The sequence below is a fragment of the Meriones unguiculatus genome, chromosome 6 (assembly GCF_030254825.1).
Source record: "Meriones unguiculatus strain TT.TT164.6M chromosome 6, Bangor_MerUng_6.1, whole genome shotgun sequence".
Lineage (NCBI taxonomy): Eukaryota > Metazoa > Chordata > Mammalia > Rodentia > Muridae > Meriones > Meriones unguiculatus.
This window is the reverse complement of record NC_083354.1, coordinates 65,849,195-65,921,283: the sequence shown is the minus strand read 5'-3', so window position 1 is coordinate 65,921,283 and position 72,089 is coordinate 65,849,195. Positions and strand designations below refer to the sequence as shown.

Sequence of the window (72,089 nt, the reverse complement as noted above, 5' to 3'; positions counted from 1 at the left end):
CTATCCTCTGTCCAAATTTTCATCAGTCCAAGTCTACAAAGAAACAGACACAGAAAAATACATACATACATGAGAAACACAGGATTTAAATTGCTGGGGGAGCATAATCTCTCTGCTCTTCCCTGTTCACAGAAAGGGGCAAGCTGAGTGTCCTACAGGATGTCCCATGGACTTGGCATTAATGACATGTTTGTCTGCCTTAATGAAACCGTTCCAGGCAAGTGGCCTCGAACCACTCAGAGGACTCAAACCCCTTCTACAGATGCTCTTGAGCTAGACCATCTCCCTGTCAAAAGAGTCTGAGAGGCAACAACAACAGAAACACAAAGAATCAGGCAAGTAATCAAACAAGGACTCCCTTGTGAGTGGTACCACAGTGCTCTGATAAAACGGCTGCCTGGTGGCGGTCGTTCTCTACGAAAATCAGACGGGAGGAGGACCGTCTCAGATCCAACCTCCCAAACGGAAAGTGGGGTGTCCCCCAGTTCCCAGTCAAGTGATATTCTGACACGTCTGTCAATCGCAATGACTGATCAGATGACCAAAAAGGTCCAGAGAGGCGCCTAAACTGAAACAGATTGGTACCACAGAAATCTCATGGCAGCCATCTCTGACAAGAAACAGATTGGTAAGACAGAAACAGACTAACCTGTTCTGAGCTCGATCTCCGAGTTCAGTCTGATGAGGGTTGGGGAAGGGGCACGCCCTTTCCCGGCCAACGCACCAAAATTGTAAGACCTGGGGTCTCACAGCTCAGGAGTTCAATCGCACCCTCCCCAGAAACTCCCCCAGACCAAGACTCGTTGCAAAAGCAAGAGGTTTATTAACCATTGTACAATGGGGTCACCCCTGCGGGTCAGCAAAGAGTGGCACTGGGAGACAAAGGCCTTTAGGTTTTTAAAAGAAAAATTGCGGGAAATTTGAAGTTGCAGTTTTGGCAATTTAGGATTGGATGAGGAAGCTATAAAGTAAGATAATTGGTTAGTCTTAGGTGCTCAAGTTTGGCCAGTCCTGCCAAGTGTGGATGCAGCTGCAATTTAAGGTGGGGTGGTTAGCTCATCCTTGAAGATTAGGGGATACAGACTTTTGGCTGGAGGTCAAAAGCTATTCAGAAGAAGTCTAGGTTGGTTGCTAAGAAATGCTATCTCAAGGACAAGGGTCTGGTCCTTCTTTTGCTGAGTGAAGGTCATTGCTTGCTTGCCCTTTTTTTATATCTGTCCTCACAGATAGGGTCACTTTCCTTCACTCTCTGGAAAGGTACTAAGAGGCTTTAGCTTAACCTGGACCTAAAACTCAAAACTATAAGCTTTAGAAGACATATAGGTTACAAAGTTAGCCTAACCCTTTCAACTCTAGGCTCAGAATTTCACCCAAGGGCAGAGTTTGAGACTCTGTCCAAACATACATGTGTCTAGCAACTTCGTTCCCATGGACCAACCTTCAGCTGGTGCCACTGTAAAGTCCTGTCTGGGGCATTGTGATGGGTCCCAGTGAAGAACCACTAACAGGAAGGGCTGCTCTGGCCTTAAGGTGTTGTGTTGGATCAGAGATGGCAAACTTTACTCAGAAGCTGGACTTCCAGAACACTCTGAAGAACAAGCCAGGCTGTTATGGACAACCCACACAGCCCATCTTGTCTGTGTCTCCATGACCACCTTACCTCAGCCTGACCCTCAGTCTCAAGGAGTGGCTGGCTGTCAAACCTTGTAGCCCTTCACTTTTGAGTCAGAAAGTTGAGAGCTAAAAAGGTGGTGGGAGACTTCCAGTTACTCAGGTACAGCATCTCACAGAGTAACCATCACAGCCTTACTCCATCCTCCTGCATATAAGAAGGAGGGGAATCAGTTAAGCTCCCACATTGAAGGATTATGAATACTTAATAGATTTATATTTTTAGTAAAGCAGCAATTACTCCTTAACCAGCTGTATACCCAAATAAGCACACAGAGAGACTAGGATTTATTTAATTAACCTAGAGCACAATGCTGTGCAATAATTACACCATCCTAAACCTTCAAGCTAGAACAGCTTCCTCCCATTCAGATTTTCCATATTATACTTGATTTTTAATCATATCCTAAGTCCATTTCATTTCTCCTGATGTTTCCCAAGCCTCTCCTCATGGATCCATCCTCTACTTCCTGTCCTTTCTCCTCCCTGCACTGGACCAGGATGTCCCACCATGTACTCTATATTGTTCAGCATTGGCTGGTTGGCTTTTATTGGAAATTCAGAGAACAAATGCTGCCATGTTTACACACTTGAGACAGGAGATGCTTAGAATAAAATCACAATGCGACGTCAAATTGAAACCAGATAGTGGTGTAAAGAAATGAACATTTGAGTGAACAAGGGTAAACTGTATGCAGGCCACAAGAACATCGCTGTGACTGTTCAAGTCATAGAGGGCATTAGTAAAAGTGTTGAAAATACCCAGCCGTCCTGCACTGCCCAGTCATTCTGGAATCTTCCTCTCAGACTGAGAGAGAGAAGGGGCTTAGAGATCAGTGTTCATATATAGAGAAGTAAAACACCTGACAAGTTTTAGAAGATGAAAAGAGTCCTTCTGCACTCCTTCCTTCCTGCACCTTCTCATTTTTATACCTTGCCTAACGTGTCCATCCTGCTGATGCCCCAAGCTTGGGCCTGTTCTCATTTTCTGTGTTCCCAGTCTACTCACAGTCTTTTTCTCTCCCTGGTCCTCACTTCTCCCAGACTCTCTTTTTACCACCAACACTGTTTAAAATAGAGCATGTCCATTCATTCAACAATTCTCAGGCCCCTCCCCTTGGGCAGGCACCAGGCCAAGCAAATGGGACAGCTAGAGCCAGGAGAGCCCCTGCCTTGTGCAGTATACAATAGAACAGTTGGGAAAGTTCACAGAATCACAATTCCAAGTGGTAAATAGTGTAAAGGGAAGCTTGGGGTCCTCTGAGAATATAGAATAAGGGTATTTAACCCAAGCCATGGGCACAAGAGTTTGAAAGAGACGAGCCATCTGGCTGAGACATAAAGGATGAAGTTGCAGGGGATGAAGGGTGGGAATGGTCTTCTGGCCGGAGAGAACAGCATATGTGTGGGCCCAACTGGGAGAGGGGCTGGAGGAGGTGGCACTGAAGGGGAAGGGAGAGCAGCCACACTCTATTGCCCGTGATCCCTTCAGCTTTTCCAGGCATTCCTGGATTTCCCATCTCCTGGACACCATGCTGCTCTCTGCTCTCAGAGGGCTCTTCCTGCCTCCTGAACTACAGGCTTAAGCCACAGTGCAGCCTGTTTAAACAGTGCTGACAGTCCCTCCCTAAAAATGCTAAAAACCATTTAAAGGAAGAAATCACAACCCATTTTCCTTCTCACATAACCCAGACTCCATGTTTCCTGTTCTGAGGAAGGCTCTGTAACACCCCCTTTTCTAAGCTCTCCTGCATTTGATAGCAAGCCAAGGGGAGACTCTCACAAGGTCCCCTGGAGCATCTAGATCCAAGTGTGAGGTTATTAAAACACCGACTGTTCGGTATAGGAGCTATCGCCTATTTTGTCAGTGCCGGTTATCAATATGACTTCTTTAAAAGTTTGTTCTCACTTTCAATCATGAGAATGAACTTGTAATATTTAGTGCTTTTTCTTTCTTGGCCCATCATCTCAGAACAAAGTCACATTCAGAGCCCCCCAGTGATGAGAGTTAGCCTTGGGGGTGCTCACCCACTCCTCTAGACTTCAGCACCCCATCTATTTCTGACTTTCACCCAGCATCTGGGCTGAGCTGGCCCCTGGGTGGTATGGCTCCAACAGCTGTAACAGCCACTGTTTTCAGTCCCTGACTCTGAGCTCCAACCTGCGCACAGGTCTATGAGTGTGATCCTGTGTGAGCTTTGCCACATGACCTCCCACAGGACACTCTTAATGTCAGTCTGAAAAGACAGCCTCATTGGACAGTCTGCAAGTCCACAGGGAGTGATCTTCCGCGGGACAGATAGCAGTTCTTGTTTCTCTTCCCATTTGGGAGCAGCTCTGGCCAGCCTAGGCTGGGGTTGTCAGGTGTGGAAAGGGGGAGAAAATGGGAAAGCAGGGCTTAGGGGGCCGGCGGTGCAATCCCCACCATGCTGTGGGCCTCACCCAGCCCAAGGCAACTTCAGAACCAAGGCCGCTTTGTATGCTCTCAAACAGTAAGCACAGGCCCCAAAAGCAGCACAAAGAAGACAGCCGCCCCTTCACCACCACCCCCAGAACCCATTGTCTTCACTGATCTGCACCAACCCTCTGTTTGGGGTTGCAAATGAGTTTGCTAGTGGCTCAAAACAAGGCCCTAGCCCAAACAGGACCCTACATGTGATTGGTGTCACCAGCGCGTTGCCTGGTTACATTACATGTGACTGATATCAGACCAGCATGCCACTAATAAGCAGCATGGAGGTTTCCAAAAGAGCCAGACTGCCTGCAGGGTTTCACCAGAAACATTGCTTTATAGATGTCCTAGACACCAATGCCGAAGCAGTTGTTTTGGCCACCTCCAGGCTGAGGGCCCGTCCTCCTAAAGCTCTCCTAGTCCTGTCCAAGCATAGGCTGCTAATAGACTTATGAGTCAAGGGAGGTCCAGTATTTTCCAACTTAATTCGACAACAATTCTCTTGGTCTCTGCAGCCCATTCCTTTGACAGAATGTTCCATTCTCATCCATTTCCAAATTTGATCTTGTTTCAATGGCTACAGTTTGACTATTGAAATCCTTAACCTTTGTAAACCATTGGCAAGAACGTTAGAAATGGCTTCTAATACATCTCTCCAGAAAGACTGAGGCTGCAGGAAGAAAACAGGATTTGATTTTAAATAAGCCCCCTACCCATCATGTCCTGAAGATAGACACATATGTAGGTGACTACATAGGTTCAGGTTTTAGACATTGCTTGTGTGGCTGGAGCAATGGCTCAGCTGTTAGAAGCACTTACCACTCTTGCAGAGGACCAGAGTTCAGTTCCCAGAATCCATGGTAGGATGCTCACAGACACCGGTACCTCCTGCTCTAGGGGATATGATGCCTTCAGCAGGCACCTGCACATGTGTACACACAAACTTTCATACACACATAGACACAAAATCAAAGGTTTTTAAATTAAGCTTTAGAAAATTGTGAGTGCAGGAAATCATGAAAGAAGGGGGAATTAATAAGACCTGAAGAGGACAGGAGCTCCACAAGGACCAAATATATGTGGGCACAGGGGTCTTTTATGAGACTGTTTCTCCAACAATGAATGGATATAACCCAGAACTCCTGCTCAGATGGAGCCCATGGCAGCTCAGTCTCCAAGAGGGTACCCTAGTAAGGGGAACTTGGACTGTCTCTGACATGAACTCAGTGGCTGGCTCTTTGATCACCTCTCCCCACCCCCCAAGGGAGGGCCACAGGCCATCTTTGCCAGGCCACAGAGGAGGACAATGCAGCCAGTCCTGAAAAGACCTGATAAGCTAGGGTTAGATGGAAAGGGAGCAGGACCTCCCCTATCAGTGGACTTAGAGAAGGGCAGGGAGGAGATGAGGAATTAGGAGGGAAGAGGGAGAGGGCTACAGCTGGGATACAAAGTAAATAAACTGTAATTAATATAAAAAATAAAAATTTAATTTAAAAAATTGTGATTCCTCTTTTCACTTTCATGGATAGCAAGGGTTGACTGTCAAACTCTCCACCCAGGCAGCACCTAGCATTTATACGTGGCTGTTGGGTTAAATATAACATGCTACAGCTGCGAACATACCCTGGGTTATCAGGGATAAATATGTTGAGGGGAGTGTTAGGTTCAGTACAGTATTATTAAGTGAGTTTTGCCCGTTCTCTCTGTGTTTTACTAATGTAACTGCTATCCAACTGGAGCTGACCCTGGGTCCAGGCAGCCAAGGTGACATGACAGGCTTTGAGTCCTGTGTATTCTTTGTGGACACAAGGAGAATTCCTGAAGTTACGGTCTTCCTCTCCTAGGCTTCCTCTCCTCTGCCAGGTCAGCTGTGACGTTGCTTTTTCTGGCTCAGCTCCTACCCTGTCCTTAGTCCCAGCCAGAAGCCCTCCTACACCACCCTCACAGAAAACGCACTTGTAGCTTATTAAAGCTTTCCTCTATGCATTTGTACATTTTCTAGAACTCGTACTCTATCTTATGTTTAAAAAAATCTTCCTGGAAAGCAAGTATGCCCATCTTACCAAAAGGAAATTCCTGTGACTTATCACAAGAGTGGTGTTCTGTCGGGCGGGGCTCTGAGAGGTAGTTCTCCAACACCTCCCTTTTTTCTCTGTGGTGCAGGTATCCTCATCCCCATCTTACAAGTGAGGAAATGTGCTCTGTAGAGGGCTCCAGGATGTGTGTGATGGCTGATCAGAACAAGGAGTAGCGTTCACTCATTCAACCTCATTTAGGATTGTGCTCAACACTGTGAGCCCTGAGATCCGTCCATGAAGACCAGCCCCTGAGTTCATAGCACCCAACTGCTAAGAGCTGCTCTAAGAATTAGAATAGTGTAATAGGCAGGAAGAGAGTGGTCAGAGGAGCCCTCCCTGAAGAGGGAATGGGAAAGAAGAGCTCCAGGTCACAGAAGAGAACAGACCAAATCAAGATCAGGACAGCAGGGCAAAGCTTGCAAGGCTGGAAAGAGTGGCTTGCTGGGGCAGTGAATGCAAGGGCAATGGAGCAAGGTGAGCAGTGGGCAGAGAGAGGAGGGCAGGAGTCAGGGTAGGCAGGGCTCCCGCGCCAAGGACGGTTATGTGGCTCTTTCTCTATGGCACACGAGAGCTTCTAGGGTGGAGGGCTAGCAGAAAAGTGATTTAACTCTTGTTCTGCAAAGACATCCCTGGATGCTGACAAGGGGAAAAACAATCACAAGGAGACTAGAGTGGGAGCCAGAAGTCAAGACACTGGGTATCTTGACTGGGTAAGAGCTGGTAAGAGCAGTGGTAACGGACCAGCATACTCCCGGCAAAACTGGGCAGAAGTAGAGGGATTCTGGAAGTACTGGGAATAGACTAATGGATGGCTGACCCCTCTTGACACCTGATGGTCTCTTTAGCCCCCTTTTTTCTGTGTGTCATTCAGTGCTGGGGCATCTAATCACCCATGATAGGAATACCTGAAAAGCAGAAGGGTCTGGGGGCAAGCTGAAGGGTTTTGTTTTGTGAGCTCCTGTCTTGGAGCTGTTGACTTCTCCATCAACTCTGAGAAAGATGTCTGTAATAAACCCTGATACTTTGGTACTCAAAGTCATCTCCAGAGGGATCAAAACAAGGGGTTCTGTTCTTCTGTCCTCAGTTTTGCAGGCAGGAACATGAGCTGTTTGTACATCCACTTGCCCTCCTCCTTCCCATCTCTCATATGAAAACCAAAAATTTGATGTCACACAGGCTGGTTATCAGAGTCACGGTGCCCCCTGTGGCATTATTCCTGAGCAGAGGCCATGGAGGGGAACTGTACTGAAGAACCAAATTTTGTATCATAAAGTGGTTGCTTCACACTGACAGTAAGATGAGGAGAGGGGCTGGAGAGACAGCTCAGGGGTGAAGAGCACTTGCTGCTCTTCCCTAAGACCCTGGCTCAGTTCTCAGCACCCACAGCGGCTCACAGCATGTGCAACTCCATTTCTAGAGAATCTGTTGCCCTCTTCTAGCCCCCACAGGCACCAGGCATGGTGCACACACACCCATGCAGGCAAACTCTCATGCACATAAAATAAGTCATTTTTTTCTAGAAAGATGAGGACAGAGCTATCCCATGGGTGGAGGCCTTGCCGCAGGCATCACTGAACACAGGTGTGGCTCAGGATTGCCCTGGCAGGCATGTGCTCAGGCCTTAGCTAACCAGAGGAAGCAGAGAAGTTCAGCCGAGGCTGTGTGACACTGATGTTCTTCAGCCCCTCCCTCGGTCAGCTCAAACAATTGCTTGGCATGTACATTGAGCTTCAGTAATACCCACGGGCTAGAGATGAGCTTAGTGTGAAGGAATGAGGACTCGCCCTTCTGCATATAGCCAACTCAGCCAGTTTCCTCCTGGAATGCAGAAGGGATGAGCCATGGTTGCAGGTGTGAGGCACATCTGTGTCCACTCCACGCCCTCCTTTCTTGGCCCCTAGGGAGCCCCTACTCCTCCAATCAGTGAGCTTCACTCACTCGCTCTGAGTCTGTCTCTGTCTCCCACTGCCTGCCCACATAAGGTGTTTGAGAAAACACCTGATTTACAGTTGCTCATAGATGTCAAATACATTTGAGAAATGCTGCACTTAATAAGAGTAATTTATTCTCTCTCTCTAGCTCTCCTTCAAAATGCTTTAATAAGTTAATGTGTACTGAAATCTTCAAGGAAAATCTCCAGAAAAATATGGCATCATCCAGGAGGATCTTTGTTAAGGCAGAGAAGGGGGAAGATGGGAAAGAAGGAAGGAGGAAGAGGAGAAGAAAACATGCCTGACAAGAGGAAAGGGAGTTGCGAGGACCTTAGACAACAAACTTCTGCTGACGTGGCCAGGTGGCAGGGCCTGGGGAAAGCAGGCTCCACTGCTTTGTGAGAGAGGAGGCCCACAAGTCTCTTCCTCCTCATAGAACCAGCCAGTTCCACTGCTCAGAGCGGAGCTGGCCTCATGCCATGCTCTTCTAATGGGCAGGAATCATTTGCAGCACACCGGCCTAAAGGGTGGGTATGCTGAGACCATGACTCTCAACATAATGGGTGCTTTTTAATGAATCATAAATATTTGTACTATTATGAGAATATCCCAGGCATTGATTCTGTGTGGGTTTTGTAAGCAGTATAGTATATAGCTACAGTGGTACTGAACGTTAAAATTACCTGAGGAACACAAAGAAATCAACTGGGAGTTGCTGCTGCTGAAGACTGAAGCCTGGGTCTGCCTTTCTCAGAGCTGAGGCCCAAAGCAGTTTGGGCCAGAGAGCACCTACATGGCTGCCTGGAGCTCTGCCTCTCAGGGCTGGCTGGGCAGTCTACAGCTGTCTCCTCAGCCAGATGGCAGCCACTGGAGACGGAGGCACAAGATGTGTTCCCTCACCAGCTGCATGCTTCCAAAGCACACAAACCACCACCCCTTTCAACAAGTCTGGTTTCCTACAGGGACCAGATTTTTATTCCTGTTCATTTATTTTTAAAATACAAACAAAGTGCATGTTGTCGACAGGACTAATAAGACGTCTCAGGGAGGACCTCTTCTTTGCACAAGGTCGGTTGACTTCTGTTGCCATGGTTACCTTCTGCCAGGGTTCCACCCTGGAAAAGATGGTCCTATGGAAGCACAAGCTGGGCGCGTCCTTGACTCCTTTCTCCAGCACTCTGCTAAGTGCCCAGATGTATTTCTCTTAAGCGTGAATTCCATTTCAGGGTGTCAGATCATCACCTAACTCAATCTTCAAATGTGGTTCATGGAAAGAGCTAGGGCTTGGGTGCCAGGGGGCCTGGTTTCTAATCCATACTCCCTGTAACTTTTACAGCTGCAATCCAGCGGCTGCAGCTCAGGTGCCAGCAGTGGGTGGCAGCACTGAAGGCTGGGACAGGGCATGAAGAAAGCCCAACTCAATTCTACCTCTCCTTGCTCACCCCTAGAGTAGTCTGAAACAATGTGCACTTAGCCGGGGCCTGGGGAGAGAGCTCAGTGGGTAGAGGTGTTCACTGTGTAAACATGAGGACTGAGTCCTCAGCACCCACATACAAAGCCACACCAGTGTGCGGATCTGTAACCACAGCACCGGAGGGGTGGAGACGGGAGGTTCCCCAGAGCCTGCTAGCCAACCAGGGAAGCCAAATTGGTGCACTCTGGCCTCAGTGGAAAACTGTCTCCAAAAATAATGTGGGAAGCATAGAGCATCCCCAGTCTTCATAGGCATGCACACACATACGTGCCTTCATAGTTACATGCACAAGCGCACACACACACACACACACACACACACACACACAAAACATTAATTTGTGCTACAAACAAAAATATAACCTTAATTTTGTCCGTGTCTTCTACACTTAATTCACGGTGACATGTTTTTCTCCCAGCTATAATCAGATGAGCCCAGGCATCACCTCTGCAGGACCACTGTTGGAAACAGTCTGTATCTGCTTGTTAGGAAAACAAAACCTCCACCCTGACCCAGTGTGAGATCTTCGCTCCTCTGCACTTGAAGGAAGGCAGGTTGTGTCTCCTAGCCTGCCTATGCTCTTCTGAGCCTAGCCACTGTCTGATCCGTGAGCCCAGCTCCTGCCTCAGGCTGGGCTGGTATGTAGAAGGTTCTTACCAGCTAGCTGAACAGTAGGCCCCACAGCGAATGGGGCCTCTTCTCCTGTGCTCTTTCCAGCTTTGAGATCCTTCTGCCGTTCCCTCAGTGCAGACGGACTTCCCCCAGCATTGCTGGTGACCAGTTCCATAGCTTCCAGGTCCAAGGGTTACCACCTGCTCTGGCTCCTGAAGACTCTCCCCTACCTAATGGCCTCTTGGACAGACCCCACCGGACCCCCTCCTGCATGGGCCCACAAGTGACACTCTAAGAATAAACAGGCGGCTGCTTTGACCCTGTCCCCACTATCTACCTCACCTTCTCAGATAGAAGAACTCTGTGTCCACCCCTTCAGGGGACTCATTTCCAAGTGCTCTGAGTCACTGGCTAGAGATAGCCGCTCTAGCTCTCCCCTGTACCCCTGGAGGAAGAACCGTGGGTGGTACATATCCCAGTGTTGCACTCCCCCCACAGTCTTTTTTTTTAATTTACAACAGAGTCTATTCCTGGTCTTTGGGGTCTCACAAACTGGGCAAAACCCTTCCAGTAGTGTCACCTTATCACAAAGGGATGCTGACAAAAATAGGTTTAAAGACCGTTCAAAATTTGAAGGCTTTCCTGGTGGAGGAGATCCCCCAAGCCCCTGAGAGCTTTGTGTCACACTGAGAGATATTTTTTCCATTTCTTTCTACTTTTCATCATATAGAACTTCCCTCATCCTGCCCTGTGTTTAAATTATACTAAATTTCTTTCAGTTTTAAAGTTAGGGTTACTTCATTTTTGACCTGTGATTTTTTATGCCTATATACTTTCTTTGCATAAACTAGTGATTCTCAAGAGGTTATTTGCAGGCTCTCTTTACACATAAGAATGACTAAGCCTTGTGACCTGTCCACTAGAGGTGAGCCGTTAACATGTTCCGACTATGATGTTCTGTTTTACCATGATCTCAGAAGTAACAGATCCAGATGACCACAGATGCAAATCTTTGAAATAATCTTTTTCTCTTTTAAGCTGTCTAGCTCAGGTGTTTTGTCATATGCCAAAACAGCTAATCAATGAAGAACATTGTTATAAGAATTGAGGCGATTCCTATAGCTATATCTGATGATGTGGTTCAGAAGTTCTTTTTTTATTTTTTATTTTATTTTTCTCAATGCATTTTATTCAGGAACCTTGAACAATCATCTGACCCTGGGGAAAGCCAGCCCACAGCTTAAATAGCCTCTGGGTAGCCAACCCCAGCATGCCACATGGGCAATGCAGATAGGTCCACATACACGGAAGCAAGCCAGATCCTCAGCCTTAGCCAAAAATGGAGTTGTTTGTGACAGAGAGCACTCACCATCGGGAAGGTGGAAGGCAGAAACCAGCTCCATCTTTAAGGCGCGGCATTACGCAGCTCTCTACAGTTCCCCCTTTTTATTTTAGACGCATCAGGCAAGAGTAGAGGTCTGATCTCTGATATTAGAAATAAATTGGGACTTTGTACCGATGTTCATTTAGGTGTCATCCACCCAAAGAGCATCAGACCCATCTGATACCTTTTTCTCAGAGGCGGGACCTGGGGCATCAACCCGCATGCAATCAGACATGCTCTTCTCTGGGTCGAAAGCGGCTGACCCTGAGTGCAGTGCTTAGCCTTGCATCCTGAGCGTAACATTTTAGCTTTTTATGGTAGCCAACCATGCTCTCCCCACAGTCTTTTATGGCCTTAGCTGTACACCTGGCGAGGAAGGCCGTGAATCACGGGGCCAGTTGCTTGGTTCAGCATCCTATTGGTGCGTCTTACATCCTGGAGCCCAGTCAAAACGTCCATTTTAACATTCATGACACCCATCTCAGGTTTTAGTTAGCCACATTTAAATGTAAGCTTGGTGGGGGCTTGGCTTCAACCCATTCATTCCACATTCCAGCATAGAGTAGGCATAATCACTAAAATCATGAATTAACAGTAACTAGAGGAGCCCCCATGTCCTCAACCTGTGAGCATTAGACGTAGGAACCCTACCATAGGAGTGAGCCCTACCCCTGCCCCAGAGCTGGGAACCGAACCCAGGGCCTTGCATTTGCTAGGCAAGTGCTCTACCACTGAGCTGAATCCACAACCTCCAAAACGACTTTTTATTTAACATTTGCTGCACCACTGGAACCTGCTGGCCACAGTAAGCACCTAAGAAAATGGTTATGAATAAAATAACAAGTCCAGGCATGGGGCTACAGTGTGTATGCGTCTGTGCTCAGGATGGCCTTCTGATCCTGGTCCTTCCACCTCCATTGGTGGGGTTAGAGGCATGTGACACTCCATCTGTTTTATGAGGTGCTGGAGCTTGAACCTCAGGCTTCATGTGTGCTAAGAAGCACTCTACAGCTGAGCCACATCTCCAGCCCAGGTCTAGGCTGGATCCAGGACAGCGCAGCATCCCTCCTGCCCTTCCTCTAAACCTCCCCTGACCACACTGTTTAAAACCCCAGTAACAGATCCTCTGTGCTACATGAGTCTTTCCTGACAATGCGAACTCTCCATCCAGGCCAGGGCAGCAGCCAGCCACTGCCCTGGACAGAAGAAAGGGCCGGAAGGCTGGACTCAAGAGCCTGCACGGTCCAAGCCAGGAGGCAGTGGGCAAGGGAGTGGGCACTGTGAGATGTTGGCAAGAAGGTAAAGAGAAAGGTTAGGTAAGGCCAATGCATTTTAAGGGCTTCCTGCTGGCACTTCGCCCTCCCATGCAACTGAAAGGGTTAGACTAACTTTGTAACCTATATGTCTTCTAAAGCCTATAGTTTTGAGTTTTAGGTCCAGGTCAAGCTAAAGCCTCTTAGTACCTTTCCAGAGAGTAAAGAAATGTGACCCTATCTGTGAGGACAAATATAAAAAAAGGGCAAGCAAGCAATGACCTTCACTCAGCCAAAGAAGGACCAGACCCTTGTCCTTGAGATAGCGTTTCTTAGCAATGAACCTAGACTTCTTCTGAGTAGCTTTTGACCTCCAGCCAAAAGTCTGTATCCCCTAATCTTCAAGGATGAGCTAACCACCCCCACTTAAATTGCAGCTGCATCCACACTTGGCAGGACTGGCCAAGCTTGAGCACCTACGACTAACCAATTATCTTACTTTATAGCTTCCTCATCCAATCCTAAATTGCCAAAACTGCAACTTCAAATTTCCCGCAATTTTTCTTTTAAAAACCTAAAGGCCTTTGTCTCCCGGTGCCATTCTTTGCTGACCGGCAGGTGTGACCTCGTTGTACAATGGTTAATAAACCTCTTGCTTTTGAAACGAGTCTTGGTCTGGGGGAGTTTCTGGGAAGGGCGCGATTGAACTCCTGAGCAAAATGTAAGACCTGGGGTCTCACACAACTTTTAAGAATCAATTGATTTCTAGAGCTAGAAGGAATTGTTAATATTATCAGATTCTGTGGTTTTTAAACAGATCTGAGCCAAAGAGGAAGATGCTTATTTAAATGAACTTTTACCAGTCAGCCAATAAGAAAATCAGATAAATGCTGTTCATCTGGTTCTGAGTGGACAATGAACACACATATGTATAATTACATGCACACAAACACATACATATCACCTATGCAAATGCATACCTACACATATAGATACACATACATTCACTCTACCTACCCACATGAACACACATACACACAATATACACACGCACACACAAACATATATCAAGAAACAGACACACAGTTTTCGCACTGGGCCAGTGAGTGCTCATGAAACAGTGTGTCCAGACACCGTGAGTAGAAGGCTCTGAGCACCCTCCACCATCACCATGGTCAAGGGCTATCCAGAGGTCAGGAGAAGATGAGCAGTATAGCAACATCTCCCTTGATCACAGAGTACTGTCCTCTCCTCAAAGGTCACCTATTCTATTCTATTAGCATTTGTGGAGACAAAAGAGCCCTTTCATGGGGCCACTAAGTACTTCCCTGTAGATTTAATGCCACAAACAACCACACTCCCGTCACAGATGTGCATTGTTGTATTAACCAGGCGCGCAGTTCTTTAACCTTCTCAGAGCCATGTAAATTGCAGCTAATTGTGCAGCCCCATTGCTATCTTTCCTTTAAATGTGCTTTGCAGCAGCATGAAGTGATTTGCTGAGGTGCAGATAAACTCCATCTCTCAGCCGGTCTGGGAGTCCAGTAAGAGTTGCAGAAAAAAATGAGCACAGTTTGCTCAGAGGTGACCACTGCTTCCTGGCTTTGGGACTTAGAAGCAATCTGTTGAGTAACGAGTCTAGGCTCTTGCCAAGGACTCCAGTCAGCCATTCCCACCAAAGCTGCTTAAGGTTTCCCGACCTCCTGCTCTTGCTTGCTGGGCAGTGTCCAGGTCACAGCTATGTGTTGGTATAATGTTTTCTTTTAATGTCTACCCCTTACCCTTGTTCATTTAAATACTGATTTCTCCCCCACCCCACCCCCAACTCTCTGGTTTCAATCCGGATGGCGATACTCATTCTAAGCATCCTGTCTCAACTCTTGTGTAAACAGGAACAAAATAAAGCAACTGGACACAACGTTGAGCAGGGAGGAGCCAGAGGACAGGAAAGAGAGGAGAAGCAGAAGGCAGGAGAAGGGTGGGAGGAGAAAGGGAGAGAGGAAAGTGAGGAGAGCAGAGCTGGAGGAGAGATCTTGGAGGACGTGGAGCATGAACCAGACCTAAGATTTCACAAAAAGCAAGTATAATGTGGGAAATCTAAATGTTAGGAAACTGAGGGCTTGGAGGTTTAGGAGGGAGTAAATTTTGCCCAGCATTGTGTTCTACGTTAACTAAAAACCCAGTCTCTGTGTGGTGATTTGGTTTTACAGCTGCTGAGGATTAACAGCAAAATTTACTAGAAGATAAAAAAAATAGTAAATATTAATAGTCGCCTACAACAGATATGGCTTCTTCATCTCTGTCGCTCTACGTTTTATCACAGGGATGGGCCACTCTCCCCTAGAGCGTTAAGTTCGGTGTAATTATTTCTGTATCAGCAACCCAGGCAGAGCTCAGGGCAGCTGAAGAACAGACTTCACAATCAAGCCTGCCTCCTCACTGCGGGCTGCTACATAATTACCTCTCTGATCCTGAGAGATGAGCTCATGGGAGAGCTTCAAGGATCCAACACAGCTCCATACAGGAGGTGCTCCCATGGTGTCTGCTACCTGTCTGCATGGCTGTTACTGTAAGAAGGTGGGAGAAAGCAGAGCAGGCGTGGATGGAGGCCCACATGTGTGGAGACATTTACGGGAACACAACTGGGTTATATTTCAAGGTCCCGGATGCATGCGGAAAACACTCTCTTCCTTCGGCAGCTTGGGTTCTCACAGAAAAGAAATCTTGAAAGGTTGTGTATCTCTGGACTGTGAGTCTGCAGCCCCGGGTCAGATGCAAGTCTTAGGGGGCAGCCCCTGCTGATTCCTGGAGGAGCACACCTTTTGGGGTACACATAGTGGGGTTCGTGGGCAGAGGCTTCTGGACTGTTCCTAGTGCTGAGGGAGCTCAGCAGAGGACTTGGATATTCCCTGAGGTCTCTTGCCTCAGAGAGACAGGACCAGGTACAAGGCGGCTCCACAGAACACTGCAAACCCAGCACGGAAAAGACAGCCCTTGTGTGAAAAACCGCAGAAATGTCGTGCCAGGCCTTTCAGCTGCACTGGGCTTTACATGTTCTAGGTTGATTTATAGAGCCAATGTGTGTCTTGTTTTTTTGGGTTCTTTTAAAGTTCTTGAGTGAGTTCTTTTATTTATTTATTTATTTTTCAGTTTAAAACAGAAACAAAAGCAGAGGTTGCGAATCCTTTCATATTCTCATGTTATAGATACGTCAGCAGGGGGATGCCATTGATTGCCCTCTGAAAGTGACCCCTCCAGTGCTGCCTCCGCATCAGCCCATCAGAGAACTCTGCAGCACTCACTCTCCTGGCTGAAGGCTAGGCAGTGACCTGGGTGGGTGGGGCGGCTTTCTACTTCTGGCTGGATGGTCTGGGCCTGACCCAGAAAGGCCGCCACTCCCTGCGCTAACCCTGACCAAGGTCCAGCAGGAGTCTGGAGTCACTGAGAATGAAACCCCAACAGCCAGGAAGCCAAGCCCCAGAGGTAAAAGGCACAGAAAACATCTGGCCTCTGCAACTCAAAGCCTCAATAAACACTGGCAGAAACCCACAGCCTGTTAGCTGTCCCGTCCCTCCTCCACACCCTGACCACGGTGCATGTTGGGGCTTTGACACCAGCCTTTAGCAAGCAGTTCAGAGGAGGTCCAGGTTCCTGCTCTGAAAGGCTCTGCAGTTTGTCCAAAGCTGTGGTGCCACCTTGGGGAGCGGCACCAATTCACTGCAGGGCGTCCTGCGAGGACGCTTGCCGGGTGGGTAGTTACCTCACACAGCTGCTCGCAGCGCAGGCCAGAATGGAATGTGACTTCCCCATGCTGGCTTGGGAGACTTCTTTAGCTGACTCTCTTTACTTATGCTCCAGAGCTGGCATCTGTTCCTAAACCACTGTTGTGCTAATGAAGCTTCTCAGTGCATCCTCGCGCCCTGCTCTCATTTGGCAGGCACCCTCGAAGCAAGTGTCATCCGCATGAGAGTTCAAAGCTCGCCCTGCGGTCCAGCTGAGGCCAGAGCTGCCCAGAGAGGAGTAGCCTGAGCAAAGGCTCCAGGGCCGGGATTCGTCCCCTAGCTTGCACCCTTCACTAAGCACCCTGGTATATGCGTATTTACTCGGGGGCAGGGTACACACGTGCCCCTAAGTAGAGGCCAGAGAACAGCCTGTGGGAGTTGTTCCTCTCTTTCTACGCTGGAGATCAAACTCAGGTCACAGCAAAGCACTCTGCAGCAAGTGCCCTGACCCTCTGAGCATCTCACCAGCCCAACCCTGTGTGTGCGTTTCCGAATTGGCTCTTAGCTGTTGACAACAGAAGCCACACACTAGAAGTACATTTTATTGTAGGAGCTGGTTGTTTAGTGCATAATCATCATGGCAAGAAGCATGGTGGCATGCAAGCAGGCATGAGGCTGAAGAAGGAGCTGAAAGTTCTACATCTTAATCCACAGGCAGCAGAAGGACTGTTTTCTGCAGGCAGCCAGGAGGAGGCTCTGATTCCACACTGGGTGGAGCTTCAGCATAGGAGACCTTAAACCCACTGACACAGTGACAGACTTATTCAAACAAGGCCACACCTACTCCAACAGGGCCAGACCTCCTAATAGTGCCACTCCCTGTGAGCCAAGCATTCAACCACATGAGTCTGTGGGGGCCATTCCTATTCGAACCACCACAGAAGGGACTCGGGGAGTAGGGTACAATCAGTTTACTGCTGTGGGGCCTTTTAATGGACCTATGGCAAAACCTGGGTGTGCTGGCTAGTTTTATGTCAACTTGATGCAAGCTAAATTCGTCTGAGAGGAGGAACCCTCATTTGAGAATATGGCTGCACTAAGACTGAGCTGTAGGTAAACCTGTAGGGCATTTTCTTCCTGATTGTTGTGACAGGGCCCAGCCCATTGTGGTTGGTGCCACCCCTGGGCTAGTGGTCCTGTGTGCTCTAAGAAAGCAGGCTGAGCAATCTGGGAGGAGAAGCTAGCAAGCTATATTCCTTCGTGACCTCTACATCGGCCCCTGCCCCCTACCCTGACTTCCTGCAATGATGAACAGTGATGTGGAAGCATAAGGCAAATCAATCTTTTCTTCTCCAAGTCACTTTTGCATGGTGTTTCATCACAGCATAGTAACACTGAGACACCGGAGTTAGCAATGGAGGTAGTGGGTTGGAGGGTGGGAGGTGAAGGGTTAAGAGGGGGCTGGGAATAGGGATTGCTGGTAAATTCAGTTGGCCCAAATCAGGTTCCCACTATCAGTCACTTAGTCACATACAGCCTTTAGGCAGAGGGGCTCATTTAGGGGATGACAAAGAAACAGGCCTCTCTTCTGGCATCCTGGCCTCCAGCAAAGAGAATCTGAGGACTGCTGCTTTGGGGACCCTGCCCTACCTGAGCATTTTCTCTCTCCTGTTCTCCTGGTGAGTGTGACACCAGCAAGGGCCCTCCCTAGAGTCTGACCTCCCTGGGTCTCCTGGGTGGTGATGTCACCTGCTGCTATGCCTGGTCCCTGACTCTCCAGCCACACTAACATCAGCCCTGTTGTCTTGGGCTCTGTGGTTGCCTGAGACAATTTTCCATGATTGAAATCCATATTTGAGAGTCCATTTCTCCCTCAGAATCTCGTCCCATGCGGGGGCAACTTTTCTCTGTCTCACCCTGACATCTGTCCCCTAAATTATAAGCTCCACTCAGTACTTTGCTCCACTAAAAAACTGCCTGGCATCTCTGACATGGGAGTCTAAGCTCAGAAACACTGGGGATTAAAAACAACAACAATAGTTCCCTGGCGATCTTTGTCAGACTGTAAGAGGGAAAATTTGAGCAGGAAGAAAATAGGACATCTTGTTAACTTTTCCAGTATCTGACCTTGGCAAGGCTGTCTTTGTTTAGTGCTGGAGGTTCAAAGTGCTTTCTGAGATTATGAATTATTTATCTGCCCTAATTATTGGTGCATTTCCTAGGATCTGTAGAGATGTGTCTTTTGGTATGCTTATCAGCTGGGGGCTGGCAGTCCCATGTAGCTTCAGGATGGGGCTGCTCAAGGTAAATCGGAGTTGGGACTTTCAGCCAATCCCAGGGGAGCAGGCAAAGGTCTAAAGACAAGCTGATCTTTAGCACACAATGTAATAAAGCCTCCATAAAACCCAACAGGACAGGTTATTATGGGAGCAGCCAGGTGCTGAACACACAGAAATTCCTGGTTAAGTGCTATGTCTGCCGCTACAGAGGGGATTAGACACACTCCTCCACAGCTTCTTCCACCCCTGGCTTAAGGCAACCAGAGTGATATACTTATAACCCGGGTTGTAACTTCACTAAGCAGCTGAACTCCTACTGTGTGGTAACCTGGAGGTGGGGCAGTACAGCAAGATCAGCTGCCTGCCAATCAGGCACAGAGCAACCCTAGCTATACCTTGATATATCTTGAACCATCACTAAACCGCTGAAATCAGACATTCCTCCCTGTAAAAGCTGGCTGTAGTGTGCCAGCCTCTCCCACTGCAAATAACAAGGGCGACCACAAGATATCCTATCTGAAATCTGTCTTAATGCTTCTCTATTAAACCTGAAAAGAATCTTTATTATTTAAAAACAGTTAGTGACTGGTTGCTGGGAGGCTCCAAAACTTGTGTTGAAACATCCAGTGCTAAGGAACTGGAGAGCTGGCTCAGCAGTTAAGTGCACTCACAGCTTTTGCAGAGGACCCAGGTGTCCTTCTCAGAATCCATATGACGGCTCAAAACCGTCTGTTCCTCCAGTTTCAGGGAATCTAGCACTCTCTCTAGCCTTCACAGGCACCGTGCATGTGTTATACCCAGTTCGCGATCCCCCAAAAGATCTCCAGGAATTGACTCCATTGCAAAACATATGAGGGTCTTTTTATTGAAAATTACAAGCTGCAGCTTGGGCTACACAGCACCACCTCCGAAGCGGTGGGAGCTGAGCGCCCCGCCCCAGGTTAGTTGGGTGATTTATAGATTCTGGTCCCTCCCAGCATGCCCAAGGCAGGGGCAATTCCTGCCTGGCAAGCATCTATTGGTCAAAATGCTATATTTTGAATTGCTTGGCTATAGGAAGGTCCCCAGACCATAATGACCTGGTGTCCCTCCCTAGGGGGATGGGCCAGTTTCCTAGCAACTGGTATCTCTAATAAGTGGGAAAAGAATGCAGTAAGGTGGTCCTTTCCCTCAGGGCATCAACATACTTCTCCACCCACATAGTTCAGCCCTTAATAATAGCTGCTAATTTTTAATCTTTTTGGTCTCTCATTTCCCCCTTTCCCATGATCATTTGAAGACCCAATCTTGGGTCTTCCAGATATGACCCCTTGTATCTTATAGATTTATCTTTTTATAATGGGATCTAGGGTCCCTTTAGGGTCGATATAGGGGTAGTAAGCCAAGGAGAACTATTATAGGGTCTCTCTAGGCTTTTAGCCCAGTTGCTGTAATATTAGTGTCCATTTTAGCTAAGCAGATGCCCAAGATAATAGCTAATGCCAGGGAACCCCTTTTGACTTAGCATTTCAGCCTGCTAGGGGGGATTTGGGTGAAAATCCGTCTTCTGGAGCTTCTTCGAGCTGACCGTTGGACCGTAGGCATCAGGGGCTAGGGAGGCTGAAATGCCAGTCAAAGGCTGGGCAATGGGGAAGTCCCAAGCATCTGGTTAGTTGATCCACCTGAAGAGGCAGGGAGCAATCATGTCAGTTTCCAGGAAGTCCAGATTTCAGCTTGTAGTCCACAGCTGATCCCGGAACAGAGTTAAACAGGTGAAAGTCTGCTGAGACAAATTTAGACTGGAGACAGAAGTTAAAATTTGTCTATTAAATGGGAAAGACCAGGGAAAATCTCATCTGCGATCCTTTTGAGCTATGCCAGATCCAGGTCACATCCTGAAACTCATATGAAATTTTAGTACACAAAAGGAAATATACAATTTTAAATACTCAGAAAAGTAGCATATCAGCAAATTAAACATTTTGAAAGAAACAGGTAAAACTGCATTCCACTGAATGAGTATCAGTTAGCTGTTTGTTTTATAACCTTTATACACAACCTAAGTGTGTCCACAGTAACATTTTTTCTGTGGGCATAGCTGTTGGTAATTAGCCACGAATGGAGCTTGCCCATTTTTATACACCCAGCTTTTACTTTTAGCTCCCACTTTCATGTTTACACTGGAAAGTTAGGCAGAAATACATTGCTGGCTTTAGTACTAAACCCTGGATGCTTGTACCCTTTTTTTAACAGAGCAACTAGAAGGAATAGATTTAAGAGATTTCTGTGTCAAAATCTACCCCAGAAATGGCAGATATTAAGTATAGTAAAAGCTATGATTTTTGGGTCAGATATACACATTAAACAGATGTTCTTAAAATAACGAGAAGCACCTTTAGTCTATCTCTAGAAGCTAACAAAGGAAATTAAAATCTTAACCTGGTGACTGAATAATAAGCAGTTAATGCTCCATTAACTTATCAGAATTCTATTGATCAATGCCAAAACTCTGAACTTCTGAAATCTTATAACATAAGCACAACAGTAGCAAAGAGGGGGGAGATCTAAAGTATCTCCCATTTTTAATCTGCTTTAAAATATTTTTTATCTCTTTATAATTTATGATTATATACCTTAAAAAAAACCTACTTAGACTCTCTAATCTTTTGCATTTATTAACCCTGAAACATTTTCTCAGACCAAATAACAACACTCTCTAGATTTTTACAACCTAAACTCCTGTATTCTCAGACCCTACATAAGTTCCATTTATTTATCTTAAGACACAGGCAACTAACATGAGTCCTGTGAGCAAGACAAACCTGTTTTTTTTTTTCTGAATAAGAGATCTAGTACCCAGTAGTTTTAGCTAATGAACTGATCAATGAGCTAACAGTCGATCTAATTGTCTTCTCTCTAGCTGCAAAGCTACCGTAAGCTTAGCATAGCCGTCAAGGTGTTCAGAGACCTGAGAAGGATAAATTATAAGCTAAATAAATATTCCAATACATGTGCCAATCAAAATGACAGGGATGACTAGTTAGTCCATCACCTAGGCAGTGTCCCTGGCTCCTGTGTTTCACGGCATTCTGAACAGAGGCAGTTCTGCCAGGCACATAAGATGAGAGACTGTTTCTGTGGAGAAAGAAATGAGAGAATGGCCTCACTTCGCCCTTAGCAACGTGAAACATTGACTCCAGGTGTCCACAGTTTTGGCTGGGCCTTAGCAGTGGGCCAGTTGAGGCAGTATTGCCCAGTGGTTAGCATACCACAATCTAGAGTTGCAGTCATCTGTCGTTGTGCCCAAATCTTCTCGGAGACCTTGGGGGAGCTACTGTCAGGATTTTGGGACTTCCTGTCACAATAAGCTTACACATGTTAAAACTGCCATATTCAGATTTCTGACAAGCTTGAGGGCCAGCATATCCGAGTTACTCTGTTTTTATTATCTGCTCTATACTGTGTCCTATAAAACAGAATACTATGATCTCTGATTCTAGCATATTTCCGAGATGCATGTCCTAGAAGTATATATTTTAAGACAAATAGGAAAACTTTATAGTTACCCATCCTAGGCTTAACCTTAAAAAAAAACTTGAAGAGACTAGGTAAGGCTCAACTGCAGTATTTAGCATGACTTTAAATGTGCTCTTTCTGAACTAAAATCAAAGCAAACCTTTTAATCAGATACAGTTTATAGAGAGGCTAGCTAATCTTGCTGCTCCTACCACTTGCATTAAAATTGAACAATAAAAAGCTTTGCATTTAGCACTAATGACTAAACATAACTGAGATACCTGAACAAAATGGTGGCGAACTCATAACTCCACCCTCTTTATCTCCGGACCAGCATGGCGGCTGGCCACGTGTAACCGAACTCAGCTGGAATCCCTAAACAAACATGGCAGCCAAACTACAGCTTCACGTACTCTCTATTGCTGAACCATCATGGCGGCTGGCCACGTGTAACTGAACTTAGCTGGAAGTCTTAAACAAATATGGCAGCCAAACTACAGCTTTACGAGCTCTCCATTGCTGAACCATCATGGCGGCTGGCCATGTGATAGCATTAGCACAAGCTGCGACTGACAATACCAAACATGGCCATTAGGAGCTGATGATACAGCAAACACTTCGGAGCATCCATAATCCCCCACAACAAAAAGTTCCCAGTGATCGAACAAGCTTTAGAACCAACTGCATAACAGAACAATTTTAAACTGTAAGAATTACTTTAGCCATACCAAACCTATTAGCTAGAATTTTTTCCTTAAAAGAGCATAAAAAACATTTTGTAATGAACAATCACCAGCCCTTTAAATGAATTATAACATATTTAAAATACAGGTTTTTTTTTAAATCATATTAACTCTCTGGCTTTTTATAACACATCCACTAACCTTCTGCAACATTCTATATACCTTCAGGTTTCTAGCTTTTCTTTTCTGACTTAACCAGAAATGCTTACTTTCTTGCTTTTCAGACAACATAAAAACTCTTATCAAAATCCATTCCATTCTGACATGATCCTGCTGGAGCCCAGCGTTTACGATTTGCTTTGTATAGGCAAAGCAAAAACAAGTTACATTACTATAAAGAGGAGTTCTGAAACTGCCAAATTTTTTAAAATAACTTTCCTGTATCAGATAACATAAAGGTAACAAACAAACTCTAAGGAACTTGGAACAAGCTTTAAGGAACTTGGTGAAACTTCCCCTTTTCTTTGTCTCAAGGTAAAGAACAGGGTGTAAACATGTTTTTTATAAACAAAGCAGCTTATCAAACAAACAGCTCTCCATAAGATACATTTTAAAAACTGCAATTTTCTCAGTCATTGTCATACCCAAATGTCTGATAAATTTTAAACATTTTACAGCCTTAAACATTTAAACATTTTTTAAAACCCGTTTTTGCAGTATCAAAATAAAGTACCCCTTTTATAGGAGAGAAGTCACAAGGCATAAGCATAATCTCTAAAATCAAAACCAGATTTTAAAACCAGAATTTACCAGTGCAGACAATTTAATTGTTAAAACCAATACCAATTTAAAATATCTCATTCTTTTAACCTAGAAGGAAATGAGAATTATTTGACCAAGGTTTCCTTTTTTTTTTTATATATCCATACCAAGATGGCGGTCACATTATAAATCACATGGTGAAGTCAAGATGGCGGTGAGGCACTGAGGCACTTTATACCACGTGGCAACCTATAAATATGCGTTTATAGATCTAATAAAGCGCATAGGCACACATTTTAAACAAGTTTTGTGAGGCCTTTCAGAACAGACAAAAGAAGGTAGACAGACAAATACTGCAGAGACATTGAGACAAAAACACCCACCAGCTGGCCAAATTTCCCGGGACTAAAACTGACTCTTTTCAGGCAGGCCGAAAATAGGCCTTACAGAAATTTCTCCAGGATGGGCCCAAGTCCCTTCCTGGGTAAGGTACTGTAAAAACAGACCTTCAGATTCCCACTCTGCTCCTCTCTCACCGAGAGTGGTGGTGGCTCTAGACCACCTCCAGATACTGATGAAGTTGGGGGATGTCTCTCCCAACTTCAGTGACTGTGATTGTTTGACACGTCTGTCCAAATCACATTAGTCACTCATACAGATGCCTCGAGACAGAACAGAATTCAGAAAACAGGCACCATCAGAACACTGCACACTGCACAAAGCGACAATGACGGAGACTGAGACACAGACACCACACTTATCAGCTGGTTATGAGATCCTCCGGATCAGTCCTGAGGTCTTGGGGGGCCCTGCAATCTTGGTGGGACCTCCAAATGTTATACCCAGTTTGTGAGCCCCCAAAAGATCTCCAGGAATTGACTCTGTTGCAAAACACATGAGGGTCTCTTTATTGAAAATTACAAGCTGCAGCTTGGGCCTACACAGCACCCACCGCCAAAGCGGTGGGAGTTGAGCGTCCCGCGCCCAGGTTAGTGGGGTGATTTATAGATTCTGGTCCATCCCAGCATGCCCAAGGCAGGGGCAATTCCTGCCTGGCAAGCATCTATTGGTCAAGGTGTTATATTTTGAATCGATTGGCTATAGGAAGGTTCCCAGACTATTAATGACCAGGTGTCCCTCCCTAGGGGGAGGGTCCAGTTTCCCTAGAAACTGTATCTCTAGTGGGTGGGGAAAGAACCCAGTGAGGTAGCTCTCCCCTCAGGGAACTTACTGCTATACCGCGCCTACTCTACATAGTGTTAATGATCGCTGCTTATCTTTTTGGTCTCTCACATGCACATGGTACATATACATACAGACAGACCCCTCCATGATATGGCTAAGGGAAAAGTGTTTATTGTGCATAGGAGAAGAGAACATCCAGAGGCATCTGGAAGAGTCCTGAACACAGAGAGAAAATAGTAGATTGAACATGGCCAGCAGACTGGACCTGTCAGGGATAGAAGCAGGAGCAGAGCAGAGAGGAAAAAATAGAGGGGGAAAGGGGGGAGACAGAAAGGAAGACAGAGACAGAGGCAGACAGGCAGACAGACAGACAGAGACAAAGACAGAAAGACAGAAAGTAGCCAAAGTAGCAGGGTTATAAGGAGGATGAGTGGTGGAGGGGAGGGAAGCCTGTGAGCTGGAAGGAGTTTAGGGGAGGGGAGGAGGTAAGAAAGACTAGGGGGATACATGGACTTTGGAATGTGTAACAGGTACTTGTGATGCTGAAGGACCCTGAAGATGGACGTGCACTTTGCTGTGCTAATAGGCACTGCAGAGAGCCATTTGTCCCTTGTGGAATTTAGGGAAAGAGAGTTTCCTTTGGAGCTGACAACTTACACATACAAGTGAGATAATGAACTCCAGTGCTAGTCCCTACCACTCATGCACAAGCAGACAAAGGGTTTATCAGTGTCAGAAATTGCCAGAGCTAAGTTGCACAGATGTGCCTGTTTTAGGATGTCCATGGATTTGTCAGATTCCGGGATTCTCTGGTTCCTTGAAGGCCTTGTACAGGAATATATATTTAGCTACCATGTTGAGCTGGGGAATCCAGATTCTAGAAGATCCTCCATGGCCAAGAACTCCCTCAGCTGTTTTATGGCTGGGGTTTCCGATGATAAGGAGCCACTCCTAAAGTGACTAGAAAGGCTCCTTTTGCTTGGAGTTAGCATTAAGCCACAGGAATTGGAGATATGGGCCTTAGAGAGGGAAATATTACATTCAAGTGAGGCTAGCTTTTCAAGAGTTATAATGTGCAGGTTTTTTTTTAAGATCTTGAAAAACTGAATTCAATTCCTCTCTTAGCCATGTGAGAAAACACAACATAGAGACATACTCGATGGAGAAAGCAGCCTTCATGCCACCCAGAATCTGCTGGTGTCTGAACCTTGACTTGGCAACCTCCAGCAGCACAAATAATCAACTTCTATTTCTTGTATATCTTATCAAGACAGGTGTTTTTAAAGGTCAGGAAGAAAACAGAATACCTGGCTAAGGCTCCATCACCCACAGCTGAGAAGGAAGATTTTCTGTGTGGACAATTCAGATGGCATTTGGCTTTGTTTTGCTTTTGTTTTTCAAGACAGGGTTTCTCTGCAGTGTTGGGAGCGGTGCCTCTGGCAGCTGCTTTGGTATTTAAATCTCAGCGGAGAGACTGCTTTTACTGGACCCTCTCTAATGGCAGGGAAGAATTTGCAAGTCCATCTCCTTTTGTTTGTGACTGCAGGTGGAATAGCTTGTGAGGATCACACCTCTTCCTCAGGCTTCCTCAGGTTTAATTGTGGAAATTAAACCATTGTTCTGAGATGTGTACTCTGGCTTAGAAACTCTACAATAAAAAGACAGGCCGGCAGTTACTGCTAAGGGGCTGACAGTGGCTACTAGGGCTGCTAGTTTTTGCTGCAGCAAGGAGAGTTGCTGCTAGAGGCTAAAGCTTTTTGCTGTGGCTGTCGAGTCTGGACCTTCTTAAAAAAGCCTCCTGTGTGCTGTGTGTTATTTTATTAATTTTACTCCTCACTCCCGACTCAAGAACCGTTCGACTCTGCTGGCTGGCTCCGGCACTGCAGGGCCCTGGATGTCCTGAATGTCACTCTGTAGATCATGCTGGCCTCAAACTCACATATCCACCAGCCTCTGCCTCCCACATGCTGGAAATAAAAGCACGCCATCACAGTCCAACAATATTTTTTCCTGCTCATTTTCAATATATTAACTCACTGTCTTCTGGGACACTGAGAATGATTTTATGCATGAGAGTGCAGGTGCCCATTGAAGAGGCATATATTTGAGTTTGACTATTTGGCTCCTAGTTACTCTTTAGGAAGGATTAGGAAGTGTAGCCTTGTTGAAAAATGTGTGTCACTGGGGATGGGCCTTGAGGTTTCAAAAGTGCAAGGCCCAGTCTCTCTCTCTGTCACTCTCTTTCTGTGTGTCTTTGTCTCTCTCTCTTACTCTACCTCTCTGTCCCTCTCTCTGTCTCTGTCTCTGTCTCCCTCTCTCTCTGACTACAAATGGAGGTGTAGAGGCCTAGCTACTGCTCCAGTGCCATGCCTGCCATGCCTGCCTGCTTGTCTCCTGCCAGGCTTCCTACTGTGATGGTCCTGGACTAGCCCTTCAAACTCTGAGCAAGCCCTCATTTACATATTTTTCTTTTATAAACAGCTGTTGTCATAGTGTATCTTCACAACAATAAAAAAATAAACTAAGACAATGGGTGTCTCAGCAGTCCCAATCTGGTGCTGGAGTCCCAGGGAGGGTCCCAGGGAACTGCCAATTTTCAGTGCACATTGGAATCCAGAAGCAGCTTCTGACACCAGCTAATGGAGGGCATGAAACACTTGAACTTGCCAGTTAGAGTTACAACAAGCAAACAGAAAAGCAAAAGCTTCCTTCTTCTGTGTCTTTTTTGGACCATCTTTGGAAGGTTTGGCTCATTTAGGGTGGGTCTTCTGCTTCAGAATATCCAGACTTAGGATGAGTCTCCACTTCAAATAATTCAACCAAGGAAAATCCCTCTCAATGTGCACCAACTGCCTAGGTTTCAGTTAAGCATGTATTTTAAAAGTATTTCTTTATTCAATTTACAGCCTGATGGTAGCACTCTTCCCTACTCTTTTCCTTAATCTTTTCACGTTTGGGGAAAGGCAGTGGGTACCAGAACCTTCATGGTCCAGCAACAAAGCCCTTCAGGTTCCTTTCTGTTTTGCCAAGGTGTTGGTGATGAGGAGGGACTATCATCTGTGACTTCCAAAAATCTAATATCTAATTACAGAACTGGCAAGTTACGCTTTGGTGCCCATTGCTGATCGGTGTACCTGTGTCTCCCTTTCATTGTGTGATGGTTTAGTTAACTAGACTTGCTAGCCAGTGCTTAAGTGAATGGTGTGTAGACATGTGCTGTGAACATCCTCCTTGACCTCTTGTAAACTTCCACCCAGTTTCTCTGGTGTATGTGCTGTAGCTTGGGTGGGTGCTGTGAGGTCCATTTAATGTGTAAAACTGATGACTTTTGGTGGGAAGTGACAGCAGCCTAGCTTCAGGAGCATGGAAATGGCTGATCAGCCCTCCATCCTCAAGCGTTGTTGTCACATGCACTTGTGACTATGCCCCGTGTCTAACAGCAACCATTAACTTTTGAAGCATTGGGAATCTAGGTCATGCAGAAAACAAAAGCAGTCCTTTCTCATCTTCTTTTTGCTATTGCCTTTTTATTTGGTGAGGCAGGGTCTCCTGTAGCACAGGCTGGCCTCAGCATCCCTGTGTGGCCAAAGAGGACTTGAACTGAGCCTCCTGCCTCTACTTTTCTAGCTTTTCTAACTGACATGTGTTCACCTTTCTGAGATTTTTCTGACTTTCATTATGACCTCTAAGGTCTAAGGTCCATCAGCTGACCCTTGAAGGACTCTCAGTCAAGACACAGCTAGTTGTATCATGTCCAGATGGAGTGTGTGTGTGTTTGTGTCCTCCTTAAGGTCTGGGTGTCAAAAGTCCCACAAAGAATCAAGTGTTTGAATATTGTTCCAACCAGGTGTCACCACATGGGGGAAACTGTGGACCTTGGACAGTGGGCCTAGCAGGAAGAGGTGTATCCGTGGTCATCAATGGGGACAGACATTTGAGTGTAACCAGCTTCCTCAGGCCCCTAGTGCCCCAATGCCCAAGACCAGTTTTCCTGTCTCTGAGGACAGAATGTGAGGGAACTCAGGGGGATGTGCCTAGTGATCATTGGTCCATTCCTTGCTCTGACATCACAAGGAGCCATTGTGACACCTATCCACTTAAGGCTCTGGCTAAGCCTGGCCTCCTGTCCTACAGAGCAGAAGCTCTTGTTAGTTGGAGAGCAACTGGACTTCTGCGCTCATGACAGAGTATACTGGACTTTTAGAAGCTGTCTTGACCACCATATAGTAAGTTCCTTCTGTTTTCTAACCTACAATATTTTATTATGTTTATTTAATAAACATAAACTCTCCTTCTATTTCCTCCCTCATACCATTCTCCACTCCTCCTGTCTTACAGAGCTCTTGCTGTTGGAGAGAGACTGGACTTCTGCAATCGTGGCAGATTATACTTGGACTTTTAGAAGCTTTTGGACCATCATATTGTAAGTTTAATAAACATAAACTCTCTTCCTATTCCCTCCCTCACATGCCCTTACACCATTCCTCACTCCCATTCTCCTCAGAGAAAGGGAGGTCCCCCGTGGGTACCAGCCCACCCTGGCACATTAAGTTGCCAAAGGACTGCATGCATCCTCTCCCACTGACACCAGACAAGGCAGACCAGCTAGGGAAAAGGGATCCAAAGGCAGGCAGCAGAGTCAGAGACAGCCCTTGCTCCAGTTGTTAAGATGCCAACATGAAGGACAGTCACCTCTGCTACATGTGTGTAGGGACCAAGGTCCAGCCCATGCGTCACCCCTTTGGTTGGTGAGTCAGTCTCCGTGAGCCCCATGGACCCAGGTTAGTTGACTCTGTAGGGCTTCTTGTGGTATCCTTGACCCCTTCAGCTCCCTCATTCCTTCCTCCTACTCTTCCACAAGATTCCCCAAGCTCCATCTATTGTTTGGCTGTGGGTCTCTGCATTTGTTTCCATTCACTGCTGGATGAAGCCTCTCAGAAGACAGTTATGCTAGGCTCCCAACTGCAAGCAGAGCAGAGCATTATTAATAGTGTCAGGGGTTGCCTCTCTCTCATAGGGTCGGTCTCAAGTTGGGTTGGTCATTGGTTGCCTATTCCCGCCATCTCTGCTCCATGTTTATTCCTGCACTTCCTGTAGGCAGGGCACATTTTGGGGTGAAGATTTTGTGGGTGGGTGACTTCCCTCCACTGGCTCCCTTTACTAGAAGTCCTGCCTGGCTATAGGAGGTAGGCACATCAGGCTCCATATCCCCCACTGCTACGAGTCTAAGGTAGGGTCACCCCCATAGACTCCTGAGAGCCACCCTCTCGGTTAATTCCTAGTGTACTCATTTAGACAACAATGATTAGCCACCACAGCATCCGAACATCAGCCCGAGGTCACTATCCATTTCTGGTTCACCTGAGTCTAATGAGAAAGGAATTGATGTCCTTGAGTGTGTATGTGCTGAGCTTTGTAAGCAGAAAGCCACTAGAGTGTTAGGTAGCAAGTGAAAAGGGAAGCATGCTACCTGTCCCCTAATGGATGAATATCAGTGTCCACAGCCCACTGAAGGACAACTTGAGTCTGTTGCTTTAGATGGCAAATATACCACAAAGAGTCACGTGTTTGAACACTAGGCCTGAGCAGGTGGCACTGTGTGGGGAAGTGGGGTCTTACAGGAGGAAGAGGGTCACTGGCACTTTGGTGCTGCAGGGCTAACACAGAAAGTTCTGTGTGCTTTAAAGTCAGTAAAAGTCTCCTACCTGTCTTTTTCCTTTGAAGTCCTGAAGAGGATAAGCCCCAGATCTGTGGCTTGTGGGCCACAGGTTGGGGGTCAGCCTGGATGACATTTGAAAAGCCTCTCGGGGAAGCCAGGCCAGATGTACAGGCGCCAGTGTGGTCATGGTACCCTTCTACATAGGACCCACCCCAGTGCAGATCTGTCCATGTAAAATCCCAGGCAGGAGGGGCTGGCTTTCCACTGGGTCTTCCTCAGAGGGGAAGGGCTGAGGTACCTAGGTACCCTAAAGCTCTGTGGCACACTAATCCCTTGCCCTCTCCCCCAGCCTGCATAAACATCACAGATTGCCCTCTGGGTAGTGATTGTCCTTTACTCCCTGTTTCTTGGCAGGGAACATGATTTTTTCCACAAGGTGAGACTTCTCTCCCTAGTGATATAGTTTCCAGTCTGCCTGTCCCACCTGCCCCAAGATGGGTTTCCAGGTTGAGAATTGAGCCCTACTCGCAACCTGATGGGAATTCTTTAGAAGGAGCCTCCTGCCATCCTTTTGCAAGAGCCCTGCACCCACACACATGCCAAAGCCATCACAGGTTACATTGCTTGAGTCTTCAGACCCAACTCACAACAAAGCCTGGAAAACTCACAACCTTGGAGTGACTCCAAAGGCAGCTGTGCCTTCTCTTGACACCAGTTCTGCCCTCTAGTTACTCACCTCTTGCGTATCTATGCTTGCTCCTTCAACGCTACCATTCACATTGGATCCCACACTTACCACCACTTGCCACACTGTGAAGGTGTGATAGGTGTCCTGAAGAGTCTAAGAGTCCTAGAAAGTCTCTGTTGGAGGAACAACCTGCTGTGTCCCTGCCTCATGGCAGCCTCAAGCCTCTACCTCATGTACGCACTCAGCTGGTCAGATCTTAAGGCAGCTTCCATTTCTTCAAGCCTCTGTACGTGCACAGTTAATCAGCCTTGTATAGCCTTTGGGGAGAGTTCTGGGAAGCCTTATCTTTCCATCCTAGTATCACATTGGGAAGACTTCATCTCTTGTGTTCTTTGTCCCTACACTGTGTCAACAAATATCACAGTGTGAGACACACAGAAGTCTGTGTGACTGACCATGTATGGTCCATCCATCCTGGGGTCTCCCTGAATTTGAATGCAGGACAAGGGTCCTTGGCATTGTCATGCTACTGGGATAGACTCTATCTTCAACAGCATGTCCCCATAACGTACTTCCACATCCGAAACACTCTAAGCAACTCTAAGTCCATAGGATGGACATTTGATATGGCAGATGGATGTGTTTCATTTTGCAGAATTTGGAAAACAAAGGTATGTACACCATACCACAGAGGTATACCCAGGATTTCATGGGCAGCTGCTTCAAGTGCTTAAAAGGCTGATTGTGTAATGACACATTTATTGGAAATAATAGAAATTTGGGGGATACCTTCAAAAATTAAGACTGATAATGAACCTATTTATGTATCTAGTAAGATGAAATATTTCTTTGCATATTATAGTATAAATCTAATCCGGGTTTTTATGTGCTCTGGAGTCATTTCATTGGAAGCAGGTTTTTATGTGCTCTGGAGTCATTTCATTGGAAGCTGGTTTTTCTATGCTCTGGAGTCATTTCGTTGGAAGCAGGTTTTTATGTGCTCTGGAGTCACTTCGTTGGAAGCAGGTTTTTATGTGCTTCTCAGTCATTCATTGGAAGCAGGTTTTTCTGTGCTCTGGAGTCATTTCGTTGGAAGCAGGTTTTTCTGTGCTCTGGAGTCATTTCGTTGGAAGCGGGTTTTCTAAGTGCTTGTCAGTATTTTTGTTGGAAGCGGGTTTTTATGTGCGCTGGAGTCATTTCTTTGGAATTGGGTTTTTATGTGCCCTGGAGTCATTTCGTTGGAAGTGGGTTTTTTTGTGCTCTGGAGTCATGTCTCTGGAAGCATGTTTTTATGTGCTCTGGAGTCATTTCCTTAGAAATGGATTTTTATGTGCTTCTCAGTCATTCGTTGGAAGTGGGTTTTTCTCTGCTCTGGAGTCATTTCCTTGGAAAAGGGTTTTTTTGTGCTCTGGAGTCATTTCGTTGGAAGCAGGTGTTTATGTGCTCTGGTGTCATTTTGTTGGAAGCGGGTTTTCTAAGTGCTTCTCAGTATTTTTTTTGGAAGTGGGTTTTTATGTACCCTCGAGTCATTTCCTTGGAAGTGGGTTTTTATGTGCCCTGGACTCATTTCGTTGGAAGCGGGTTTTTATGTATCCTGGACTCATTTCATTGGAAGCCGGTTTTTATGTGCTCTGGAGTCATTTCCTTGGAAGCGGGTTTTTATGTGCTCTGGAGTCACTTCATTGCAAATGGGTTTTTGTGTGTCCTGGAGTCATTTCGTTGGAAGCGGGTTTTTATGTGCTCTGGGCTCATTTCTTTGGAAGCAGGTTTTTATGTGCAGGGGTTCTAGGTTATCTCCATGAATAGTCCTTGGTTGGAGTATGAGTCTCTGGGAAGTTCCCTGTGTTCAATTTTCTTGTTCTGTTGCTCTCCTTGTGGAGTTCCTGTCCTCTCAAGCTCTTGCTATTTCTCACTTCTTACATAAAATTCCATTCACTCTGCCCCACAGCTGGCCATCAGGCTCAGCATCTGCTTTCACAGTCTGCATGGCAGAGGCTTTCAGAGGCCCTCTGTGGCAGGTCCCTAGGTTGTTTCCTGTTTTCTTCTCCTTCAGATGTCCATCCTCTTTGCCTTAAAGAATGGGGATTGACCATTTTAGTTAGGGTCCTCTCCTTTGCTTAGTTTGTTTAGATGTACCGATTTTAGTTGGTTTATCCTATATTGTTTGTTTATATGAGTATATACCGTGTGTGTGTTTTTGCTTCTAGGACAACTCACTCAGGATGATCCTTACCAGGTCCCACCATTTATCTGCAAATTTCATGATTTTCTTATTTTTCATAGTTGAGTAATACTCCCATTATATAGATGTACCACAATTTCTGCATCCATTCTTCTGTTGAGGGGCATCTGGACTGTTTCCTGCTTCTGGCTATTACAAATAAAGCTGCTAAAAACATGGTTGAGCAAATGTCCTTTTTTCTGTACTTGAGCCTCTTTTGGATATATGCTTAGAAGTGGTATGGCTGGATCTTGAGGAATCGCTATTCCTAGTTGTCTGAGAAAGGGCCAGATTGATTTCCACAGTGGTTGTACAAGTTTACATTCCCACCAGCAGTGGAGAAGGTTTACTCTTTCTCCACAACCTCTCCAGCATGTGTTGTCACTTGAGTTTTTGATCTTGGCCATTCTCATGGGTGTAAGGTGAAATCTCAGGGTTGTTTTGATTTGCATTTCCCTAATGGCTAGTGAGGTTGAGCATTTCTTTAAGTGCTTCTCTGCCATTCCATATTCCTCTACAGAGAGTTCTCTGTTTAGCTCTGTTCCCCATTTTTTAAGTGGATTACTTGGTTTGTTGCTTTTCAGCTTGTTTAGTTCTTTATATATACTGGATATGAGTCCTCTGTCAGATAAAGGGTTGGTGAAGATTCTTTCACAATCTGTAGGCAGTCGCTTTGTTTTGATGACAGTATCCTTTGCTTTACAGAAGCTTTTCAGTTTCATGAGGTCCTATTTATTTATTGTTGCTCTCAGAGCCTGTGTTATTGGTGTTCTGTTCTCTCCTGTACCAATGACTTCTAGGGTATTCCCCACTTTTTTTTTCTAGCCAATTTAATGTGTCTGGTTTTATGTTGAGGTCTTTGATCCACTTGGACTTCAGTTTTGTAAAGGGTGACAAGTATGGATCTATTTTCATTTTTCTACATTTAGACATCCAGTTAGACCAGCACCATTTGTTGGAGATACTATCTTTTTTCCATTGTATGGTTTTGCCCTCTTTGTCAAAAATCAGGTGTCCATAAGTGTGTGGGTTTATTTCTCGGTCTTCTGTTCGGTTCCATTGATCCACCATTCTGTTCCTATGCCAGTACCATGCAGTTTTTATAACTGTTGCTCTATAGTACAGCTTGAGATCAGGGATGGAGATACCTCCAGAAGATCTTTTATTGTAGAGGATTGTTTTAGCAATTCTGGGTTTCTTGTTATTCCATATGAAGTTGAGAATTTTTCTTTCCAGGTCTTTAAAGAATTGTTTTGGCAATTTGATGGGCATTGCATTAAATCTGTGGATTGCTTTTGGTAAGATGGCCATTTTTACTATGTTAATCCTGCCAAGCCATGAGCATGGGAGATCTTTCCATCCTCTCATATCTTCTTCTAATTCTTTCTTCAGTGACATTAAATTTTTTTCATACAAGTCTTTGACTTCCTTGGTTAGGGTTACACCAACATACTTTATGTCATTTGTGGCTATTGTGAAGGGTGTTGTTTCCCTAATTTCTTTCTCAGCCCTTTTGTCTTTTGTATACAAGAGTGCTACTGATTTTTTTGAGTTAATTTTGAAGGTGTTTATCAGCTGTAGGAGTTCCCTGGTAGAGTTTTTGGGGTCACTCACATATACTATCATATCATCTGCAAATAGTGATATTTTGACTTCTACTTTTCCAATCTGTATCCGCTTGATCTCCTACAACTGTCTTATTGCTCTAGCAAGGACTTCCAGCACTATGTTGAAGAGAAATGGAGAGAATGGGCAGCCTTGTCTTGTCCATGATTTTAGTGGGATTGCTTTAAGTTTCTCTCTGTTCAGTTTGATGTTGGCTATAGGCTTGCTGTATATCACCTTTACTATGTTTAGATATATGCCTTGTATCCCTGATCTCTCCAATACTTTAAACATGAATGGATGCTGGATTTTGTCAAATGCTTTTTCAGCATCTAGGGAGATTATCCTGTGGTTTTTTTCTTTCAGTTTGTTAATATGGTGGATCACAATGATGGATTTCTGTATACTGAACCACCCTTGCATGCCTGGGATGAAGCCAGGGTCATGGTGGATGATATCTTTGATGTGTTCTTGTATTCGGTTCACAAGTATTTTGTTAAGTATTTTTGCATCAATGTTCATAAGGGAGATTGGCCTGAAATTCTCTTTCTTTTGTTGAGTCTTTGTGAGGTTTAGGTACCAAGGTGACTGTGGCTTCATAGAATGAGTTTGGTAATGTTCCTTCTGTTTCTATTTTGTGGAATAGTTTGAAGAGAATTGGCGTTAGCTCTTCTTTGAAGGTCTGGTAGAATTCTGCGCTGAAGCCATCTGGTTCTGGGCTTTTTTTGGATGGGAGACTTTTGATGACCGCTTCTATATCTTTGGGGGATATAGGACTATTTGGTTGATTTACCTGGTCCTCATTCAGCTTTGGTAAGTCAAATCGATGAAGAAAATTGTCCATTTCATTTAGATTTTCAAATTTTGTGGCATATAGACTTTTGAGGTAAGTCCTCATGATTGTTTGAATTACCTCCGTGTCTGTTGTTATGTCCCCCTTTTCATTTCTGATTTTGTTGATTTGGGTAGTGTCTCTCTGTCTTTTAGTTAACTTGGCTAAGCGTTTGTCTATCCTGTTGATTTTCTCAAAGAACCAGCTCTTGGTTTCATTGATTCTTTGAATTGTTTTATTTGTTTCTAATTGATTGATTTCAGCCCTGAGTTTGATTATTTCCAGCCATCTACTCCTTCTTGGTGTGTCTGCTTCTACTTTTTCAAGGGTTTTTAAGTGAGCCATTAAGTTGCTTGAATGTGCTGTCTTGAATTTCTTCTTGAAAGCACTTAGTGCTATGAACTTTCCTCTTAGCACTGCTTTCGTTGTGTCCCACAAGTTTGGGTATGTTATGTCTTCATTTTCATTGATTTCTAGAAAGACTTTAATTTATTTCTTTATTTCTTCCCTGAGCCAGCTGTCATTTAGTAACAAGATGTTCAGTTTCCATGTGTGTGTAGGCTTTTTGCTATTTCTGTTATTGTTAAGATCCAGCTTTATTCCATGGTGATCAGACAAGATACAACGGATTATTTCAATCTTTTTGTATCTGTTGATGATTGCTTTGTGACCAACTATATGGTCTATTTTGGAGGTGCTGAGAAGAAGGTAAATTCTTTTGTGTTTGGGTGTAAAGTTCTGTAAATGTCTGTTAGGTCCATTTGATTCATGACCTCTGTCAGAGACATTGTTTCTTTGTTTAATTTCTGTTTTGTTGACCTGTCCTTTGTTGAGAGTGGGGTGTTGAAATCTCCCACTATTAATGTGTGGGGATCTTTATGTGGTTTAAATTTTATCAACGTTTCTTTAACAAATGTGGGTGCCCTTGTATTTGGGGCATAGATCTTCAGGATTGTGATATCTTCCTGGTGGAATTTTCCCTTGACGAGTATGAAGTGTCCTTCCCCATCTCTTTTTATTAATTTTGGTTGAAAGTCTATTTTATCAGATATTAGAATGGCTACTCCTATTCTTGGGTCTGTTTGCTTGGAAAGTCATCTTCCAAACCTTTACCCTCAGGTAATGTCTATCTTTGTGCCTTAGGTGTGTTTCTTTTATGCAACAGACTGCTGGGTTTCGTTTATGTATCCATTCTGTTAATCTGTGTCTTTTTATTGGAGAGTTGAGTCCATTGATGTTGAGAGAGATTAATGACCAGTGGGTATTAGATTCCTTGATTTTGATGTTGGCTGTGGTCATAAGGTTGTTTGCTTGGTTGCTTTTTGTTTTACTGTAGTATGGTTAATTACTTCCTGTTTTCTTGAAAGAAACTAATTTTTTGGGGTTGTATTTTCCCTTCCAGTGTCTTCTGTAATGCTGGATTTGTGTGTAGGTATTGTTGAAATTTGTTTTTGTCATTGAATATCTTGTTTTCTCTGTCTATGAGGACTGAGAGTTTTGCTGGGTATAGTAGCCTGGGCTGACATCTGTGTTCTCTTAGGGTCTCCATGATATCTGTCCAGGCCCTTCTGGCTTTCATAGTCTCTGTTGAAAAGTCAGGTGTGATTCTAATGGGTTTGCCATTATATGTTACTTGGCCTTTTTCCCTTGCAGCTTTTAGTATTTTTTCTTTGTTCTATATACTTACTGTTTTGATTATTATGTGGCGGGAGGATTTTCTTTTCTGGTCAAATTTGTTGGGTGTTCTGTAGGCCTCATGTATTCTTATTGGCCTCTCCTTTAAGTTGGGGAAATTTTCTTCAATGATTTTGTTGAAAATATTTTCTGGGCCTTGGAGAAGGGAGTCTTCTTTTTCCTTTATACCTATTATTCTTAGGTTTTGTCTTTTCATATTGTCTTGGATTTCTTGGACTTTCTTTGTCAGGAATTTTTTAGATTTAACATTTTCTTTGACAGATACAGCGATTTCTTCCATTGTATCTTCTACACCTGAGAGTCTTTCTTCCATCTCTTGTAGTCTGTTGGTTATGCTTGCCTCTGCATTTCCTGTTTTCTTCCCTAGATTCTTCCTCTCCATTATTTCCTCCATTTGTGTTTTCTTTAATTTTTCCAATTCTATCTTCAGGTCTTGAATTGTTTTATTTACTTCCTTCACCTGTCTGATTGTACTTTCCTGTTTTTCTTTTAGTTCCTTCAACTCTGTTTCTTTTATTTCATTCAGTGCTTTAAGCATTTCCTTTCTAAAGGCCATAAACTGTTTGGCTGCAGCTTCCTCTTTTTCTTTACAGATGGCAATATTCTGTTTGAGTTTATCTTCTTCTATGTCTTCACGTATCTTATTTGTTTCCTCTGTTATCATCTTCATGATAATAGTTGTTAGGTCATCTTCTTGGATTTCCGTTATGCTGGGGTGTCCAGGGCTACTTGCCCCTGGGTAACTGGGTTCTGGAGATGCCATATTGCTCTGTCTTTTGTTGCTTGAGCTTTTAGGCTGGCCTGTACCCATTGTGCTATCTTAGGTGTCTGGGGTTATTTTTTGTGGTTCCTGGGGATCCTGTGGTGGAGAGAATCCCCTTTGCAGAAAGCTGGTTTTTTCTGAAGGATGTCTTCTCAGCTTTTTGGATATAGTCCCTGGATGGATGGCGTTTTTTCAGGAGTTGCTGCTGCTCACCTCAGGGATAGAGACCTGAGTAGTAACTGTGGTCTTTGTTAGTCTTGAGGGTTCTCCTCTCACCCAGGGAAGTCATGAAGACAGCTGCCCTGTTTCTGGGTTTCTTGCTGTAAATTTATTGATCAGCTGCTGTGACCCAGTTGGACATTGGAGCGCAGCAACTGTTTGTGCCTGTGTCTGGAGCACAGCTGAGTGATGGCGGCTCGGCCCTGCTGGTCTGCTAGACTTTTTCCAGGGAAAGATTGGGTGATTTAAGTCAGTACAGTTTCCTTTCTTCCCTGTGGATTCTCTGGAGACAGGGACTCCCTGTCTCTTTTTTTGCCCTGGGGCGCACTGCTCAGACTCTGCCAGCTGGCTGGCTGCAGAAACTGCCTGTGTCTGCCTTTCTGGCCTTTGGGATTCTGGGCGTCTGCCTAAATTGGGTAATTTTCCAGAGACCTTTTTGCGGTGGGCGGGTCGGCTGAGTGGTCTGAGATCAGACCAGCAGTTTCCCTCCCTGTGTGTTTGCACCAGACAGTGAAACTCATTCGCTGGTGCCCTGGTGCCCACAGTTCTATCTCAGGCGGCAAATCAGGAGCGCAGGCATACAGGGCTTTGTGCCGGAACCTGAGACCCCGGCTCTGGCTCCGGGCTGGCTCCTGGGGCGCCTGTGGAACTGGAGTCTTTTCCAGGGGATGTCTGGGTGACCTAAGGTCAGTCCCAATCGTTTCCTGCACTGTGGGCTTATCTCTAGACTGAAAATTCCAGTCTCTGATAGTGTGGTGTGCACGATTCAGTCTGGGACCCTGACCAGAGATACTGGCTTATGGCTCTGGCTGGGGCTGGGGCTGGCAGCCGGCAGCCAAGCTTCTGGCAGAACCAGGATCTCTTCCGAGGTTTAGCCAGGTGAGTTAAAAGCTGATTGAATCCCTCACCATGGGGTATCCTCTCACCTGGGAAACACAATCACTGTGTTTTATGGGCGCGAGTTCTGATTGCTGGTCACTGTGCTGATCCTGCTGTGCTGATGGTCAGAATGAGAGTCCTCCCGGCGCCGCCATCTTGTCCCGCCTCCTTACCCCTGCCTCTTTGGAAGTGGGTTTTTATGTGCCCTGGAATCATTTTGTTGGAAGCAGGTTTTTTAAGTGCTTCTCAGTCTTTTCGTTGGAAGCGGGTTTTTATGTGCTCTGGAGTCATTTTGTTGGAAGTGGGTTTTTAAGTGCTCTGGAGTCATTTTGTTGGAATCGGGTTTTTATGTGCCAGGACAAGATCCTCCACCATCCAGATCCTTCACATTAAGAGCACAGCACTGCATCCTGGGAGATCTTGCCCATTTCTCAAATTGTCTAGGCTATTTAATATCAATCTGCTTATCTAATAAATCAAAACTAGTTATCACTTGGTTTGCTCCAAAGTGATATAAACTCTCCATATTAATTTCCTTGTTCCTTTTTCCCAGTTGGCTGTGAGAGGGTGGAGGAGAGAGAGAGAGAGAGAGAGAGAGAGAGAGAGAGAGAGAGAGGATGGCTTTTCATGAACACAACATTCTTGTATTTATAGTCTAAGAAGTAAGGAGGGAGGCAGTAAGTAAGCCTGATAACTGAATTTTCAGTTTAGAATTCCTTGCTCTCCACAGGGCCTTAGCTGCTCAGGCTAGTCCCGGAGCCTCGATTTTGTTCACACTTGTACATAGTTCTAGGAAGGGTTGTTGCCAAAGCCATCATGTGATTTCCTGACCCTCCACTGGGACAAGGGTGAACAGCTATCACTTTGTGATTTTATTATAGGGAGGCTGGCTTAATATTTCTAGGTGAAACAAGCTACTATACCGAGTTCAAACATCTGAAGAGGGAGGTTAAGAAACCCTGAGTGTAGGCTGTAAGGATTATTCTGTCCTAGGGCTGTACAGATGTAGTCTGAGGCAGGGAGCAGGAGAAGAAAGGACACATTGTGACCCATTTCCAACACATATAAGAAGTTCCGTGCCTGCAGAGGGACTCGTGCAGAGGAAAAATAGGAGAGTTACAGCATGGCACTTACATAAACAACACCAAACCAGCATAAAACATCTAAAAAAATTACACAACTTCAGTCTTGGAATTTTTATACAACATAAATATTAGGGTTCAGCCCATTTAATAATGCTATATAAAATCAAGATTTAAGGCAGTAATGTTCCTCATAAACTCTGAAAACAACATTTATGCTTCTTATAAAAGTAGAAAGTGATTGCATTCTGTGGGCTTTTCAAAATGATGAATATAATTACATGAAGCAACAAAAATGGATTGAATTAAAAATCCACTAGTTTCAATTTAAGTTGGTTAAGGGGGAAAAATGTAGTTTCTGGCCAAGGACTGAGAAAAATTTACAAATATAAGAAAAAAAAAGGTTGTATGCACTGTTATGCAGTTAGGCAGCCTTCTCCCAACATGTATATGTAGCCGAGTCACCAATGAAATACGAGCTGTGTCAAACCTGCTAAGTCCAAGAAACCCTTTAATAGTACCTACTGTCACAAGGAGAGCTGCTGTGTTCTTATTTTTTTTTTCTCCTTGTGAGCCGAGTGCCACTCCTGGAATTATCCAGTGGCTCCCATAGTGTCTTCAGCATCTCTTGCAATTTAGTCTGTATGAGTGTTGGCAGGGTTTCACTGTCTGCAAAGTACGGACTTAAAATCAGCAGCCGCCTAAGAGACGACACTTTTGGAGTTGCTGGCTTACACCCCTGCCTTCGTGTGGCCGGCTTGTAACTCTTCCTCTTCTGAAAAGAGAACAGTGCTGTGACTCTCTCATGCTCTGTGTTCATGTTGTGATGGGAGGGACAGGAATGGTGAGCAAAGGCAAACCAAACCAAACCAAACCAAACCAAATGGTAGACAACCCCATCCCTGAATTCAGTGTGTTGTTAGGTTGTATTAAACCACTAGACAGAGCCTAAAACAGTTTTACTCTTCCCATGCCAACAGTTTCCCTTGATGTTCTGACTTATAGAGGATGGGTCTGCATATTTTCATTTAAATAAAGATTTTATTAATAACAGACACGAAATCAGTTGACCATTGTTTTAAACCCCATGATTATTCTTTTGCTCTTAAATAATTGGTGTATCTAACTATACTGCTGTTTGGTTATGCATGCATGTATGTACACATTCTCATATCTCATGCTGTCCTGAAACTAAATCTTGGCATCTTTCAGGGTAGGCTAGAGGGTCTTCCCTTGCTTGGTCAGAGTACCCTATAGTGGGGGTCTGGAGGCTTTGGAAGAGGTTGATATGAAGGAACAAGGGGAAAAGTGCCAGAGCACGGCCTGGGTCAAGCTGTACGCATTAAATCCAAAACATGGGTGTACAGGCAAAGTGGTACTTAAATAAAAGACAATAAACATATGTAGATATATATGCCTCGAGTAAGTTTTATGATATGACTCAGTTTCCATGAACCATAAAAAGTAGATAAAATGGTAAAGCCCAGTACCTGGTGTGGAGGTATATTGATGTGCTTCAGGAGAGCCTTAACTGCCATCTGGAGCTCATAGAAGAACAATTGCATGGGGCAGTCAGCATTATGATCCACACTTTCCATAGATTCGGAGCCAGAAAGCTTTTGGATCTACTCCCACTCCTCTCTGGATGTTGAGTCAAGTTAAAATTAGAAATATAAGAAAACTCCAGAATCCAGCTCAGAACTTTCTTGTTGTGTATGTCCAGAACCTGAACAGTCACTTCTCGGTGGTTAAAAAAAAAAAATCACTATTTATGGAACTTGAACCTTTTGCTATCTAGATGGAGTTCAAATGGGTTGTTTCTGAGTTCAGCTTAGCTCACCTATTGAAGCACCTGTCCCTCTGAACAATAGGCCTGCAGGCTTGTGTGGATCAGCTTTGAGACTGAAAGCTGTCAGGTGTTCGTAGTCACTTCCTGACTGTCCTTATTTTCCTACCTCTGCGGCTTTCTGCTAGTTCAAAGAGCCCACGTTTTACCACAGGGACATCTACTGGTTAATTCTACAGTTGGCTAACCACAGGACTCTGGTCCAACTCAGGCAACAAACCACATGGCACATTTCAGCCCTGGCCTGTTGTAATCATGGGGACTATTTCGGTTTCCTTCCCTTTCCAAAAGCTTGAGGAGAATCACAGGAACACCAGACAATTCCAATAAAAGGAACCAGGGGACACACATCACTGCTTCCTTCCTTCTCCCAAACCCAGTCATCTGTGTCTTCATTCTGCATGCTCTATAGTTCTTCCTAATGAACTTTTCCAAATGTCAAGCGGAAGGGAAGGGGAAAGAATAGAGGTGGGAGGAAAGAACATCTGGCTGATCCCCCAAAAGCCACTCTTCAAAAGGGGCGTGAAAAGATCAAGGTAAATGCCTCTTGGGCAACATTGTTTCCACAGGTAATTTGCACAATTTTCCAAACACACTCATTTGGCCCAGTTTCTCCCTCTAGCTCCACAGGGAGCAGTAATGGGCTCTCAAGAGCAGGCTAGCGAGCAAAGGAAAGCTGTCCTCTTCATGGTGGAAGGTTCTCACCAAAGGTCCATCACAGCCTGGGCTCCAGTCTCTGGGTCAGAAAACCAAATTGACTACGCTGGAGGAGGTTCATTTAAAAAAAAAAGGCAAGAGAAACAAACAAGTCAATCAACCACCCCCCACCACTATCTCACTGCCCTCTTAGAAAAGTTTCTGTTTTTAAGAGATCTGTTTCATTTCAAGTCTCATACTGGACAAGACTATGGAAAAATCTATCATTTGTTCCAATAAGAAAGCGAGCGAGAGAGAAAAAAAATCAAACTTAATTCTTATTGCAATTTGGGCATACTTTTAGCTTCACAAATAATGGAAATCCTTGAGAGCCTACTTGGGAATGGTTTTCCTTTTCTCATCACTGATACACAACTAGACGAGAGGCTTATGATTAGCCTAATATATGCTAAAACAAGGTCTGGAACCAAATTAGAAAATCACCAGTAAGAGCTTCACTGTCACTAACTAGTCAGTGTGGGCTCTGAAGATGGCAGGATGGATGGACCCTGCGGAAGGAAGGCTGGCACAGTCTTTGTACTAGTGAATCTTGGGACCTCGGAAAGGGAGAATCTGTTGATATAATCCCTAAAGGATGGTGACTAAGACTCTACGACGCAAATCCAGACATGGGTGAAAATGACCATTGTCCAGTCAACTCACAAATAAGCCTTGCAGTCTTCTGGAAAAGACTCTGAAGCTACCAAATGTTGATGGTGGAAATGACCACCAGAGGGCAGACTTAAGGCCCTGGTGCAATTGATGAGTGAAGGAGGGGAGTGGGTGGTCAGGGAGTACTCAGGGACTCCCACATCTCTCCCACCTCAACTGTCTTCTTTGTTGTCCCTGGCAGTACTCATGCAACCCTGTGAGGCGCTCTAGTTACTGAAGTCTAGCCATGGTAGACACCAAATTTCAAAGGGCCAAATTTTGTTTTTGTTAAGCAAGTCAATACTTGTAAAGAACTTGAGAGTCAAGTTTGCATTCTTTGATGCCTACGACAATCTGGAGACCTTTTCCTTTGATTCTGGGCTCCTCCTATTTCTTTATTTTCATGTTGGACACAATTCAGTTCATTATAGTAGATGAACGAGAGCCCTGCTATTAGGGTCAGTTATAAAGTTGAGCCAGATTACCAAGACAAGGCAACTGTCCCAAAACTAACAAAGTAATTCACCAAATGCCAAACCATAGAGGAAATTTCTGAGTGTTTGGGCCTTGATACTTCTGTTCTTCCCTAGAGAACTGTCAGACATGGAGGAAACATATAAAGCCCTAAAGGCAGAGAGAGTGAGAGAGTTAGGAGTGGGTAGAATGAAATGGGTGGGGCTCCCTTAGATCAGGTAGAAGCATTAGCATCACCAGATACCATCCTTCTCAGTGATATTAGAAACAAAGGTCAAGAAGGGCATAACTGTTTTCAATGCAGAGGAAAGATACTGGGAACAGCAGTATGTGAAGACAAGTCTTTGTTTGTAAATAGGTGGAGCATCCCTGGTTGCACCCTGAGTGGGGCAAGAAGGGACAGTGAAGGTGCAACGCCTCCTTTTAGTGCCTTTGCTCCTCCCAGTTGACCGTATCTTAGGTGCCAGGACTCCATCCTGCTGCGGAGCATCTCTCCAGGGACACTTCACTGGTAGATAGAGAGCACTTGACTGTGAGCACACAAGACCAAAGAAAGTCCCAACTCTGGACCACTTACTTGGAGATGTTGCTGTTCTCATGGATCTTCACATGGCAGAGAATGTTGGGTAACTTTTGGGTTAGAAGCACTTTGATCTGATCTACAGAACTGCATAGCTTTAGGTATCCTAGATACAGCCTAGGAGAGAGACGCTGATGACTCCTCTTGTGGTAGGAGAGGAGATCCTGCAAGGCAAAGTGAGAAAACGGGAAAGCGTACAGTCATCCTGCAGGGCCCTCAAAACCTGTTCTTCAAGGTGAGCCTGTTATGAGTGACCGACGTAAGAACCCTCCAGCACCACCGCGAGTAGAGGAAAGTTGTTGAGGTTACAGCTTGTCTCAGGTGCAGGAAAATGACTTCTCCAAGTCAGGTAATCAGTCTTTAATATAAATTTTAAATGTTCGCTTTTCTCAGATTTCTGTGCCAAGGGTAAGTTTGTGGGTTATGACAGGGAATAGGGCGCTGCTGGGGGAGGCAGATAATAAAGAAGGATAGCGCTCACAGTATCTGTCCTTAAGGAGGGGCTTATAGTTTAGCTCTGGAAAAATAAACATTTGTCTGTATAAATGCTGACAAAATACATTATTTTTAACATTAGGATAATTAAGGTAGAAAAGTTCACTTTAAAGAAATGATTTAAAATAGAATATAAGTAGTAAGCAGTGAAAAAAGTATCACTATTTCAAAAATTAAAAAAAAACAGCACTAAGGTAGTTCATTTAATTTTTAAAAACCATTAATAGTTATGTTGCATTTGTAATTACACAATAATGCTAAGAGTGAAGAAAGAATGAGCTGACCATATGGTAGCTCATGACACTTTTCATACCTGACTTAGAAAACAAGTTTAACAAAGGTATTCAAAGTCTTCCCATCCTTTTCCTGAGACCTTTAAAATGTTGATATACAAGTAATGTCCTTATGAAGAGCTGGTTCATTTTATGTTCTTCACCCATTCACTGTTTTATCATGTCTGGATTCTCAATGGTCAATGACTTTGCATTGACCATGACTTTGATTGAGTCTCCTTATTTATAAGCTTCAAAAACTTCTCTTCTTCTTTTTTTTTTTAACAAGGTTAAAACACGACATGATTTTATGTTGAATTTATATTATGCTGTCATGTGAAAATGTCCCACAAGGTGAATGGAGCTGTTAATATGCTAGGGTATGCCAAGTTAAGGGCAGTGATATGGCTGAATGGGATTTTGGTTGCTGTGATCAGTTCTTTCAGTGGCTTTTGTGGGTTCTGACTTTTACCTCTCTGCGCAGCTGCAGAAACTAAGATGACAGACAACTAATATTCTCCCCTGCCCCACTCCTTGTGTGGGTAGACTCATCTACTACCTAAGCCTTTGGACAGCAGGGTTTGGGGAAAAAAAGTGAAAAGTTATGAGTGGGTTAACTGATTAGAAGGGAAGGTTTCTGTAGGCTGCACTTAACCTGGCTTTCAGAAAGCATGGAGTAGGTAAGAGGATATTCAAAATGCACCACCACAAAAAAATAGTAAGTGAATGAGATGATAGATATGCTAATCAGCCCGATTTAATTATTTCACATTGCATGCACATGTGAAAGCATCACTCTGTACTCAGTTAATGGTTATAATTATGGCTTTTCAATTAAAAACAATGTTAAGAAAGATGAATTAAATTTTTAGAAGAGTAAAATCAAGGGAACCAACTTTTACCACTAAATGTGAAGAGGACAAGAATTAAAATGGAAACAGACACCTGAACCTGTGCATAAATCTTTATGGAAGAGGAAGGACTGAAGCGTCCTGGACAGACTCTCCCTGAAGCAATGATTCCTCCTCGGCCGGGCTCACTGTCTTCAGTGTGCTCCGCATCATACCCTCTGTCCTGTCCATCACCCGCAGGGTGCTCTGCCCAAAAAGGAGCACCCAGGCCTTAGGTAAACAGGCTGCGATGCCTCCTCCCAGGAGGCCAAGAAAGGCAGGAGAGTGAGCAGACCCATTACACAGGGCCGACTTCAGTTTTGTAAATGGAGGCACTAAATGAACTTGGCGGAGACATTTTTCCTTTTCTGCTTTTCGTTTTGCACAGCCAGGAGTTAAGCCCAGATCCTCACACATCCTCAAGTGCGCTGACACAGAACCACAGTCCCTTTGTCTTCTTCAACTAGACAATGAAATTAGTGAGAAGGCTGTTTTTCTTTTAATTGTTTGTACCAGGAATATTTGTGTGTGAATTAGTATATGATGTGGAGGTCAGATCTCTAAGACAGAATAACAGAAAAGGGACAAGTTAAGAACTGAGAGACAGGCATATCAGAATAGTCACAAAAACAAAGTCTAAAATAATGTCCAAAAGGCACTTGGCAAGAAAAAAATAGAGGAAACATAATATGATCAAGAAAAATTACTATGAATTGTAGGGATGGGTGAGCCTGAATTTAGCAGTGTTTCCCCCACGTCTCTTCCAGACAGATCATAGGCAAGTAGTTGAGTAGAAAAGGTTTGGCCAAGGTTATTGTTTTGGGAAGTGAATAACATCAAAGGATGATAAATGATTAATGTGAGAAGAGAAAATAGAAGTATTCCAATCAGCAGAGTCTGATGATCTGTACCCTAGGGGTACAGGGAGATGTGGCTATAGACCCACACGCCGTCACCTTTGAGACCTCATGGAGAGTGGAAAAGGAAAGGGCAAATATGCCCATCTTTGCAACAGAAGCAGGGACAACACAGGATGTTGCTGGTAATTAAAGACCTTCAAATTATTGATCTTTGGGGGAAAATGAGAAAGAACCACCACACAATCAATTTTCACCTAACTGGGCAATCCTTAGGCACCAGAGAGGAGTCGGTATGGATTTATGAAGAGAAAGTCACTTTTTGTTTCCGATAGCAACAAAATAGGGATCTACAAGAGCAGGGTGAAGCCGCCAATGGAATCCATTCCACCGGATAATGGGGGAAAAACGGATTCTTGACCATATTGCTTTAACAAGCCAGATAACTGGGATGAATGCTTGTGGATAATGAAGATGGTATGGGAACAGCAGACAGATTGAGTGATAGCCCAGTAGGGAGAGGTCCCAAGGTCCAGTGTTTTCAGCTCATTTATTGACATTCTGGACAAAGCAAATCAAGAATGTGTGTATCAAATTTGTGGGTCCAAAATTTGGTGTGGTTTGGATTTCCTGGAAAATAGCAGCAAAGCTATGAATGCCCCAGTGCATTGGAAAAATAAGCCTATCATAATTAGGGTTGAAATGTAATAAGAACGTGTGCTTGTAAAGACCCAAACCCTAGGGTACAAATATAGGATGGGTGAGGGTGTTAGAGAAAAACGTGAGGGTCGGAACCGACCAAACGTGAGTTAGGAACATACTGTGGTTACATAAAAACCAACACCACTTTGGGATGGGGAAATTCACTCTTTCGTTCAATTTTTAAAAAGAATGTTCCTGAGCACTTACTGTGTATTTTTGTGTCTTTACATAGTCATTTATCCTTTATTAGTCAGAATGTTTTTGGAGCCTGAAAAATGAATGGGAAGAGAAAGCTGTCTTATTCACATAATCTGAAGCACCAGGAAAGGCCTCTAAGAGCAAGCTGAGCGCCGATCACCTGATCTAACCTCTAACCTGCACCCCAGGCTCTGCCTTCCGTCGACCCCGTCCTTTTGTGTTCCCTGTCTCTAGAGACAAGGAATTGCTTTTTCTTCCCCAGCATGGACCCACTTGCTTATGGCCTCCTGCTTGTGTTTCTGGGGTGAGGGTGAACCTCAGGCTGGGGCATGTGAAGGGAGCCCCCCCAGCACTGAACTGTATCCTCTGCCTTCTCTCTTGTGTTTCTATCTTCATGCACGCAGGAAGGGGGCACCAGATTTCATTACAGATGGCTGTGAGCCACCATGTGGTTGCTGGGAATTGAACTCAAGACCTTCGGAAGAGCAGCCAGCGCTTTTAGCCGCTGAACTATTTCTCCAGCCCCTAGAGCAATCCAGTCAGACTCTCGCTTTCAGTTTTTCGAGACAGGGATTCTCTGTGTAGCCCTGGCCATCCTGGAACTTGCTCTGTAGACCAGGCTGGCCTCGAACTACTTGTGTTTCTAGATATGGACTTGGTAACTTGCCGAGGCTCGCTTTGAACTCACTGTAACCCAGACTTGTTTCAAACTTGGGATCTTCCTGCCTCAGGCACAGAAGCCTTCCACTACCAGGTCTAGTTCTTTTACAAAGCACCTACATACATGCCAAGGATTATGCTAGGTTGTTGATGAACACATTTATCTTTTCCTTGTAAAACTTACATTCCAGTGCAAGGGAGAAAGCTCTGAGCCGTGTTTTCTAATCAGCTTAATAAGGTCCATATGAAGATTGTGTGAGGCCAGTGTGAAACTCAAGGGAGCTGAGGCTGGCTCTCCCAGCTCCTGTCTAGTCTCTGCTGTGTGTTCTCTCATTTAATGCTTCCCTCTCCCCCTTCTCTGGCTGTGTTTTTTTTCTCCATCTGATAAACTTCGCTTCCCCTCATAGCTCAGCCCAATGCCCCCTCTTCTGCCTGATATTTCCAGGCAGAATTAATGGCTGCTCTGTGTGCGCCACACTGTACTACCACTACACTGTTGTCCTGCTGTTCCGCCTTGTTTTACTGTGATTTGTTTACAAGTCTGTCTCCCTCCCTTGACTGAACTCCTTGAGATCAAGGGCCTTGATACTCATTTGATTTTCTTATAGCACCTAAAAGAGAGCCCGCCACCTTGTTGATGTTGGTCTGGGAAAGGTGAGGAGGTGTGGGTGAGGTCTGGGCCTGGGCCTTGCTGATATGGGGTCTGAGAATCTTCTACTCAGTCTACCCTCGCTGGTCAGTTATTTTAAGAGCCTGCCAAAGGAATAATAAGGCAGCTGCTCTGCCAGTAACCACAGGAGGGTTTTTTGTTTTTTGTTTTTGCTGTTGTTGTTTTATTTATTTGTTTTCCTGGGTAAAGCATAGAGAAACCAGTTGTGTCACAAAGGAGGGGCTGCTGGTCACTGTGGGCCCAGGACTAATTAGACCAGAAAGTATTTAAATTTTCTGGATTGTTTTATGGATTCTTTAAAAAAAGGATAATTTTATCCTAAATTCCATATTTCCAAATGTTTTTGAAAAGTGGAAAATATTTTGACAATGGAACTGTGTTCGTGCACCACAGCGGGCTGGGGTCGCCCGGGGGCTTCCCTCTTCCTATGGAAGGATGACTGTAGATGACCGTAGTCTCTATTGCTCCTGCCACTTCTTCCCTCAAACTGAGGCGTAACTCATAAATTTCATCTTCATAGAGCATTCGACTCATTGGTGCTTAGCATACTGACAAGGTTGTGTAGCTGCCAGTCCTAACATCCAGACCTTTTTAATGACTCTAGAGAGAAGCCTCACATTCATTACTCACAATTCTCCAATCTTTCTTCCTTGCACCCAGGCAATCTGTCTCATTGACCTTGCTCATTATTGACATAGCATATGAATGGAGTTACATAAGCTGTGATATTTTCTTTCTAGCTTCTTTTGCTTCATGTGGTGTTCTCAGGCTCATCTAGGCCGCAACATGGATTATACTACACTCACGTACACGGCTGAATAATTTCCCACTACATGGCTGCACCCTGTTTTGTTCACCCGTTTACTAGCTATTAGAGATTGGAGATTGTTTATATCCTTTGGTGCTTATAAAGGTTTATATCCACATGGGTGAACTCAGTTGTTTCTTACTTCCATCTCAGTTCTTTTCCAGTAATAGTTCTGGTTCCTTTTGGATAACTGTATTAAATGGGGGGAGGGGTGCTGGTGTAGTGGGAACATACAAGTAAGACAACAGAGAAGGCAGAAGAGGTAATATGCGCTGGGCATCTAGTTGTGACAGGAAAGGCCTAAAGAAAGGGAATAGAAGGCAAAGGTGGGCAAGTTTTCTTAGGGCAGCCTTTGGAGAAAGGAGAGAGAGTGCATATAGCAACGCATCAGAACAGGAAGGGCTCCAGGCTAGGGGTGTGGGTGTTCCATCTTCCTCTCATTTTTTTGGGTAATCAAGGTACACTATATCCTTGATATGTATATCTTTATATCTGGCCTGGACACAGAATTATCTAGCCTCAGTGGCTTTTCATGAGAATCGATGCTAAGTGTCAGGGTTGAGTATATAGTACACATGTATGAGGTTAATGGTCTTAGACAACTTCACATGCAAGATATCCAGTCCCTGAAGGTCACAGAGTAAGCACCACCTCAGAGCAGCCTGCTTGTTGGAAGTACCTGCACTGCCAATCAGTTTATTCAGCGGGACTCTAACTTGTTCATAACACTTCTTTTATTTCCCAAGCAAACAAGAGGATCTCCCAGATATATGAGAGATGGCCATTTTGGAAAGCCTGAGACTTGAGAAGGTTGGGAATTTGAGGAGTTGAATGTTGGAGTTTCCTAGGGTCTCCAGAGATGAACAGATTCGTTGTGGGGTAAGATTTTGTTGAAGCCTTCACCTGTTTTGAATATCCAGTTGTGAATCATATATTTTTCATACAGAGTTTCTCACTTGTTATGAAAATATAAGTGAGGTGATAAAATGCCTCAAAAGATGACCAGCCAGGAACAGGTCTCCCCCAGAAGTTGGAGGAGTTGGATTAAAAGTGACCTGAGTGGAGAAGAAATAAAAATGGTGAACATTTACTGTGTTCATTACTGTCCTGATGCTTACATCCTCTTTCCTCTCATTGTCATCAGACTCCTGTGAGGAGGACATTTTTTTTCCCTCAGAAAAGGAGACAAAGGGTTGAAGAATAATTCCCTCTGGCCACATAGCGGAGGGGATGGAATTGGAATGTCATTCAGTCACCCTTGTTTTAAAAGGATACTGACAATGTGTTGTGAAGCGCCAGGAAGAAATCAAGATCTCCTCTGGGATGCCTTATGTCCCTTGCTTCTGTGGGAGAGGAGAGTGTGGCTTGTCACTGGGACATATCCAGCCATCTTTGGACCACCAAGGTCTAGCTCAACCTTCATGTTGAGTTAGTAAAGACAACTCCTGATAGAATTTCGTCTCCAGTCTTCAGAGTTTGGCTATCCACCCTAAGAGCCTTACTCTCCATTTCCTGTCCAGCATAAGACCTGCATGGGAGGTGGGAGAGAAAAGGTGGGGGGAGGAGAAGGGAGAGAGGGTGGGTAGGAATGACATCAAGCAGGAATGCGCCAGTCAGCAGGGGTAAATTTTCCACTTGGATCTGTGTGGAAACCTGATCCCGCCTTTAATTTGGTCTCCTTCTCTAACAACCTTTCACCAGATTGGGATTTTCCTGTGCCTGTAACACATTTTTAATGTAATAAGTCTAGGAGAAACCAGGTATTATATCATGCTGGGGCCTGTGTTTCTAGAAGCAAAGGTAGGTCAGACCCCAGTTTATCCCTATAGGGGATTAGTGTATTAGTCACCCTGTAAAAACTAAATTTATTTATGGCGTGGGTCCAAGAGCTTTTCTTTAAGTCATAGGAGGGGATTCTCATTGGAGAATGAGCTGTAGTGAAGAACACTACTCAAGCCTGTGAAGCCACTGGGGAAATGGAGCAGTTAAGGTCTATGCAGTGGAGTGCAGCAAGGGGGATAAATGTAGCTTGTCCCGGTGGCATGGTGGTAGTTACGAGGTTACAGGGTTGAGTTATGATTGCCGGGATTCAAAAGGAGAAATTCTTGCAATCGTAGGTGGGGGTGGAGCTGGAGGATTTTTAGGAACTCTTTTGCATACCATGGTTGGTGTGAGCCTGCTTGCCAAATACGGCTTACTAAATTTCTTGATATTTTGAGACAGCTTTGTAAGTAGATTCACATCACTGACAGGTTCTCTTAAGGCTCCCGGCTTCATATACAAGCATAGGCTTTTCAGAAACAGCACATCAGGAAGCTGCCCTAAACCCCTGCTGCTCACTGATCCCTTCCATACACTCCAACAGAACAGCATGGGGCCTTCAGTGATCTGGTCAAAGTCCCCTTGGTCTACAGGCGATGAAAATGAGACCATGAAGAAAACCCGAGTTGACTGATTAGTATCAGATGGAGAACTCTTTGTTTAGGATTCCATACCAAAGCCCACCATGACTAGACGCATAGCTCAACTTGTCCAGGAAGCCTTTCTGTGGCCAGAGATCTGGAAGAGCTCTCTTCCTTTTAGGAAGGATTGGTGACCGAGCTCTTCAAGTCTGAAGGTTCTTCCCAGAGCTCAGGCTTGGACCCTCACCTGTAGCTGGGCTGTGGCATCGAGCATCTTCTGCCGAGTCTGCAGCACTGTGGATGAGGACATAGACATGGGCACGCTTTGCCTTAGCCACCTGTCTTTTCACATACAAGACAGCTGCAAAAGAAGTCACGAGGTCACATCATCATCCGAGCCAGCGAATGATTTAGGTCATGGCATCAAAGCAAAGCATGGAGAAGGAAACCTGACCCCCCCGCCCCGATATTTGCTCTCCAGTCCATTTTCAGATACACACGAAACAACTTTTTGATCTCTGTCCAATTGGAAAAAGATCTGAATGCTAATGAAACAGTCAGATCTACATTCGAGTCATTGCCAAATGATCCCATAACTCTGAAGAGTGGAGACACAATCTGACAGGACGGACGCTTCTTTGCTGTGAAAATGTAGCTGAGACACTACTTTGGCCTTTGAAAAACTGGCGTGGGGCATGCTGGGCCTGTAAGGGATCTTTGACATCATTCACTCCCATCCCCAAACTTTGATCGTGGGGAAACCCTCAAGTAAAGCTTCAGAGATTTATGTGTGTTAACCCTGGTGCAAAGTAGAGAAAAAATAAAATGAGAACTCAGTGTACCTTCGTGAACCAGAGAAAATCTTGTGTAATAGAGCTGGTGTGAGAGTCATCTATTTCAACAATTGGTATTTGATCTTCATTGCTGACTAACATATTGTCTTTATAATAAAATATAACGGCTATGTAGAGTCCTCTACAAAGAAAAAGAAAAAGATAAAAGAAATCTTCAACTGTTTGCTTTACCAAACTTGAGTCTTAGGAAATTGAATATATACATATATATATGTATATATATAATATATATTATATATTATATATGATATAACTACTAATATATAATATAACTACATCTACATATATGTGTATTTAATCAAATATATTATTGTTATATAACGGAGTTACATATATGTAATATAATTAAATATCTAGATATAAAATTGGTTTTAGACATGTTGCAAGCTGAGTTGAAAACACACCTAGAAATATTTTTGCTATGTATCACAAATTTAGTGGTTAGAACTTAGAGACTGAACTCTTGCCCACATTCTCAGGAGAATTCATTTCTTTAATAAAAACACGTAACTTCTACTTCATTTCCACTTAGAACTCTAACTAGTTCATTCCTGAGTCATCAAGACTTACTAGACAAAGTGTTTAGAACCCACCGTTTCAATGTCTTCACAAACTTGTTTGAGGAATGGGATAGGTGCTTTAGGCTTCTTGATACTGACTGCTTGCGGCCCGTGATTTGCAACTTTGAACTTTATAGAACATAGAAAGAATATGTTGTGCAAATTCCATCTAACAAATCAACACTCCTGATTTTTATTCCCACCTCCTGGCCTTCCCTGTCCCTGTGGTGTCACTTACTAATTTCATACAGGGGGTCCAGCTTAATGTTTCTTCAAAACACTTGTATTTAGTGAGATAGCAGCTGCTATGGCTGGAATTGGAAATGGCCCTAATAGACTCCTGTTTTGAATATTTGGCTTCTAGTCAGTGGAATTGTTGGTGGTGTTGGTGTTTTGGAGGCGTCGGGAAGTGAGGCCTGGCTGGTGGAGGTTGGTTACAGGCCCTTGGGGATGTCTTGCCCATTCTGCTATTTTAGCTTTCCATTTCCCAAAGAGTGAATGACAATAGCTGCTCCGCTATTATGCCTCTTAGGCTAATTTGCCTCCATGATACGAGCACTTCCCCATGCCCTCCCCACCCATGGTGTGAAAACTGGAAGACAAAACACATCCTTCTTCCTCTAAGGAGTTTTCTGCCTGGTGCTGTGAAAAATCTAAGTATACCCCAGCAGCTGACTCAGTCAAAGAACAGCTCTTCACAGTGTTGTGGGTGAGCAATATTTGTAACTGCAGGAAACCACTTAGGGTCTCTTGTTTATGCTCTCAGGGTAAGTGCTTTATTATCAAGTAAGATGAAAAGAAATGGAGCCAATTCCTTCCCCCCCCGACCTTCGCCAGCTGGATTTTAATATTCGCCAATTCTCAAGGCTCCCAAAGTTACCCTTGTTACTTTATGTGTCCAGTTAAATTTGTCCCTTATAGGATTAATGTGAACACCTTACAGAAGATCTGGAGAGTAGAAAAAAAAATAACAAAAGGAACAAATTCACTCAACTCCTCCCACCACTTCCTATAATTACAATTATTAGCATCCTAGGCCAGTCTCTTCCACTATGTGTGCTTACTTATGAGAAAGCCTGTAGCACCCGGAGAGTCCAGCCTAAACTCACATATCTACATCACAGCTCCTGCTTGGAGAACATCACAGAAGATGGGGCAGAAAAGCTGTGAGAGCCAGAATAGTAGGGGGTCTGTTGCAGAACAATCTATCTTAGAAATGGCTGCATAGACAAAAAAGGAACAAAGACAACATCAATGAACACGCTAACATGGAAGAGGGGAAATTTCTTGAGGTCCCAGCCCTAGAGATGTTGACTATTGGGAGAAGAATAATTAGCTTTTGCCAGGGATTAGTCTCCATATTCATTGCCCAATTCAGAGTGGCCAGCCTTAAAATTGTATATCACCATGAAAATGGATTCAGCAGGTTGTATTTGTATATATTTGTGCATACATGTGCATATAAACATACCTATATGTAAGTATGCAATTAATAATCAAGGACAATATCAACTTGAGGAGGGGAACATGGAAAGAATTCAAGAAAGGATAACAGCGAGGGCCTAGAGGGAGGGAGAAAGTGATATAATTCTATTTCACTAAGAACATTTAAAAATAGGAAAAAAACAACAAAAAATATCTGTAAGGAAATGTCTAAATAGAACCTTTACTGTGAAATAAAATGGATTACCCCCAAAAGCAAAGCCAGGGCCCAAAGAGACCGAATAAGTCATTTTGGGGAAGCTGCTGTGTGTGATGCCCTGTAGGTGTGAGTTTGTGACTATTGTCCACATTTCCTCTCCTGTTTATAGCCGGGAGCTTTCCCTGAGAGCTGTATTAAAAACCCCAGACATCTGGGAACAGTCTTTGCAAAGGATGCTCCACGGAGCTGGGCAAGACGATCCCTGCTGTCACCTAGTCTGGTCTAGTACCGAAGGGAAGCCGAGGCCAATGGTGTCATCACTGAGCTTTGATAGGCATGTTCCTGGGGATGAGAACAGAAGCCCTGTCAGTGCTCTTAAGACAGAGAAGCCTGGGTGGATGACCCACGTTTGAGGCCCACCCTGTGGGCTTTTGCATGTAATCCTACAGGAGTCACTGGCTACATATGTCTCTTCATCAGCCTCAATGTTGCGCTAGTAGTGGTTGCTGCTGGCAGAAAAAGGTAAAAAAAAAAAAATTCTGTTTGTGATTTGAACATGAGTTTGGCTGTTGGAGAATGCTGCTGCTGTGTAAGCTGGGAGTCAGCGTGGTTGTTGCCACCACTCTAAACCTTACTAACCTCAGCACAGGCTTGAAGGAAGTGGTTTCTATGAGGGCAAATCAACGGGGCAGAAGACAGCAGCAGGTGAGGTTTGGTAGCAGAAAGCAGGTAGACAGATGGACTTAACAAGACTTGAGAAAGATGATGCCTAAAACCCAGGTGGACCATGAAGAAGTAAGGTGGTTCGTTCCACAAGCTCCGTGGCTGCTAATGGGGAGAGGAGCCACAGATGCAGCTAAAACCAGGAGTTTGTGAAATCTGTTTAAAACCAGACTTCTAGATCTCTTCCTCTACTGCACAGCTAGACAAAGACCCCTTTCCTACCCTAGGTGAAAGTCAGTGGCTTATTCTCTGGGAAGAAAAACAAACAGGCAAAAAAAAAAAAAAAATCAATGGACCACAAAAGTGAAGCCTCTGAGGTTGGAGACAGGGAGACCTCAGGGACAATTGGAAATGAGATGACTGTGGTGATGCTACTAGCTATTAAAAGTGGTAGATTAAATGAAAGTTTTCATGTATAATATTTACCCATTATGTTCTCAGAACACACATACTGGAAGTTATACTTTCCAGGCGGGATCATGGAAGAAATTTGTCTGGAGGAGAATTTCACCAGAGAATACACCCACAGATTATGACACTGGTGATTTCCCAATGAAAACATGACATCAGTTCACTGGACAATGAAGCCTGTGAATAAAGTTTCTTGTCCATGTCCCTGGTGGCTATTGATCTCTCTTCTTTTATATCTAAGCAAACACAGAAGGCTCATTAGGCTATTAAGAAAATGTACCCACCAGGAAACACAAAGGCCAAAACCAACGAAAAGAGCAAGTCTGAAGGGAGACTGTGTTGAGGAAGTACAAGATGGAGCTTGTCATTAACATTCTGGGAGACAAGATGCTGAACTCATGTAATGACAGGGATTACTTATTTTTTAATAGTAGAACAAAGGAGCATTGAGAATTAAAAATGTTATCCGAAGCTTAAAATCCAACAGAAGTCTTAGAAAATGAAAGATACACACACACACACACACACACACACACACACACACACATATTTTTGAGAAAGTGCAGTAAAAGGATGTCAGGATAAAAAGCAGAGAGGAACACTAAAAAAAATCAAAGGAATTGGGCTAGGCATAGTGGTACACAGCTGAAATCCCAGCACTGAATAGGAAGAGGCAAGAGGATCACTGTGAGTTTAAGGTCATCCTTTTCAGCATAGTGAGTCAACTAGGGATGTGCTTTGAGACCTTACCTTAAAAACAAACAAGAGAACTAGGGTGGATAAAGAAAACTAGCTTAGGAGGTTTCAACCTCTATTTAACAATAATTCTAGCAGGAAAGAAGGGAGGAGAAAGGGTACTGATGGTGGAAGAAATAAATTACATAAGAAAACAAAGTTTCAAAACTGAAGGGCATAAGGATTTGAAAGGTTTTGGTACCGATTGCACAGGCTTTGGGGAGGAGTGGAGATGCTTTTCTATCACTTCTGCAATGGAATCTGCTGAGAATTGGTGAGTACCCCAGCTCGGTACAGTGAAGTCCCTGCCCACACTTTCATGCTAGGATGTGCCAGCCAATCACTGTGGGTGGACTGTTCTTCTCTTGCAAGAACAATGACTGAAAATGAGCTAGAGTCTGTGAAGGTGGTTTGAATCTATTTTTTTCATTTCCTTCTCATAATAACACTGCAAGTTAGACTGAATTAGCCCGATTTTCTGATGAGGAAGTTGTGATGGGGCTAGAAAACTCTAAACGGTAGAAGTAGGACTCAGGGAAATTATTTGCTTTTCTATATGCAAAGTCCATAAAGGTGTGCGTCTCCAGTAAACCGCACTATCTCAAAGTAGTCAAATGTTCAAAACATTGTCTTTGTGGTTCTCTCTTAGCAGACTTTACACAGCCTTTGCTTGACCTTTGACCCCTAGAGTTACACTGCAGCATCTTAGAATCACTGCTTTTTTTTTTTTCTGTCTGTGAGGTACTTTATTTTATCTTGATGGGTTACAGGGTCAGCCAACACTGTCCCAACGCTTACACCATAGAATTCTATGGCAAAGGATTTACATGGCTGAAGAATCCGGAACATACTTGTTTAATCAAATTTGTTAGGTTCTTTACTGTGGTTTTTAATATTCTGAAGTCTAGTTTCCATTTCCACAAGAGTGGTGAGGAATTCTGTGTCTCCTAACCTTACCTGACCTGAGCTCTTGAGCCGAGCCTCTCACGGGACTGCTGCGCCTCTCACATTGTCTGTATTATTTCAATGCCCAGGATATGTTTTAAAAATTTTTTAAAAGAGTTACTTTTGGGGAAGGGTTACTTCATTCCTTAGCTACATCATCCCTAATATGCGTACAGCTTTGATTGGGTGAGGGGCATGTACATGCATAATAAGAATTGAGTGGAAATCATAGAAATAACTGGGCTATCCAGGAAGTCATTTCTTGGTTACTGGATAGTAGTCATATGGTAATAGGGAGAGCATCTGAACCCTTAGTAATATACAAACCCAAAATCAACTTTCCTGGTCATGAGCAGTTTCAGCTTCCTTCCTCAGAGGAACTGTGGATTGCAAAGATCACCTGTGCGATTGCTCCATCACCTTTGCTTTCATACAGGAGCCAGTAGGCAGGGGAGCAAGGGAGAGGCAGAAAAGAGAGGAACTGAGGTAACACCCAACTTGATTAAATGAGCCCCAGGAAACCAGAGCTGAATGGACTTTGGTCAGTGTAGAACATTTGCAGGTCTCCATTTTTTGAAGTGGGGGTGTGGGGAGATGTCAAATCTTCCTAGAGATCTGGGAATGAAAATCCCACTTGGGTTTCCCTCTCTGGCTGCCCTCACATGTATTTACCTCTCATAAGAAAGACGCCGTTTTCTAGCAAACACTTGTCCTCATCTCCAGATAGAGCTAGTGTTTCTGAAGGGCCCTGTTGTCAGAGCTTTATAGTAATTGGGAAACTTTTTGCTAATGCTAAGTATGATTTATGCCTCCTCGTCTAAACAGCGAGCATAGCATCTTAGCGTGAGCCATGGATGTTTTACCCAGCTGGCTCAGCAGTGCCCTGAATCTAGAGAGCAGAGCAGTTGGAGATCTGATGGGAGCATGGAAAATGAAAACTTTATGGAGGCTTTAATTCTCCAAATCAAACTAAGTGCCTCTTCCACGAATCATTACAAAGATCAGAAACCCGACCCTGTCCCATCTGAGCCGCCCAAGCAACAGAAGCTTTTAAAAGCATCTCACAGAGACTCTGGGTAAAGCGGGGCTAAAACAGAGAGGAGGTGAGCTCTCCTCGCACCCAATCAGTGGGACGGAGGAAGATTAAAGTTCAAGGTGGGATCAAAGTTCACGGAAAAAAAAAAAAAAAACGAGCCACAGCAGGATGACTGGACATGGCACCACAAATCCCAGGCCGTAGCTTGGCATTAGGACACTGGGCAAACCAACTTAGCTTCCCTCATGACGGCCAAAGTGAGGACGAGATTTTGGCACAGTAGATGTGGAAATGCATTGTAAAGCTATTTTAGCAATCAGTGTGAAGGGTTGTCATGGCTGTCATTGTTGAGTTTGTCTCATAGGCCCCACAGAGGAGTGTTGAGAAGGACTAACTCAGAGATGAGAATGGTAGCAGAGGCTGTTCCCACCCCTCACCCCCCAACTTGTGCTTATTTTAAAACTTTTGTGTGTGTGTGTATGGAGAGAAGGAGAGAGGAAGGGGAGGAAAGGAGAGGGAAGGCTCCGTGGAAGGGTTAAAGCAAGATAGTACTGTAAAGTGATTCCAGATGTACAAATATTAATATCTCTTTTTCCCTGATGAATGAGAAGGTATGACTCAGCTGGGAAACTGCTAAAATTAACCGGCGCCGCCGAGACCTCAGCCAATGGGCCAGCGCAGATTTTATCCTTACCCCGGCAGCTGTAATGCTGAGGAAGGGCTCGGACCTGCTGCAGCAGGCTCTCCAGAACCTCGCTCTGTCCCTTGTGTCTGGGCTCTCTGTCGTCATAGTCTTTCCAGTCTATTGAACAAAAGAAACAAACAGACATTTTAAAGCCGAGGTGCGGGGATTTTGTGTTCAGTGCCCACAGGCTCCGTGGGTGAGTGCCCAGCACACGCAGACCTGGCAGGCGATGATGCCGACGGACGGTTTGGGAGCTGCCATTGTTCAGAACCCTATGCAAAACAGTAATTGTGGTTGGCTTCTTGTGTTGGGCAGTTTTTTGGGCAAGAGAAAATAGTACTTGAGAGCCAAAAGAAATAGGAAATTTGGAAGCCCAATATCTCCTCTCCTAGGCCTCCCCCGTCTCTTCCTCAGCATCCCCTGTCCTGATCAGCACCCCTGTTCCTCTTCACTCGGAACCCCAACTTTCAACTGGATTTTCACAGTAGAAAAGACAGGCGAGAATGTGCAGACAGATGAAATCCACAGTCCCAATGCTTTTATTGTAGGTTTCACACTTTTGGCCAAATTGACATTTCTTTCCCACGTCAGATGCCAAGAAATGGAAATCTACATTTTGCTCTAATGAATGTCTGCTTTGGTTAGCTGGCACAGCAGCCCCTGCACATACTCCGAGCCACCAACCACCCTGTCTGCTCTGTCTCTAAATATACAGTATTAGCTTACATGGCAAATTTAAATTGCAGTCCCCACTGAGATTGTCTCTCCCTTCTATTTTCATTCCATTTGGCTATAATGATATCAAGAGTAATAACTCATATGGGACTAATGTCAAGATTGCAATTCTGCTCTAGATTTTTCCCCCCCCAACAGGTCAGTCACTTCATTGTGCAACCCTGCTTCTATTTTTCCTCTTCTAGTTTTTCCCCCTGAACATCTCAAAGGCAACAACTTCAAGTACATCTATCTCCAAGAAGGTTAGTCACTCCCCCTCAGAGAAGCCAGTCAGTCTCAAATCGCTCCCTGACATAATTAGTCTAAAATACAGAGTCTTCCTCATTCACACAGTCAAGTACTTCATAGCAGATAGGTCCAAGCATCTCACAGGGGTCCATGCACAGCCTAGGGATGTTTACATTTAGGAGAGACGTCGCTGGTACTCAGCTAAACCCAGAGAGGGTTCATTACATCAGGCAGGGTAAGGTACAATTAGGTCGTGGGGTCTGCTCTAAACTCCAACTTGAGCACTGCCTCTTCCTGTTCCCAGGCAAGTCCTTTCTGTCATCAGGGCTTTCACTCCCTAACTTGAAAAATGAGGGTGGTGTCTGTCTTGTGAGAGGTTTATGGGGATGAAATGAGATTTCATCTCATCTCATTATTAGGGACCTGGCACAAAGCCTGTCTTGTAACAGGCATTCTGTAAATAAGACTTGAAGGCGAGTTAGTGTGGAAACACTACTTTTCATCCCATCTGATGATTATCTAATAGAGATCTTCAAGTCCCTCTTCATTCCCATTCTCTCCTATGTATGGTTCTCCATTTTTACCTCAAGGAAGATGAAGCTGAAACATCCCTTCCCCATTCCAGACCTGTGTCACTCAGTTCCGTGGCCCTGCCAGCATTATGACGAGGTCTAGTGATCCCATGTGTAGCGGTCATGCTCACTTCATTATTCTGTGCACTTTTGGGCAACAGAGTTAGATCTTATTTGGAGTTCTTCTGTTGGGGCTTAGTTCTGGTCAACTCTGGAGACAGAACATTGGCCTTTGTAGACTGTTCCTTGTGGGCAAGATCCATGACTGAACTCCTCTTTGCCTCACTTTTCTCCTCTGCAAAGTCAGTTTTTAATCTCCTTTGGAAGATGTGATTGAAAGAAAAAGAGTTATGAGTCAGGTAGCATCCCAACACACAGGAGATGCCCAGAATGCTATTGGCGAGGCACCTGGAATACAAGCATGCTGGTGTTGAGGAAGGCTGGCCCATTTGAGCTTAGGGAAATAACAGTGCAGCTTGCATCTGGACACAGAATAAACAATTGCCCTCATGACCCCGAATGGGTCCTTGCTCCTTTACTTGAAGTCATGGCTCTCAAAGTGCCCACGGTGCAATGAGGATGAGTAGGAGCCTGCGCCAGAGTAATACTCCTGGGTGGCTGAGTTAGTACATGGACCTGAGCATGGTAATGTGTTCTAATGAGTCTTAATGCTGTCATCGTACAAGGAGGGGTGTAGGGGCAGTGGAATGGGCCTCCGCTTTTCAGCCTAGTCCTATTACATTGGAGGTGAGCTGGCTCTGATGACTTTACGATACATAAGAAAATTGCTAATGCTCAATTGCAGCCCAAGCAAGCTCTGAGCAATGCCAACATTTTGGAAAAGAGTGTTGTTTTTATTGTTTTTCTTTTTCTTTTTTTTTTTCCTCTCATAGATGTTGGGAAAGTTCTGATGACTACATAAAATGGGAGACTTCAGGGATGAAAATATGTTAAGAAATCAGGAACCTGACAGGAATAAACTTAGCCTGGTAGGAAAAGGGCAGATTGTTTCACATAATACAGCTCACTGTTCTGGTAATGAGACACTTCAATCACAACACAATGCAGAGCTTACACTCACTGGGCCATATCAGGGCTTTCCTGATCGTAACTCAGACAAGCCTGTCTGGGTGCTTTTCTCTTATTATGTACCATATCATATAACATAAGTCTATAAAAACACATTAAGGCCTTTTGTAAAAATATAAAAAAAAAGTTTTATAGCTTACTGGAACATATTACCAAATTTCCAATTACTCTGTCATGTTAGAGTACACTGTCCTCTAGTAAATATCTGAAGACTGATACACGTTACATCACAATGTCATACTTTGTTTATAAATAGAATGGGAGTGTTTTTATATTGTTCTTTCCAAGTGATATGGCATGTCTGCAGCAACTCTAACCACATGCTAGGTTTTCTGTTCTTTCCCTTCCTAATCAAGCACACCGTTTTAGAAAGCATTGCGTTTCGCTGTGTTAATTGCCAACAAATAAATGACTCATCTAAGTTCCTGTCATTCTGGAGAGTGGTCTACACATGAGCTTGTGTGAGGGGCGTCTGGACAGAAGGCGAAACTTATGGAACCCAGACATCTGAGCTTTAGAAGTTAAGCCTCGTCTGCAGGTAAGTATTTGTGTGGGGTGCGTCTTTGCAATTCGTTCCCCTCCTGTGCTCCCAGGTTAACCGAGACTAGCCTTTTTGTGCTTTCTATTGCTCCATCTCCAATGCTACACACCCCTGCCTTTGCCAATAGGACTGGTTCCTCAGTGTCTCACCCTTGATAGTCCCAGAGTGTGTTTCTGATAAGTCTTTAGCAATGGAAATGTCCAAATAAGACTCATGATGAAATTATCAAATGAAGAGGGAGTCTGGAGAGCAGTGGTATCGGTGGTCCAGGGCCATGTGTAACCCTGTATCACCACACAATCCTCCTGGAGGTGGTAGGCGTGGTTGGCTGGTCTTCAGCCTGCTTTTCTGTCTGATAATGGGGCTCTGGTTACCATAGGAGACATGGAAGGGTCTTGACAAATTCAAGTTTTGAATCACCGTCCAGCTGTGTACCCGTGATGTGTCCTCCAGGACAGCCTCTGTCTGAATTACTGTGGAAGGCTGTGCTCTGTAAAATAGGCCTCTAGGTTATCGCTCCCTCCTCATCATTAAAGAGATCACGGCTACTGTATAAAGTTCTTAGGTTAATGCCCAGAATGAAATGAGTCTTATGGAGGTTCTCTCTGATGGTGGCATTGCCACAGATGACAATGACAGTGATGCAAATCTACAAGGCTGTAGGGAAGATGAAGGATTTCTGTGAGGGTAAGGAGAGACACTGAGCACAAAGCTCACAATTTATCACCTGGCTCATAGTTTGTCTTTGGTGAAAAGTTGTCATAACATTTGAAAATTATAAACACACAAACCAGAAAACTCAAAAACTCATAACCCAGGTATCTACTATTAAATGTGTGTGTACCTGTCTGTCTGTGTGCATGTACACACACATATATGCACATGTGAAGGTCAGACCTGAAACTTGGGTGTCTTCCTTAGTTGCCATCCATCTTTGTTTTAGAAACATGGTCTCTCATTGAGACATGCTTGCTAGACTGCCTTAGCCTCCTTCTGCTTCTGTCCCTACCCCAGCACTGGGGCTACAAAAACATACCTGGCTTTATTATGTGGGTTTTGGAGATCAAATTCAGGTCCTCTTGCTTGTGTGGAAAGCACTTTACTGCTTTCACCACCTCCCCAGCCCACTGTTAAATTCTGATAGTGATCTAGACACAACCGAGCCAGTTGTAGATAAACTAATGGTTAAATGAATGGAGTTCCTACATTCATCTTCCTCCTCCTCCTTGTCATCATCATCATGATCATCATTATTCTACATACAGGCTCTATTTTGGGACTTTTTTTACAGTCCTACACAATGGGTTTTTAAACATGTTTTTAGTGATTGTTCATGTTTGGTTCTTTAATATGGACGTGAATATACCATACTTCACTTTTACACTAATACTGGGCTATTTGTTTTCTTTGCTACACATGATATTAAGCCACTATTAATATACTTCTGCAGCACACATTTTGTGCACAGTTATTTGCATCTTTATTTCTTCAAACTAGCTCCAAAGTGTGCAAAGTGAGGTAAAAGGAAACAAACATCCATAAGGCATTTGAATATGATACAAACTATGTTCCACAAAATATTAAGCAGTTCTCACTCTTACAAGAAGTGCAGGGCATGACTCTTAATTATGACAGTAATAACTTTCTGAACAGATGAAAATACAACCTGGAGTGTGAGGCTCATTGTCAAGAACAGTCTACTCTTTTGTCTGTCTGAAGATGTTTGTTCTGCATAATTAAAATTTCTGGTTATACCAAACACAGGGAGTTATAACAAACATACCAGGCATAAATTATTAATCATCAAATGACTGGAAGAAGTCTTTGCTGGTTCCTCAGTCACCACTAAAAGTTTTAGATATTTTATTTGTTGCAGGGTGACTACTAATGAAAAAAAAAACAAAAGCTTTCCTTTGGCAGACTGTCTTTAAGTCAAAGGTGTTTGGTTTCATTCTCATAGGAGACCAATGGGATGAGTCCACTGCAGACAAGGAAAGGAACCCTGAGAACTAAAAATGGCTGGCCACTCTCATGGTGTCCTCTCCATCCCTACAAAGCCCTGCGAGAGGATGCGACTTAGACCCATTCTACAGATGTTGAATTGAAGCTGAGATTTTTTTTTTCCATAACTTTTGAAGGCTGCCGCTAATGAAAGACACCACTGTTAGCAAACTGCTGTCATTTCAAATGCCCCCTTCCCTCCCCTGAGCTGCCACCCTCCGAGCATTCCTGCAGAGGGACTGTTCTTCCAGGGTTGCTGCTAGGAGGAGCTGTGGGGGAGGGGAGCTGACAGGGGCACCCAAGGGGTGGAGCAGCTGAGCATGTTGCCATCCTGGAAGTACAACCACCTACTAGAGGGTGAGGCACAGGCCGGAGTTGTGGTCAGAGCTGGTCCCCATCTTTTCATGTTGTAAGCCAAGACTTGGACAAAATACTGTTGGCCCTGCAAAGAAATGAAACAGGATACTGCGTCAGGCATTGCAATCCATCACATTTGGAGGATTTTCTCGGTTTCTGTGCACTTTCTCGATTTCAGAATTGGAATATCATAGTTACTTTTCCTGACTCCCCATGGCCCTAAATTATATGCCAATTCTCTCTCTGTCTCTCTCTCTCCATACATATACATATATATTTGTATGTATAAAATCAATTTTTCATATAATATATTCTGGTCACAGTTTCCCTTCCCCCAACTCTGCCTACATCCCCCTCACTTTGCCACCCACTAAACTCGCCCTTTCTTTCTCTCTTTTCATAAAACTAACAAACCAACAGACAAACAAAAATCCCCAACCAAAAAACAAAATAAAATAAATAAAAATAGAAAAACAAAACGAAACGAAAGACTAACACACACACACACACACACACACACACACACACACCACAAATTCTTCCAACCCACACAGCTTTACAAGGTTTACTAACAACAGCAATCTCCCACCCTCACCTTTTTCTACTTATTTCCCCTCTCCAAAGGCGACAGCCTTCAATCAGGTTTCTTTAGAAAGTTAGCAAGCTACAATAAATCTCTTGGCAGGCTAGCGCATGAAGGCAGAACTCCTCCTTTCAGTGGCTACATAGTCCTTGACTATGACCAGAGCCCTTCATTTATTCAACCAGTCCTTTACTGGTGGATTCTGGGATTCTTTTCGTTTTGTGCCACAATAAATAGTGCTCCAGGGAGCATCCTTTACTTAGCTGTTCAAGCATGAAAAAAAAAAAATCAACTTTCTGATGTGACTTCAAGTTTAAAGTTGCTATTAAAAGGATGGCCTATTTTCTTTAACGTCTTTTTATGGCATTAAGAATTAAGGTGTTGATTTTTGCTTGCTGATAATCCTTTAAAGTGTTTTGTGTGGTTTTAGTATTTGCTTTGAGGTTTCTTTCTTTTCTTATTTTATTTTATTTACTCTGTGAGACCAAAGGGGTGGTAGAGAAGCCAATACTGGGTGAACAATTGCTTACTATAAATGTAAAACGGTGTTTGCGTTAAAAAAAAAGAAATCTTTGTGGAGAGTTTGCTAGGATTTCAATGATATTTCCTTACCATGTGATGACATTAACACCTTTCTCTCTAACATTGAAAATTGGGTTTCATGCACCTCAGGGTTATAGGGATGGCCTAGAACTATAAATTCACTTCAGCATAATGCCTGCACCACTCTGATTGGACGGCAGAGTGGAAAAACCTCATCCCTGGAGAAGCCAGTTTAGATGTCAGAGAACCTCTCTGTGGAGAGTTTTCCATTTTTATCACGATATCACTGGAAATTCCCTGGGGTTCTTCCTGGCCTCCTTCCACCATGCGAGCTGTGGTGTTGGAGCCAGTCTTCTCCTGATAGCATCTCTGGGGCCACCCACTTGGGGGGCTTTGTTTGCTCTGGTGATCCACAGTTCTGCTCTCTGGTGTAGACATGCGATTAGGACTAAAAGCCAGGATTCTTGGTGGTGACCAAACCACCAACAATTCTCTTAGAATAATCTGGACGGCAGCTTTTTAATGCTAGGTTTCGGGGTTATGTAGTACGGATAACTATTTTAATTAGCTAACCTCTAAGAAAACAACAGAAATATTTCTGTGCTCCTCCCATATGAAGGTCTTAAGATGTTAATTATTTGAGTTGAATTTTAGAAGTTTGAGATTACATTTAAAAGATCTTGATTTAAAAATTATATATATATATATATAATGTATGTATGTATAATAACATCTTCTGAATTGTAATTGTTTGAGGAAGTTCAGAGTTTCCTCAGTCTGAGCAGATTTGCTAGGTGTTTCTACTTTTTGCATTGTAGATGCTCATTTGTGGTTCAGAAACGAATAATTAATATTTGAGTTAGATTGGTTAAACAAATAAAGATGGCTAGTTCCAGCTTTTCATTCACAGTTAGTTTATGTTACAGAAAGATTATACCTTTGCCATGTATAAGTTTCTTTTGTGTGGTAGCTGATGTAGGCAGTTGTTTTTTTTTTTTCTTTCTAATCAGAGGAAAAGGATTTCTCTCAGGAAATTGTGTGACTCCAATTGATGACGGATCTCAGTGAGGCGGTGGGGGTGAGAGCTAGATGAGGCTGTTATTTTTACCATGAGACAGGGAGTCAAAATTGAATCTCTCGGATCCTTTGATCCCCTTGCAGATTAGACTGTGATCCAGAAAGCAGCCGCTTTCAAGGCTCGCACGAGGCCAGTTTCTTTCTGATCTCCTTAGAACATGGCAGCTTACAAAGTGGTTCATGCTGTCTGCTCGCCCCTTTGTGAGACTCAGATTATGGGGACCAGACATATCACACTTAACGAATGGCAGTTCTTGTCAGAGGGCTGGGTGTTGGCTGAGTGGGCATTTGCTACCAGGAGCCCTGTGCAAAAGGCAGAGGATGGCAAGTCCATCAGGAGGACACTTACTGTGGTGAGTCCTGTGATTGTGCACCTCAGGGTCTGCAGGTTGTCCATGATGATCTCCCCGGCCAAAGGGGAAAAGTCTTTAGACATGCTCCATTCCATTGTGGGGGAGGGGAAGAGTAAGACCAGACTCAGTTACATGATAAGCTGTGCTGCCAGGAATGCCTTTAACAGTGGTGCTCCCCTCCCTGCCCCCATCCTCGCATAGCTCACAGTCCTCCTTGGATGTCCTCACATTCCCTTTCCAAGTTCACCTTTCTTTAAAGTGAGCCTCTCCTCTCCAGAGAAAAACAACTTAATTTTCATTCACGCAGCTTATTTTTAAATATTGATAGTTATGATTTATATGACAGTATATGCATGCATTTTGTGATGTTCTTAATGTGAGCTATAATGCATATTAAATATGCATTGGTTGATGACAAGGATGTGCTCTGCGGAAGTCATCATTAGTAGGTAATTTCCTTGCAGCAACATTGTAGACTGTACTTATGCAAACCTAAGTCAGCATGCACTAGGCCAGAGCCATTTAGCTCATCTTTTATTGAAGTGTCTTTGGGGTGAGTGCTCCTAAGTTTTGTTCATGAGGCCATTACCATAGTAATGGTAAAGACACTGTGTACACAAACACGTACACAAACACACAGCAGGGATATCAGGTCATGGAATACAGCAAAGGGCCCCTTGGGATCTTCTTAATTCCCGAGTCTCCTTTTACTGACAATGCTTTCTCAGAATCTCATTACATTCTCATCTCAGGTGAAAACACTTCTGCTCAGCTCCTCCTCCAGCACCTTCTCCTGAGAATACCCTCTCCCTCCAGTGTCTTGTATGCTAAGCTCTTCTGCTCCCCAGTCAGCCTTCTCCCAGCTTTTCTCCACAGCTTTCCCTGGGGTTTGTGGCTGACCTGTCCAGTGCTTTTTTTCCTCTGACATCCTCAAAGAAGGTGTTCATCCATGCTCATATCACTCAAATTCCAACATCCTATCATAGTATGCAACTGTACCCTTTCATAGCATCTTCCACCGGTTCCACAGGCCACAGTTGGAGGAAGATGACTTGGACATCACAGGTGGTAGCTAGCGTCTTACATAACTGTTTCCATACGGGAGGGACTAAAAGCAAACAGCGACAAAGCAGGAGCCCTAGGAGCCGAAGCCACTTGGAACACCTACCTCTTGACGACAAACAAGAGACATGAAGACTTATGATATATTCCCTATGGCACCTTAATAATTGACAATTAAGACAAAGTGGCTCTCAGTTTGCTGCCCTGTGGGTCATCCTTCTCTCATTTTGAGGCTGCTGTCTCCATCCACTGCCCCTCCTCTCTGTTCCTTGAAAGTCCAGCTTGCTTTCTTCACTCTCTAGGCATCACTCTCTCTAAACTTCCCAGAGCTCCCTTAACTGGTAGCAGCCGTGAAGGAGGACGTGCTTCTGGCCTCCTCTACTGTTTTGCGGCCTTCCTTTTCCCAGGCTACAGCTCTCTAGGTTTCTCCCACTTCTTTGACTGTCTCTGACTAAGTTCTTCCTGGCTCCTCCTCTTCCTCTTTCCAGTTGATGCTGTGTTCCTGGGGTGAAATGTCGGTGGTGGCATTGTTAGCCTTTTCTTCTACTCTGTGTACTTGCCCCTGGTGCTCACCTTAACTTTTGTATCTCTGTGGGTCTTAAACATGTGACTCTAGGTATGGCCTCTCTCTTGCACTTGAGCTTCCTCCTGTAAATTTTCTACGAGTACCCCTGCTTTGTCTGAATTCTCTCTAAGCATGTCTCCTTGCCAAGAGTCTTTTCTCAATGTTAGTGAATTGAATCTTCATCTATCCAACCACCAGACCAGAGTCTCAGCATATCCTTATCTTTCTCCTACTTCCTTACAACCAACTGATGACTAAACACGGAATTTCCATTTCCAAACTGTCTCCTGTCAACTCCTCATTTCTTCTTTTATTGTGGCAATCCTGGAACAGATCTTGATAGCTACAAGTTTGGCTCTTCATCCATACAGAGATCTTCAAACAATAGCTAAGCTTCAAACTGAGAATTAAAGGTTAAAGTCATTATTTATCCTATCTCTTCATTGCATTTAGTTGCTTTGGGGATAAAATGAAATCTTAGCAAGGCTCTCAAGGACCTTCATATCTGACCCCAGCCAGGACTACTGTTATTTTCCCTTGCGGTGTGCAAAGAAGGGCTTTCTGCTGTAAGACCCTGTTTAGCTGATCACGATGTATATTTTGTTATTTGTGACACTTTGTCTTCCAGTCTTTGGTTGGTGAAATGCTGATGAGCCTGTGAGACCCAGCAAAGTCAACTCTAGGGACCTCGGACATAACTCATTCTCCCGATTTGTGTTACGAGCATGCTCTGTTCGCATTAGCACTGTATTTTGTTTTATGGTATGTGGCCTAGCTCTTGTTAATTGTGAGAAACCTCAGAAGTGTCCCTCATTCTTTCCCTTCCTGGTACTACATATAGATTTTGTAGTTTATGTATATATCCACACAAATACACACATTCCCAGAAAAGTACTTTCTACAAAACAGTGATTTTTTTTAATGTCAGACTTTTCCTGTCTCCTGTCTTCAAAGCTCTCAGACATATTATAAAATGTAATTAGAATCAAATGTGTAAGATTACAAATCAAGTTCCAGGTCCTACCTGCATTGCCTTATCCTGTGTACCATGAAACCCGTAAATATATATTTTATTTGCCTGAGGCAGAGTCTCACTTTGTTGCCCAAGTGGGCGTAAAACGTCCTACATAGCTTAGGCTGGCCTTGAACTCATGATGATCCTCCTACCTCAACTTTCTAATTGTAGGTATGAGTGGCCACATCTGGCTCACATATATACTTTAAAGAAGACATATATGTATCTTCTGTATATATTATATTAATTATTTTTACATATTTTATATATTGATAATATAAATAATATATAAATGTATGATATGTAATATAAAATATATAAATAGATAATAAATATAATATATAACATATAATATATATCCTTAAATATAATATAAAAATATCTTTTAAAAATATCTTTACATCTAGATTATATATTAATACATTATATATTAAACTATGTACATAATTATTTCAAACTATTTTATTCTTCTGATGAGCTACTAGCTCTTGAAGAGGCCAAGTCTCTTAAAGTGAAATTGAGAAAACTTTGTAATCACAGTAAAATGTCACACTGAACTGAAGGTAAACAGCAGCTGCAGCAACAAAGCAATGCAAGAGTTAGCATTCAAAGCTAAAACAAAACAAAAAAAAACCAAAACAACAAAAAAAATAAACTGAATAGCAAAGGCTAGAGAGACCGCAGTTCAGAGCACTGCCTGCTTTTACAGAAGTTCTGGAGTTGGTTCCCCACTGTCCACAGGGCAGCTAATAAGTGCCTGTAACTCCAGTTCCAGGAGATCTGGTGACTATCAGGCATGCATGGGGTGCACATACATACAGAATGCATACACACATAAACATACATACACACACAGGCTTTGACATATACAGATGAAATAAAAATAAAACATCTTTTAAAGGCAGCAAATACACAAACACATTTAGAAGAACCAACACGTGGGGGAGCCCGT

At 44.1% G+C, this 72,089-nt stretch overlaps 1 pseudogene; it reads right to left on the bottom strand.

Moving 5' to 3' along the window:
• Positions 1 to 40,442: 40,442 nt before the first annotated feature.
• On the bottom strand, positions 40,443 to 68,590 carry LOC132654872 (ankyrin-repeat and fibronectin type III domain-containing 1-like; annotated as a pseudogene).
• Positions 68,591 to 72,089: the final 3,499 nt, after the last annotated feature.